The sequence below is a fragment of the Salvelinus namaycush genome, chromosome 1 (genome assembly GCF_016432855.1).
Source record: "Salvelinus namaycush isolate Seneca chromosome 1, SaNama_1.0, whole genome shotgun sequence".
NCBI classification, from domain to species: Eukaryota; Metazoa; Chordata; class Actinopteri; order Salmoniformes; family Salmonidae; genus Salvelinus; species Salvelinus namaycush.
The window spans coordinates 47,347,669-47,419,757 of record NC_052307.1 but is presented as its reverse complement, the minus strand read 5'-3'; the positions used below and the strand labels follow the sequence as shown (position 1 = coordinate 47,419,757).

Genomic DNA, 72,089 nt, shown 5'->3' with positions numbered 1-72,089 from the left:
CTTTCAGAAGGCTTCCAGACGGTTCTTTTCCCACCACCTTTCCCTCGTCCATCTTTAGTTGAATGCTATCGCCATTAGAGGTCCTTGTGTCTTTATTGTGTTTGTCTTTTAATCTTCGTTTGTCTTTGTTCCTGGTCTCCTTGCAAGTGACTAGGGTTGTTTTCACCAGACTTGGCTCTACCATGATGTTTAACTTTGGCTTGATGGGTTTAAGTGAGAGGTTCTTTGTTGTGGTGACACCAACAGCTACTGGTGGGGAAGACTGCTGTGTGTTGGCTTCTGTTGTGTTAGTGGAGAACACAGTGTTGGGGATTGCAATCAGCTTTGGGGGAGCAGGAGCTATAGGCCTGTTGGTCCTAGATTTAGATGAACACTTCTCAACTTTCCCATTAACCTTTTTCCCTTTATCACACACTCCCTTCTTATCGATCAGACCCTCGGCTTCAAGCTTAGGCATCTCCACAGAGGAGTTCCTATCAGTAACAAGACAATTTTCCAGTACCACAGTCATGTTCGAAATGATTGGCAAGTTACTCAAGTCATCAATGAGTCCCTCTTTGATCAACGAATTCCTCCTCATTTTAGAATTCGCCATGGGACTATGATCACTATTGAACATTAATTGTCTGCTTTTTGGAGACCCTATTGTAGAAACCTTATATAGAGGGCTGGGCTTCTTTGATGAGCTATTGGTTATATCGGAGCAGTCGAAAGTCATGTTACTGAGGGACTCCTCACAGTCAGACAGTCTGTCCTCACTCTCAGCCTCAAACTCTGGCTTCCGGTCCACATCTAAGTGTGCATGTGTCTGGTGGTACCGCAGCCCATTGATATGCTTGTATTTCTTGTTACAGTGCGGATGGGGGCAGTCTATCAGTATGGGAGAGGTACATGCCGGATCGTTAAAGGTAGGATCCGACTTTCCCTGTGGCGTGGAAGGAGCACTCCGGGACTTGGCACGGATCCTCTTCCCGTTTCCATTTTTCATGTCATCTGCGACTAAACTCAAATCCAGATCAGTCGGGGGTTTGTTTTTCCTCTTCCCAGATGGGATGGAGTTTGGCTTGATCTCCTCAACTGTGAAAAAGGGAGGTGTTCTGCAGTTATTGATCAGATTAAGGCTCCCTCTTCGGCCCTTGCTGTGAATGCCCCCGCCACGGCTCTTATGTGGCAGCCCTCGGACCTTGGCGAGCCCAGGTTCAACGCAGGGTCGATCCGGGATGGCCAGTCGCATCCTTTTACCACGGCCACGGCCACCTGGCAGATCAGAGTCACTGGATGGTGACTCACAAAATCTAGAAGAAGAAAAAAATATAGATATATATACACTACCATTCAAAAGTTTGGGGTCACTTAGAAATGTCCTTATTTTTGAAAGAAAAGCACATTTTTTGTCCATTAAAATAACATCAAATTGATCAGAAATACAGTGTAGACATTGTTAATGTTGTAAATGACTATTGTAGCTGGAAACGGCAGATTTTTTATGGGATATCTACATAGGCGTACAGAGGCCCATTATCAGCAACCATCACTCCTGTGTTCCAATGGCACGTTGTGTTAGCTAATCCAAGTTAATCATTTTAAAAGGCTCATTGATAATTATAAAACCCTTTTGCAATTATTTTAGCACAAGTTGAAAACTATTGTAGTGATTAAAGAAGCAATAAAACTGGTCTTCTTTAGACAAGTTGAGTATCTGGAGCATCAGCATTTGTGGGTTCGATTACGGGCTCAAAATAGCCAGAAACAATAAACTTTCTTCTGAAACTCATCAGTCTATTCTTGTTCTGAGAAATGAAAGCTATTCCATGCGAGAAATTGCCAAGAAACTGAAGATCTCGTACAACGCTGTGTATTACTCCCTTCACAGAACAGCACAAACTGTCTCTAACCAGAATAGAAAGAGGAGTGGGAGGCCCCGGTGCACAACTGAGCAAGAGGACACGTACATTAGAGTGTCTAGTTTGAGAAACAGATGCCTCATATGTTCTCAACTGGCAGCTTCATTAAATAGTACCCGCAAAACACCAGTCTCAACGTAAACAGTGAAGAGGCAACTCTGGGATGCTGGCCTTCTAGGCGGAGTTGGAAAAAAAACGCCATATCTCAGACTGGTCAATGAAAAGAAAAGATTAGGATGGGCAAAAGCTGCCTAGAAGGCCAGCATCCCGGATCTGGCTATTTTGAGCCTGTAATCGAACCCACAAATGCTGATGCCCCAGATACTCAACTAGTCTAAAGAAGGCCAGTTTTATTGCTTCTTTAATCAGAATAACAGTTTTCAGCTGTGCTAACAATTGTAAAAGGGGTTTCTAATGATCAATTAGCCTTTTAAAATGATAAACTTGGATTAGCTAACACAACGTGCCATTGGAACACCGAAGTGATGGTTGCTGATAATGGGCCTCTGTACGCCTAAGTAGATATTCCATTGCAAATCAGATGTTTCCAGCTACAATAGTCATTTACAACATTAACATGTCTACACTGTATTTCTGAACAACTTGATGTTATTTTAATGGACAAAAAAAAAGGCTTTTCTTTTAAAAACAAGGACATTTCTAAGTGACCCCAAACTTTTGAACGGTAGTGTATATATAGTAAACCATACAAAAAAAATTATACAAAATTGGTGTATGACACGGAAATAAAATCAATGAATCAAATCCATCAAAAATTACACAAGTACTCATTATTGAATACTTACAATGGTAATGACATGCAACAAATACAGTCACTGACAGCTTTCTTGGCAACAGAAAAGGCTAAAACAAAATAGGCTACTCATATACTATTTTTTCAATACTATATAACAAATTATGAATATGTATTATTACCTGGGTGGTGCCCAGTCATGCTTGGTACAGTCCAAAAGAGTCCCCACATAGGTTCTTTTTCTCCATGTTACATTGACTACAAGGACACCTACAATTCAAAAAGCAAAAAGGAGCATGTTACATTAAAGACATTTTGTAATGATGTGCTTTGAACTGTGGCATGGATGGAGGTCCAGTTGACAACCATGATGGCATTGTGATAACTTTTTATCAGATGAAATGACATCAGACTGATAGATGGGATCCTCTTTTTGTGGCTTTTATGGAGGCTTGGTCTACGTCCCAAATGGCACCCTATTCCCTATATTGTGTAATTATTTTGACCAGGTCCCATGTAGTACACTATATATAGGGAATAGAGTACAATGTGGGATACAGCCTTGTTCTTACCACAGCACCAATAAGGCTGAATTATGTAGTTTACCATTTTTTTACACAAAGAAAGAATAACATTTTAAAAGCCAATCGCCCTCTGTGATTTCTCCAAGACAACCAAAAGTCGAGAATCAAGATAATGGAGAATCAAATAGATATTGCACATTATTATTTCACTGTACCGAGTATATTCAAATGCTTTTACAGAAGTGATTTTGTATGAAAACATATTACACCTTTATCTTGCCTTGGCAAATGGCCATATAAACTAGATTGGATTCTAGTCTAATTTTCTTGAAAGTAAACACTAAAATCTGTGAACTGCAAACCGAAATGTCTTGTTGCTGTGACAATTTTAATGAGCTCTGCAATTAAAGGGTTTATTTCCAAAACACGATAAATGCCAATTTTTCAGATGTGCATTTTTTCATCTGAAATTAATGCTCATGGGTCCCTTTCTATGTGCATGAATTATGGCTGTTATCAAACTTTCAAACATTTAGTTTAGGTGTGCTTTAAAACGTGTTTTATTGCTAAATGCGATATCCAGCACACTCGTTTTTCCCCCCAAGATGCTCTATATCCATTGTCCAGGTGGATGGAACGTTCCATATGGTTTTCGCAGCTGGTGCAAAAGTGAGTCATTTTGTGAATCATTTCCATGATATTTGACTGTCCAATCATAAGTTACGTTTCTCAAAATATTTTTTCCACACTTAGGAATGTAATCGTATTAAATTAGGGTTAGGGGGCTCCCGAGTGGTGCAGAAATCTAAGGCACTGCATCTCAGTGCTAGAGGCGACACTGCAGACCCTGGTTTGATTCCAGGCTGTATCACAACCAGCCGTGATTGGGGGTCCCGTAGGGCGGCTCACAATTGGCCCAGCGTCGTCTGGGTTAGGGTTTGGCTGGGGTAGGCCGTCATTGTAAATAAGAATTTGTTTTTAACTGACTTGCCTAGTTAAATAAAAGAATGTAGGCTAACCCCTGGCGGGCTGTGTAACTCAGACAATAAGATTCCATCCATCCATCCTTGATCTGCAACTTAATTGCAAACGACTTTCAATGTTCTTATTCTTCCTTAAATCCTTCCCTAAAATGTATAGAATACAATTCAAAAAGATTGATTTATCCTAATGAAAAAACCTGTAAAACCCCCATACAATTTTTCCAAAAGTTGCTTTTTCCAAAATAACACAATAAATCACTAATGTTATATTTGTACAATATAGTTGAAACAAAGGATTATTTTAATATGGATTTATTTATGGATTGATACTTTATTACATGTAACTGTTTAAAACCCAATCGGGATACTTTTTCTACTGGAGTTCTGTTGTTTGGAGTGGATATATATTATTTGTTTCTAAAATAAAATGACCTTGAAATGTTCAGTATTTCAAACAAAATCAGGTCCGTCTTTTCACTAGCCCCCCCAAAATAGCTCTCTCTTTCACAACATGTGTTTTTCAATTAATATACATTTACCAACATTCCTGAAAATAAAATCAAACCCCTCAATTGCATTTTGATATGCATACATCAAAATCTAGCTCACAGTCAGGGACATTAAGATGGTGGTCTGCAATTAGCATTTGCCTAATCAATATGCACTCGGCATCTCTGCAGCCCTCGAACGCTAAGGTGTCTTACTAGGGAGGTCCCATGGCATAGCTTCCTAATAAGACGGCAACAGCCTTTCTCTTCAAATCCGAGTTTTACAGGAATAATAGGCCTCTTAAAACCAGAACACACATCTGATGAATTCTCTCATGGTCTGTTACACTATTACATCAGCAGAGATCCTTTAATTAAAACCAGCCTTGAATACAAAAGCATCTTCTAGCTCACGAATCACTTTGTTGACCGTGTGCAAAGACCAAATTCAGTTTTATAAGTGACACTCTAGTCCTCAAGTGAGCCAGCAATGTTGCTTTCTTTAGTGAAGTAGATTAAATCAAGCCTCTCGGTTTTGGGCTGCTGTAAATACTGTTATGTTTACATCTCCGCGTGGCTAAGGCCTACCTTTGATCAGATGATAATTATTAATACTGGCGTACCGTTAATAATATTACCGTGGAATAAACTGTTTTATGCCCACTGATATAAGCGACTGTACAGCCTTTCATTCATGGTCAATCATGTACATGCTGAACCACATGGTAGAATGCTGAAATTGTAGGAGAGCTGGAGGAATGGAATCCTCACCTTCCTCAGTCTCATGCCACACAATGCCCTCCAGGTTGACACTGGTGCCTGGCTGACAAGGGCCAGGGCGACATGAATCGGTGTCTGGCCCTCCATCTTGTGTGTTGGTTCCTATGGATCTGGTCCTCACCAAAAGTTGCTTTGAGATGGGTGAAGAGAAGGGGGCATTGGACATTGGGCTTTGAGGGCCGGGTGGCGGGGGTGCAGGCACTGTAAACATTGAATCCACCTACGGAAAGGAGGAGTCGGAGTCAAATATCACCTCTGACTTTTCAACATAAAAGGCCCAAAGCAGCCATTTTCATATCAATATCAAATCATTTCTGTGTAACAATTAAGTATCTTACTGTAATAGTTCTCCATCAATAAAATCAATAAGAATTATATAGCTTTTTAGCAAAAAACTATTTTCTCAAGCAAGAATTTTACTAGGACTGTCTTGGAGTGGTTTGAGTGGGGAGGGGAAAACTTTAAACTAGCTGTTATTAGGAGAGAGCTTTGGAACTCTCTTTGTTATTAGTCTATTATCCAATTTCCCGCCTGGTGATGTCATCATGCAAGCCGAAACTCCCACCCATGCAAACAGGCGGATTAGAAGATTCTATCAGAAAATAACACTGATCACATTTTTTCACATGTTACAGTGTTCATTTCATCAGCTGTTGTACAATACAGTGGCTTGTGGAAGTATTCACCCCCCTTGGCATTTTTCCTATTTTTTTGCCTTACAACCTGGAATTAAAATGGATTTTGGGGGGGTTTGTATCATTTGATTTACACAACATGCCCACCACTTTGAAGATGCAAAATATTTTTTATTGTGAAACAAACAAGAAATAAGACCAAAAAAACAAAACTTGAGCGTGCATAACTATTCACCCCCCCAAAGTCAATACTTTGTAGAGCCACCTTTTGCAGCAATTACAGCTGCAAGTCTCTTGGGATATGTCTCTATAGGCTTGGCACATCTAGCCACTGGGATTTTTGCCCATTCTTCAAGGCAAAACGGCTCCTTCTCCTTCAAATTGCATGGGTTCACGCTGGTGTACAGCAATCTTTAAGTCATACCACAGATTCTCAATTGGATTGAGGTCTGGGCTTTGACTAGGCCATTCCAAGACATTTAAATGTTTCCCCTTAAACCACTCGAGTGTTGCTTTAGCAGTATGCTTAGGGTCAATGTCCTGCTGGAAGGTGAACCTCTGTCCCAGTCTCAAATCTCTGGAAGACTGAAACAGGTTTCCCTCAATAATTTCCCTGTATTCAGCGCCATCCATTATTCCTTCAATTCTGACCAGTTTCCTAGTCCCTGCCGATGAAAAACATCCCCACAGCATGATGCTGCCACCACCATGCTTCACTGTGGGGATGATGTTCTCGGGGTGATGAGAGGTGTTGGATTTGCACCAGACATAGTGTTTTCCTTGATGGCCAAAAAGCTAAATTTTAGTCTCATCTGACCAGAGTACCTTCTTCCATATGTTTGGGGAGTCTCCCACATGCCTTTTGGTGAACACTAAACGTGTTTGCTTATTTTGTTCTTTAAGAAATTGCTTTTTTTCTGGCCACTCTTCCATAAAGCCCAGCTCTGTGGAGTGTACGGCTTAAAATGGTCCTTTGGACAGATACTCCAATCTCTGCTGTGGAGCATTGGAGCTCCTTCAGGGTTATCTTTAGTCTCTTTGTTGCCTCTCTGATCAATGCCCTCCTTGCCTGGTCTATGAGTTTTGGTGGGCAGCCCTCTCTTGGCAGGTTGGTTGTGGTGCAAATTCTTTCCATTTTTTAATAATGGATTTAATAGTGCTCCGTGGGGTGTTCAAAGTTTCTGTTTTTTTTTTATAACCCAACCTTGATCTGAAATTCTCCACAACTTTGTCCCTGACCTGTTTGGAGAGCTCCTTCAGGTGTATATATACCGAGATCATGTGACAGATCATGTGACACTTAGATTGCACGCAGGTGGACTTTATTTAACAAATTATGTGACTTCTGAAGGTAATTGGCTGCACCAAATCTTATTTATGGGCTTCATAGCAAAAGTGGGGCACGCACCACTTTTCCGTTTTTTATTTTGTGTTGTTTTTCTCTTCTCACTTAACCAATTTTGACTATTTTGTGTGTGTCCATTACATGAAATCCAAATAAAAATCCATTTAAATTACAGGTTGTAATGCAACAAAATAGGAAAAACGTCAAGGGGGATGAATACTTTTGCAAGGCACTGTATGATACAAAACACAGAAAAACATGAATTTTGATTGCACTGGGCCTTTAAGCATCCTGACCTTTAATTCATAAATAATCTCATATCTATTTTCATCATAGGGATGGTAATAAACAAAGGAAAGTGTTGTTTTTCCAAAGCCTATTGATCATTTCATAAAATACAAGCAGCTATTGACAATTCATCTTCAAAAAAATATATGTATCTTTGAATAACAGTGACGTACACATTTCAGCAGTTTAATGAAATATTCTCTGAAAATAGCATTTTTGCATGACCTGAAACACAAATAAAAAAGAACAACAAGCAATACTATTGCTCTGTGTAGTAACTGCAAAAAGATTGTCATTCATGTATTTTTACTATTTATGTTTGTATGCAGTGCTGAACATGTTTGTACTTCTGACTACATGTGTTATGTCATTTTTAATTCTTATTGTATGCATTTAACATCATTTGAAAGAGAAGTCATTCCTACAGGGTTGTTTGTGTCTGATCAGATACCTATAAAGGGACAAAAACAAAGACTGATTGATGCATGCTCCCCTGCTTTGATTGCAAGATGCAATGCCACAGTCCTGTACCCTCCCTCCCTCAGACAGAATCACTCAGCAAACGTCTCAAACATTGACCACAATGATGAGTCAAAAACCTAGGGCTTGTCTTCATCACGAATGCCTTGTCTTGTAACCATAAAAGCAACACAAGCGTTCATTGTTACAGGCTATGTGTGATTTTAATATGCAGCACGGTGAGGAGCTGATAGCCAAGAGCAGGGAGAAAAGATGGCTACCGTTCACACACTCCACTTCCCCTGCTGCTGAGTGAAAAACACTGATTACTGATGGCATCTGTCATGAAGAAAGATAGGCGTCTTCTCTTGAAACAAATTAGATTAAATCATTATAAAAAAAACAACTGCCTATGTAGGTTGGGGCTTTGTGGTGTCCCTACTAAGCTATTTAAAATAAATCAAGTCAAAAGACTCAGGTAAAAATTGTGGAGAGTGTGGGACTGTTCCCTGAGAACAATAAATGGTGGGCAACAGCCTCCAATAGCATTAACATTAACCATAAATTACAGAAACTGTAAAAGGATAAGCATAAGAAATTAGTACCTGAAAAAACTTCCCTTCCTTTTGCTGTGGAGTTTCAGTTATATTATAAACAAAATAGAGGACATGCTAATAAGATAAACTGATCGGGTTAGGATACAACTGATGGGTCTGAGATTATGGTGATTCCCCAGGTTTACATCTGGTTATAGCCTTTCATATGTCACAGTTATGCAAAACATCTCTGCTTGCATGCTTGCTTGTGTGCTTAGGGTACCTTGTCATTATATTAATTATTAAATCATTGTCCATATTGTAAATAACATAATATATTGTAAATAATAGTGTGGTAGTGTTTTGTAGCCACATCACTGTACATTATATATTCGTTTGTCATTCTTAGCCTATATTTTGAGGGGATGTTCTGGCCTGGGCCCTTGGAACTGCATTCTTGAACAGCTGTGTGTATTCTGTGCACATAAAGGATTACCATGATAGAACTGTATCTCTATTAGGCTGCTACCTTCCTCATGCATAAAACATCTGCCAAGTAATCCTGTTAGGCTACCTCTCTTATGAAAAAAATATTCCACGGCAATTAAGCTAATAAGATAATGATTGGTAGCCTACATGTTTTAAAACGGGCTTTAAGCTTACCTTTTCTGTTCTCAGTTTCTTTGCCGTTGTGACAGTGTCGTCATTCTTCCTCACAACAATAGCGCTGCCCTTTATTCCACAATCCAAACCGTTTTTGGTAATGTCTTCCATTCTGCCCCCTGCACAATGACACGGATTCGCTTTGCTTCCGAGGGTGCACAAATGGTCAGGTATAGAATTTAAGATGGGACTTCTTTGACCATCATGTTTCTCTTTCCTCGTCCTGAAAGCATCCCTCTCCCTTTTCCAGCCTCTGATTAGATTTTTTCCCTTTTTTTCCTCTTTGCCTTTGGCGCATGAAACGGTTACATCACTCGACTTTGGGTTGCTGACCGCCTGGCCCAGTGCTGAATTCATTTCAAATGCCTCTATGGGGCGTCCTCTCAGCGATACCACACAGGACCGACGGCTCAAAACCCTTAGAAGTTTTGCTTCTTTTGAATCTATATTTCCTCGATTCCTTGCTGAAGTGTCCCTGGATTTGAACGGAGGGAATTGTTAGTCTGTCTGATAAAGCAGGTGCGTTTGAACAATTGGACAGCTCCTCACAATCCGTCATCGTCCCATTTTTTCCTTTCAAAAATCCACTAATCTCCTGTCTTTGTCGATCTCTCCTCAAATCAGCATTCAAGTCAATTCTCAAATTGTCAACCGCAGTCACTGACGGGAGTAGTAGGCTGCGTGTCAGCCTAGCTGGTTAACAGTCTATTCTATTGTGAAATTGACTGACTTGAATTATGACAGAAAAACGGTGATACCCCCTGACTTCACAAAGGGAAGTCATAGTCAGATGCCTTCTATCCTGTATAAATTGTCAGTAGGCTACCTTTGGTTCAGTGCAGACCTACAGTATATCTCATTTAATGAATAGAATATTTAAAAAACAACCAAAAGTATTGTGGTGTAATATACCCCATGGGGTTATGAGGACACCTCATGTTGTGCAAAATTGCTCAATGTATCCTGCCATAGCCCGATGGGGTCTCAAACCTGGGTACCTTAGCCATTACACCAAGATGTCACAGGCTAAGGCCTACTAAAATATGCTAAGGTCACTATAATCCCTGTTCCTATTCTAACTGTTTGGGAAAGGCCGCAGGTAAAATAAAGACAATCTAACGGTAACTCCAAGTTGTGCAATGAAACCAGCACACACGTAAATAATGTTTCAGCAACCTGGACAGTACCACAATCAGTGCTAGGTAAAACGAAGATCAGCGATTTCAGCAACACGGCTAATGGACAGAGCCGCACCCAGCTCAAAACTCATAAAGATTCTATACACCTGTGTCGTTCAGTCTAGTTGCTAGTTGGGCTCTGTGCCTTCTGGCAGACCTTTGCCATGCTTTGCTATTGTTCCCTATCCCCTGAATTAGAAATGTGAACTAATAGTGAATAAAAGTGGAAGATTATTGCTCAATATCTCCCCCCATAGGTCCTTAAGCCTGGGTTTGCCTGGGTAAGCGTATTTGGGGGGTATCCTGACTGGGACTTGAAACTGGGTGTCCTGCAACTGTCAGTCAAACACCTTAGCCATTGCATCAAGAGGTCCTACCACTGGGGGTTGTGATAGGGCCGCTACAATTGTAACACATATGATTTCACACTGTTGACACTGACATGCAAAGAATTCCGTTTGTGAGATTTCTATACATTGACTTATAGCTTATAAGCTACCAACATGGCCAAATGAGTATTCTACAGAAAAAGGGTGTGACCTCTCCCTAGTGTGCCTCATGGCATTGTCATATTGAGTCTACCATATTGCCCAGCCAACCACTTGACAAGAATTCCCCTCTGTCTGCCAAGCCTTGCATCCAAGCAACTGTGTCAAACCACTTATAAACTATAGATATTTTTCTTCCCTTTAAGCCCATCACGCTCTAGAATAAAGCTCAACAGTCAACAGCTAGCAAACCATTAGATTCACCGCTCAAATAGGGAAGTATCCAGGGATGCCTAACAAAACAATACCTGTCAATAGTCACTCCTGTTGTCCCTATAGCAGGGATTTGAAGTACTGATTCAATATTGACTGTGATTGTGTAGATATGGCTGTTCTAACATTACTGTACAGAGGAAACCACAATTGACAGAATTGATGTATAAACTGCTTTTGCACAATGACAGATATTGGGTTTTATATCACTTAGCTTTTTGTATTTACCACTTACAGTGAAGTGAAAAGGCTTTACTCAGTTCCATTTAAAACAATGATTCTAATTTATCTTTATGTTGGTTGTCACTGTAGTCCTTTCCTAAACAGTGATAATTATATTAATGAAATACCAGTAATTGATTGAAGTTAACATCTTCAAAATGCCTTTGTCTGGGACCAGGTGTACATGAACCTGTTAACATTTCCAATGCTGCCTATGAGTGGTCAATCACTTACTAACCTATAACAAATATGGGGCAAGACTCAGTGGTTTTAGTTCAGTTGTAAGATCACTTATGCAGAAGCCCATCCGAGCAGTCTTTGAATTGCAACCTCTTATCTCTTCAATGGAGAAATATCTTAACTAAGATAAGATAATATCTTATCTTAACCCTTGCCTGTCCGCCTACCCCTGGCCTGGTGTTGTAAAGGTATGTTATTTGACCTTTTTCAGTAGGCTATGTGTCTGTTTGGTGCTTTACATCTACATAAGAAAACCCGTAACATCATGCTACGTTTCTGAGACGATCATCCCTTTCCTCCACGTGTTTGTATGTGCTAAATGGCGAGATTATCAAGACTGGAAGTCTTCTGTATGATTTCTATGCACACCAACATAATGCCAATACGAAACTATACAGAGGGTTATTTATATTTCAAAGTACAATGGGTCAGCCTGCCATCTACTGTAGGTTTACACAATAGACACTTGTTGAAGGGACTTTGTCTTCCATCTCAGTTCAGTAAGCACATATTACAGTAGTCTAGGCCTACTTATTAGGCATATTGTGTTGGGTCAGTTATAAAAACGATCTTATGCATTTTCAATTTGGCCAAAATACTTTCATCGGGCAGGTGTTATACAGTATGAAATATGCCTACGGTGCAGGTCAGCAGTAGACCTATCTCTTGAAGCGAACAATGATAACCAAACAACCTCAAAACTATTTAGTGGCACCTGAGGAAGTTAGAAAACGTACTAAAGGAAACCTCAAGAATGACACAAGAGATTATCAGTACGTTTATGTGCATTCATTTTTAGCTCAAAAATAGGCTACCTTATTTCGATCAATTTTACAATGTAGTCAAATCAATTTTTATGTGGTTTTAATGTTTTATTTTGATTTCGAACAATGATATTAAAAATAACTTTTATTTATTTACATTTTAATCTCACATTCACTTAAGTAGGCTATTTGATGTTCGAAGCGCTCCTTATTTAATAATACTGGATGAACCTTTCCATAGTTGTATGTCATTTACTTTCCATTGAGATTGTGGTGATGAGCTAATTGTCAAATATGGAACAATATGCGCAGGATAGCCTGCTACGTGGTAACAACAACTCTTAACTTTGTAATAGCCTAATCTTTATTGACTTCATTAATATCCTACAGTTCAGATGCAGAACATGTGGGAGAGGACAAACATAGCAGAAATGGGAGACCTGCTTCTGGTCAAACACTGACAATAGACATTGAATCTGGAAGAAGAAAACGAGCACTTGGGAGGTATGAAAATTGCTCAGATCTTTATTTTAACACTTGCCACAACTTTTTTTTTACAACAGTCAGTTTATTTTGGAGTTGTAGTATGGGCTACTGCATAAATACTACCAATAAGTTACAGTTATACTTATACAGTTATACTTATACTTATACAGTTATACTTACATTTATAACACTTGAGCCATAGGATATAATTTCTTATCAGAGCAATGTCATATACTCTGTATAGTTCTCTTTAATAGACCCGAAGACATTCGACCACTCGCTACTGTCACAAAATCAAAGTGATGGTGAGGACGAAGTCTCAGTATAATCAGTTTAGCTCTCCATGATTATTACACTGGGGTGAAGTTTCCCCTAGGTACAGATTCATGGGGAACTTCACTCTAGACCGATTATCACAGGAAGTCATCTTTTCACTAACAATGGTAGTGAAGGAATTAGAGAGAATTTACCTCGTTATTAGTAATGCCACTTCTTGAACTGAAGATAATGTAGCATTCTCATAGTGTTGGTCTTATTTCAGCTCTCCAAGACCATTGGTGACCTGTCGTTCAGGGCAGGTGAGGCAGAGCCCCACTTGTTTTGAGCCCCACCTGTTCGGGGGGTTGCCTGTTTTGCATGTTATTTTTACGTGTCACATATCAGTTTGCAACCAATGTAAAAAAAAAAATATTATAATAATTGAGTTAATAAAGCTGCATACAATCATTTTCTATTTTTTGCTTTCTTGAGTAAGGCAGGTATTTCAGCCTAGCTCAGTGCTTTCTGTGGCGGTGGGGCAGCCAGCGGAGAATAAGGAGCGTAGGGGTTGCGTCAGTGATTGGCTCAGTGTTCTGTCACTCATGGGGACACTACGTCACCGCAAAATCTATAGGGAGAGCTCGAAAATTCTAGCCCCTGGGTGCTGCCATAGATTTACATTAGAAGTACCCATCCAAGAAGGTTCAAGGTCATTGGCCACAGATAAAATGACGTCAAATCACGTAATATCTACCGTAGCTTTGATCGGACTGATCATGTCAATATCATACTTTGAAAATCTTAGCTAGCAAGCTAGACAAGCAGTCATCGTCATGAGTCAAGTTGACAATCTACTGGCAAATCCTTTTCAACCCTTGTCATATGAAGAGAAATTATAGATAAAATGTATCGGTGCTTTCGGCCATTGGATATAAACATAACAAGTTGGAAATCGCAAATTCAACAATGAGGAATCAGCGGCTAACTGCAAGCGTTGCTAAGCAATCACTAGCCTGCTATTCAGTGAAGTCGGTGTGTGGTCCAAGTCTGGGTTTAAGGGTCTCTTTTCCAAGCTTAAAAGAATAAACATTCACATACAACACCATAGGTCAGAAAAGGTTGAATACATTGGCAATGCTGTCAATCCAGCATGACTTCTGCCGCGTTCAAAACAACTGGAAACTCGGAACTGGGGAAAAAATGAGCTCCGACTGGGAAAAAACTGTCATCCAACTCGGAATTCCATTTGGGGAACTCTGGCCTCTTTCTAGAGCTCTGACCTGAAGATCCCTGACGTCATGATTCGACCTTGTTTTTTTTCAGAGTTCCCAGTTGTCTTGAAAGCACCATATATCCAGAGAATGCCAAACTTTGATGAGAAAGTTTGATGAGAAAATTTGCTGCGCCACCTTCCTGTTCAAGTGAGCACAGGCAGAGTTGCAAAGAAAAAGCCATATCTCAGACTGACCAATAAAAATAAAAGATTAAGATGGGCAAAAGAACACAGACACTGGACAGAGGAACTCTGCCTAGAAAGCCAGCATCCCGGAGTCGCCTCGTCACTGTTGACGTTGAGCAAGTAGCTCGGTGTTGTAGAACAAGTGTCTCATGAAACACATTCCAGAAACGCATTTTCAAACTGTAATTTGACAGAGAAATATCAGCTAACTGTAACAGGAACAGAAACAATAACACCTAGGGAAAGAACCAAAGGGAGTGACATATATTGACATATATAGGGAAGGTAATCAGGAAGGTGATGAGGCCCGGGAACCTGACAAGCCGGCCGAGGCGCAGGAGCCTGCCGAGCCGGCTGAGGCGCGGGAGCCTGTCGAGCCTACCGAGTCTTGTGAACCTGTGAGCCAGCTGAGGCATGGAACGTGACATTCCGGCTGAGGCATGGAAGCCTGACGAGCCAGCTGAGGCATCTACGGTTGCTACGGTAGCGACACCCGGACCCGACATCTCCTACACTAACAAAAAAAAATAGAACACTCCCTGATGCTTCCTTTTGGTGAGGTGTTATTCTGTAATGTGTATGCTGGGAGTCAGGAAGAAAGTTCAGGGAGTGAATAATTTAATAAATAAACAAACAAACTTGGACAAAACAAGAAACACGAGTAGCGTACAGACATGAAACAACGGAACAGAAACAATAACGCCTAGGGGAAGAACCAAAGGGAGTGACATATACAGGGAAGGTAATCAGGCAGGTGATGGAGTCCAGGTGAGTCTGATGAGGCGCTGGTGCGTATAACGATGGTGACAGGTTTGCGTAATAATGAGCAGCCTGATGACCTCGAGCGCCAGAGAGGGAGTATACGTGACACTGGCTAACATTAGATAAGCTAGCCAGCTGCAGATAGCTATCCCCAAGCTATGCTAACTAGCTGCTGTCAGCTTGGCTAAACTATTTGCCTATCTCTACTTTAGTGTGCTTTTTTGTCTTAAGGTTAGGAGTAGGCGTACGATTAGCAGTGTGGTTTAAGGTTAGGTTTAAAATCCCATTTTAAAAAGATACATTGTTGAAATATGCAAGATGTATCACTTTGTGGCTGTGGTAACTACGAACAACCTAGAATTAGTTTGACCCGAGTTACTGCCTTGATGACACCAGACAGCTTCATCAACAATGGTAATATGTGTTATGTGAAAAGTTATATAAAAAAAATACCCGGTTTAATAAACCAGTAGGTTAATCACCCAGCCAAGCAGATACAAATAGTAGAGTAATTCTGGTTGTGAAGTGCATTATCAAAAAACATTGTCCTTTCTTTATAACTTCATAACATGAGGAAGTACATTGCTGCAGTTGTTCGGGAGATGTCCAGTTTGCAGCCAAACATGCAACATAGAGAAGACCAGTAAGGGGACCCTCAGCATCACCAGACATGCCCTCACTTTGAGCATTCCTATAAATGGAACAGGAAGGATACTTGAATCAGGTTTGTGACATTTGACCTGGTGAAAGGTCAAAACAGTTTAGAGTTCTGTCCCAATTCACCTTTATAACCTAGCCTGGTGGAACCAGCCTGATCACTGCGTTTACAATTTTATTTCACTTCACATATAATGATATCTGAAATGCAGCGATCAGGTTGGTTCCTTCCACCATGCTAATCATAACCACCATTTATAATGTATTCAGTGCTCTGTGTGTGTTTGTGCGTGACCAACCAGTGTCTTTGATGAAGGGACAGGAGCTGATCTAAGCTGCCATGCCCATCAATAGATCTAGGGTACCGTATCACCACTTCCTGTAGTCCGATCTCAAGTTAATTGTTTGCCATAAATAGTTCAATATAACAGGCAGAAGTACACAATCGTAATTTTTGTTGTTGTTGTATTGGGTGTATCTACCGATGGCCTGTATAGGTCCGGAAAGATACATCTGTTGTTATTTAGTTTTTTTTACTCTGCCTGCAAACACGCTGGATGCTTGAGAATCCATTGAAGAGCTTGAACGATTCATTGACGAGAGATACTTATGAGCTCACTGAAACTTGTTGCAGGTTTCGGACGTTTCAGATAACAAACACAATCAACAAAACAAACCAAAGCCAAGTTGGCCAAGCGGTATCAACGATGGCACCAAACCATCCCCAAGCAAGAGGGGGCGCATGGGGAGAGGTTCACGAAGATGGATGTTGACTTGCTGAAATCCATCAATGAAAGGCTTACCAAACTTGATAGCTTGGATATACCCTGAGAGGACATCAATGCATTATGTGCCAGTCTACAATTGAGCCAATGTCAGATTGATGATTTGAGGTGTTAGGTTCTTATTTTTCAGAGTAAATAACCCACGGACACTAGAGAAGCTTCAACCAAGTTTAATTCTTCCGGAAGGTTCTGTACAGCTGTCTTCAGACAGCAAAACATTTCTCTCCATCACAGTTATGTACATCCTACTTAAGACACTCCCTCTCTCCAATCCTTACATTTTATGGCTCTACAGGAAGCTAATAAAGGAGGGTAACAGGATACCAAACCTTTATTGCTCCCTTAAGAGAATCTGTCCTCACCTCCTGACCTCAACCCCCTCCTTCATCTAATCCACAGATGTCCACCTGTCTCCCCTGTTTCACACATTGCTCTCCTCTCATCCAACACATTCCACAGCTATCTGTCTTTCTACAGAGACGCAGTCTCTTTCACTCCTTAATATACTATGTGTCTGATCTATCACGTCTTTAATATCTCAATGTTTAAAATGTCGAATCCAACAGAGGAAAGAGAACATGAAGCTGAAAGGTACTGTAGACTATTCATGGCAAGGTGGAGGTGGTGCAAAGGGAGAACAAACAGCTTAAAGAAACCTTGCTTGATGTATAGTGTCAATCAATGTGGGAAACTCTTCTCAGGGATACCAGAGAATGACAACAGCAGAGAATGTGAGGACACTGTCCGAGACTTTATGTCAACTCAACTGAAACTACCCACAGATGTCAAGCGTAATGTCACTTTCTCCAGAGTCCATAGAATGGGTAACGCCTCTGGGAATAGGCCACGGGCTATTATTGCATGTTTTGAACATTTTAAGCAAAAGGAAATGGAGAAGAGCAGGGGCAGAGAACTCAGAGACACTGCTTTTGGAATGAATGATCACTTCCCCACAGAGATCAATGAAAGGAGAAAAAAACTGTATCCCATCATGAAAGAAAAGTGTTGCCTGAACCAACGAGTCTCCTTGATGATGGATAAACTTTACATCAACGGGAACTATATCGGGACTCTAGAGTAACTCCCTGGCTATTTTAATCCAATGTTCAAATCTGAGTTTGTTTGATGTAGTGTATCATGACAACTTCATCTATAACGAATACATGCTCTATTGTCCTTCACTTGACAAAGAAAGGGCTTAATATTGCCCAGCTTAATATATGTAGCCTTCCTAACAAAATACATTAGTTTTTTTAACTTGGTTAATATAAATAATATTCTTATTTTAGCTTTAACCGAAATGCATTTGGATGCATCCGTTAATGATGGGCAAATTAACATTCATGGATATAGTGTCACGTTCCTGACCTGTTTTCCCAGCGCTGTCTGAGCTGCCTGCCTGCCCAGCGCTGTCTGAACTGCCTGCCTGCCCAGCGCTGTCTGAGCTGCCTGCCTGCCCAGCGCTGTCTGAGCTGCCTGCCTGCCCAGCGCTGTCTGAGCTGCCCGCCTGCCCAGCGCTGTCTGAGCTGCCCGTCTGTCCCGAGCCGTCAGAGCTGCCCGTCTGTCCCGAGCCGTCAGAGCTGCCCGTCTGTCCCGAGCCGTCAGAGCTGCCCGTCTGTCCCGAGCCGTCAGAGCTGCCCGTCTGTCCCGAGCCGTCAGAGCTGCCCGTCTGTCCCGAGCCAGCCAGGATCTGCCAGATCCACCAGCCAGGATCTGCCAGAGCCGCCCGCCAGCCAGGATCTGCCAGAGCCGCCCGCCAGCCAGGATCTGCCAGAACCGCCCGCCAGCCAGGATCTGCCCCTCAGTCCGGTGCTACCCCTTGGTTCAGTGGGGTTGATATGGAGGGTGGTTGTGGTTAGGAGGCCACGGGGGCGATTAAGGAGGCGGGAAAAAACATTGTTTAAGTGGGGTCCACGTCCCGCGCCAGAGCCGCCACCGCGGACAGACGCCCACCCAGACCCTCCCCTAGAGTTTTAGGTGGTGCGCCCGGAATTCGCACCTTAAGGGGGGGGTTCTGTCACGTTCCTGACCTGTTTTCCCTTGTTTTTGTATTTATTTAGTATGGTCAGGGCGTGAGTTGGGTGGGTTGTCGATGTGTGATTTTTATGTTGGGATTTTGTGTGTTCGGCCTGGTATGATTCTCAATCAGAGGCAGCTGTCAATCGTTGTCCCTGATTGAGAATCATACTTAGGCAGCCGGGGTTTCACGTGTGTTTTGTGGGTGTTTGTTTTCCGTGTCAGTAGTTGTGCCACACGGGACTGTTTGTCGGTTAGATTCTCTTTTGTTATTTTGTTTCGTGTAGTGTTCAGTTTATTTGATAATAAAACATGGACACTTTCCACTCTGCGTCTTGGTCCGATCCCTACACCTCCTCTTCAGACGAAGAGGAGGAAATCAGCCGTAACATATAGCCTAATTAGAAGGGACAGGAATAGGAATGGTGGTGGAGTAGCATTGTACATTCAGAATCATATACCTTTCAAGAGGAGGGAGGACCTTAATGTATGTCAAGTAGAGGCACTATGGGCTCAAGTACATTTGCCTTACCAGGCACCCATATTGGTAGGATGTGTGTAAAGACCTCCTAGCTCTAAGGTGTCTTATCTAGATGACTTGTGCGCTGGGTTTGACCAGGCCACAGAGATGTATGTGTCTTGGGTGACTTTAATATGAATTGGAAGTATCAGAATAGTTCAAATATAACGAAATTATTGAGATATACCGAGATCTGTGGTTTGAAACAAATGGTTAATGACACTACTAGATCATCAACTAAGTTGGGTCACCGTTCAGAAACATGCATTGATCTGATCTTCTGTAATATACAATGCTTCAAGGCCAAATCAATGCCAGTGGGCTGAACAGACCATAATATTGTGACCATTCCCATGAACACCAAGGTAAAAAAAACAACAAAAAAAAGGATTGTGTTCCGAGGAAATACTGTAACTTGAAAAGTATACACTGCCAGTCTAAAGTTTTAGAACACCTACTCATTCAAGGGTTTTTCTTTATTTTACAATTTTCTACATTGTAGAATAATAGAGAAGACATCAAAACTATGAAATAACACATATGGAATCATGTAGTAACCCCAAAAAATGTCAAACAAATCAAAATATATTTTAGATTTCATATTCTTCAAATAGCCACCCTTTGCCTTGATGACAGCTTTGCACACCCCTGGCATTCTCTCAACCAGCTTCATCTGGAATGCTTTTCCAACAGACTTGAAGGAGTCTCCACATATGCTGAGCACTTATTGGCTGCTTTTCCTTCACTCTGTAGTCCGACTCATTCCAAACCATCTCAATTTGGTTGAGGTCGGGGGATTGTGGAGGCCAGGTCAACTGATGCAGCACTCCATCACTCTCCTTCTTGGTAAAATAGCCCTTACATAGCCTGGAGGTGTGTTGGATCATTGTCCTGATAGTTCCACTAAGCCCAAACCAGATGGGATGGCGTATCGCTGCAGAATAATAGCCATGCTGGTTAAGTATGCCTTGAATTCAAAATAAATCCCAGACTGTCACCAGCAAAGCACCCCCACACAATAACACCTTCTCCATGCACACAAAGACACAGCGGTTGGAACCAAAAATCTCAAATTTCCACCGGTAGGATGTACGTTGCTCGTGTTTCTTGGCCAAGCAAGTCTCTTCTTATTATTGGTGTCCTTTAGTGGTGCCTCAGGTTTCTTTGCAGCAATTCAACCATGAAGGCCTGATTCACACGGTCTCCTCTGAACAGTTGATTTTGAGATGTGTCTGTTACTTGAACTCTGTGAAGCATTTATTTGGGCTGCAATTTCTGAGGTTGGTAACTCTAATGAACTCATCCTCTGCAGCAGAGGTAACTCTGAGTATTCCATTCCTGTGGCGGTCCTCATGAGAGCCAGTTTCATCATAGCACTTGATGGTTTTTGCGACTGCACTTGAAGAAACTTTCAAAGTTCTTGAAATGTTCCATATTGTCTGACCTTCATGTCTTAAAGTAATGACGGACTGTCGTTTCTCTTTGCTTATTTGAGCTGTTCTTGACATAATATGGACTTGGTATTTTACCAAATATGGCTATCTTCTGTATACCACCCCTACCTTGTCACAACACAACTGATTGGCTCAAACGCATTAAGAAGGAAAGAAATGTCACAAATTAACTTTAAAGAAGGCACACCTGTTAATTGAAATGCATTCCAGGTGACCACCTCATGAAGCTGGTTGAGAGTATGCCAAGAGTGTGCAAAGCTGTCATCAAGGCAAAGGGTGGGTATTTGACTCCATCAGCACCGGCCTGTACCCTACCTGCCCTAAGCTCTGTCTTTCTAAGTCTGAATTTGTCCTGCTAGGTGACCTGAACTGGGACATGCTTAAACCACCTGACCAAGTCCTAAAGCAATGGGACTCCCTAAATCTTTCTCAGATTATTACCAATCCCACAAAGGATGACTGCAAACACCCAGAAAAGGCTACTCTTCTCGATGTTATCCTCACAAATAATCCTGATAGGTATCAATCTGGTGTTTTCTGTAATGACCTTAGTGATCACTGTTTTACAGCCTGTGTTTATAATGGCTGCTCAGTGAAACGACCTGTCCTGATTTGTCATAGACGCTTGATGAAAAACTTTAATGAGCCTTCATGGCCTAGCCTCTGTAAATTGGTATAGAATCAGGTTGATCCCCTCTGTTGAAGACGCTTGGACCTTCTTTTTTGATATTTTCAGTGGTATTGTTAACAAACACACCCCCATAAAGAAACGGAGAAATAAATACAGGTTCAGCCCCTTGTTCGACTGTGATCTTGCAGAGTTACTCCACCTCAAGAATTGCATTTGTCGAAGGGCTCGGCAAGCGCATACTCATGCTGACTGGCTCTCGTTCAGGCAAATGAGAAATAAGTGCACTCAGGCTATCCGGAAGGCCAAAGTTAGTTACATTAAGGAGCAGTTCTCTCTCTATGGGTCTAACCCCAAGAAGTTCTAGAAAACGGTTAAAGACCTAGAGAATAAACCCTCCTCCTCACAACTGCTCATGTCCTTTAATGTTGATGATGTGGTTGTTACTGACAAGAAGCACATGGCTGAGCTCTTTAAATCACCACTTCATTAAGTCAGGATTCCTACTTGACTCAGCCATGCCTCCTTGCCCGGCCAACATTTCCTCATCTCCCACCCCTTATAATGCGATTAGCCCCAACGCTCCTCCCTTTTTCCCCCCTGCCCCGCTACAAAGTTTCTACCTACAGGCGGTCACTGAGTCCGAGGTGCTAAAGGAGCTCCTTAAACATGACCCTTTCTTCTTTAAGGTTGCTGCCCCTATCATCGCCAAGCCTATCTCTTACCTTTGTAACCTGTCTCTCCTCTCTTGGGACGTTCCCATTGCTTGGAAGGCAGCCACAGTGCATCCTTTATTTAAAGGGGTAGATCAAGCTACTCCTAACTGTTAAAGGCCTATTTCTATTTTGCCCTGTTTATCAAAAGTGTCGGAAAAACTTGTCAATAATCAACTGACTGGCTTTCTTGATGTCTATAGTATTCTCTCCGATATGCAATTGGGTTTCCTCTCAGGTTATGGATGTGTCACTGCAACCTTAAATGTCCTAAATGATGTCACCATTGCCCTTGATTCTAAGCAATGTTGTGCTGATATTTTTGTTGACTTGGCCAAATCTTTTGATACGGTAGACCATTCCATTCTTGTGGGCCGGCTAAGGAGTATTGGTGTCACAGAGGGGTCTTTGGGCTGGTTTGCTAACTACCTCTCTCAAAGAGTGCAGTGTACAAAGTCAGAACATCTGCTGTCTCAACCACTGCCTGTCACCAAGGGAGTACCCCAAGGCTCGATCCTAGGCCCTACGCTCTTCTCAATTTACATCAACAACATAGCTCAGGCAGTAGGAAGCTCTCTTATCCATTTATGCAGATGATAGTCTTATACTTAGCTGGCCCCTCCCTGGATTTTGTGTTAACTTAAACACTCTACAACAAAGCTTTCTTAGTGTCCAACAAGCTTTCTCTAACCGTAGCCTTGTTCTGAACACCTCCAAAACAAAGGTAATGTGGTTTGGTAAGAAGAATGCCCCTCTCCTCACAGGTGTGATTACTACCTCTGAGGGTTTAGAGCTTGAGGTAGTCACCTCATACAAGTACTTGGGAGTATGGCTAGACGGTGCACTGTCCTTCTCACATATCAAAGCTGCAGGCTAAAGTTAAATCTAGACTTGGTTTCCTCTATGGTAATCGTTCCTCTTTCACACCAGCTGCCAAACTAACCCTGATTCAGATGACCATCCTACCCATGCTAGACTACGGAGACGTAATTTATAGATCGGCAGGTAAGATTGCTCTCGAGCGGCTAGATGTTCTTTACCATTCGGCCATCAGATTTGTCACCAATGCTCCTTATAGGACACATCACTGCACTCTATACTACTCTGTAAACTGGTAATCTCTGTATACCCATCGCAAGACCCACTGGTTGATGCTTATTTATAAAACCCTCTTAGGCCTCACTCCCCCCTATCTGTGATACCTACTGCAGCCCTCGTCCTCCAGACATCCCTGGGTCGCTCCTCTTTTCAGTTCGCTACAACTAGCGACTGGAACGAGCTGCAAAAAACACTCAAACTGGACTGTTTTATCTCCATCTCTTCATTCAAAGACTCAATCATGGACACTCTTACTGACAGTTGTGGCTTTTTCGCGTGAAGTATTGTTGTCTCTACCTTCTTGACCTTTGTGCTGTTGTCTGTGCCCAATAATGTTTGTACCATGCATTGTGCTGCTACCATGTTGTGCTGATGACATGTTGTGTTGCTACCATGTTGTTGTCATGTTGTGTTGCTACCATGCTGTGTTGTCAAGTGTTGCTGCTATGCTATGTTGTTGTCTTAGGTCTCTCTTTATGTAGTGTTGTGGTGTCTCTTGTCATGATGTGTGTTTTGTCCTATTTTATTTTTAATCCCAGCTCCCGTCCCTCCAGGAGGCCTTTTGCCATTTGGTAGGCCGTCATTGTAGATAAGCATTTATTCTTAACTGACTTGCCTAGTTAAGTAAAGGTAAAATAAAAAGGGTGAGGAACCATGTGTATTCTCCACCAGGATCAGGGAACTCAGGTCATAATACGGGACACTACAGAGGAAGGTATGACCACTCTGACATGTTTACCAAGGAAGCCCCAGCACCACCTGACAAATGTATCGACTGGGAATGACAATGGAAGTTGAAAGACAAGTGTAATATTTGCACATTGTTATATTAGCAGAACACTGCTTGTACAGTATTATGTAAAGGGTTGTTTATTCTACATGGACCTGTTCTTACATTTGAAAGTTATCAAAACACTTAGTTTAGAATATCTACATAGGTTCAGCAATTGCACTGTTCTCATATTACTCTGTTGGCTACTGAGCGATTCAAAGCTTCCTCCTGCATCTCCCTATACATCTTCCTGTAGTTATTTCACTCAACCTGCAGGACCCATGGACCCACGAGTGGTGGTCTGTTATTCAGTTCTGCCTGCTTTGACGTTCTTTAGAACTGAATAATAGACCACCCCTCATCCTGATTCAGGGCTATATAGCCTAAGCCTACACAGCTATTTTGTCGACTAACATGCGGGTGACTATAAATAGCTATGGATTAAAATACAACAGCTCTAACAGAGGCCCAGGTTCATATTCAACTTTATTGTGTAGATAAAGACGTGTCAACATTTCCTACCACGCTAGTTTATTCAGCTACGATTCCTTCACATCCCCAGTCCTCTCACTCGGTTCGTCAACAGCCACCGGTTCCTTTTGGGGGCCTGGGGCAGCCAATGGCTCAAACATATAGGGCCGGGGGGAGATGTCCTCAACTTCAAAACTTCTCTCCTTAGCAAAGCTAGCTTCACTGACATGACATCACTACTGCTACTCTCCATGATTGTTTGTGGGGTGGCAAGGACACACCCAAGAAACACCCACATCAAACCGCACTCCCAATGCAAATCTCGTTTGGCTCCTGTCATGGCCGACAGGATTTTTTCTAGAAAACGGTTAAAGACCTGTAGAATAAACCCTCCTCCTCACAACTGCTCATGTCCCTTAATGTTGATGATGTGGTTGTTACTGACAAGAATTAGGCCAAATCAGCAGGTGCAGTTCCCCTTTAATGAGCATTGGCGAAAAGCAAGGCCAAATCAGGAACTGTAGTTCTCCTTTAAAACCAGAGGAATGATAGGGCAAAATCTAAATAGACATACCCAAATGTGGCCATAAACCCAAATAATACCCAAATGTGGCCATAAACAATAACTGGTAATGTTTCATCTGGAACTCACCTTTCTGGTAAAAATAGTAATAAATTGCTGAGGTATACCAACTTTTGAGGACACAAGCTCAAGTACATTGCCTTCAGATAGTATTTACACCCCTTGACTTTGTCCACATTTTGTTGTGTTACAAAGTGGGATTAAAATGGATTTCATTGCAGTTTTTTGTCAATGATCTACACAAAATACTCTGTAACGTCAAAGTGGAGAAAAAAATCTAACATTTATAAAGATATTACGAAAAACAAAACACTAATATATCTTGATTACATACAGTTGAAGTCGGAAGTTTACATACAATTAGATTGGAGTCATTAAATCTTGTTTTTCAACCACTCCACAAATTTCTTGTTAACGAACTATAGTTTTGGCAAGTCGGATAATTCCAGAAAATGATGTCATGGCTTTAGAAGCTTCTGATAGGCTAAGTGCAAATCAATCTCAGAACAACAGCAAAGGACCTTGTGAAGATGCTGGAGGAAACAGGTACAAAAGTATCTATATCCACAGTAAAACGAGTCCTATATCGACATAACCTGAAAGGCCTCTCAGCAAGGAAGAAGCCACTGCTCCAAAACCGCCATAAAAAAAGACAGACTACGGTTTGCAACTGCACATGGGGATAAAGATCGTACTTTTTGTCCGCTGGTCTGATGAAAGAAAAATAGAACTGTTTGGCCATAATGACCATCGTTATGTTTGGAGGAAAAAGGGGGAGGCTTGCAAGCCGAAGAACACCATCCCAACCGTGAAGCACGGGGGTGGCAGCATCATGTTGTGGGGGTGCTTTGCTGCAGGAGGGACTGGCACACTTCACAAAATAGATGGCATCATGAGGGAGGAAAATGATATGGATATACTGAAGCAACATCTCAAGACATCAGTCAGGAAGTTAAAGCTTGGTCACAAATGGGTCTTCCAAATGCACAATGACCCCAAGCATACTTCCAAAGTTGGGGCAAAATGGCTTAAGGACAACAATGTCAAGGTATTGGAGGGGCCATCATAAAGCCCTGACCTCAATCCCATAGAAAATGTGGGGGCAGAACTGAAAAAGCATGTGCAAGCAAGGAGGCCTTCAAGCCTGACTCAGTTACACCAGCTCTGTCAGGAGGAATGGGCCAAATTCGCCCAGCTTATTGTGGGAAGCTTGTGGAAGGCTACCCGAAACTCTTGACCCAAGTTAAACAATTTAAAGGCAATGCTACCAAATACTAATTGAGTGTATATAAACTTCTGACCCACTGGAAATGTGATGAAAGAAAAGAAGCTGAAATAAATCATTCTCTCTACTATTATTCTGACATTTCACATTCTTAAAATAAAGTGGTGATCCTAACTGTCCTAAAACAGGGAATTTTTACTAGGATTAAATGTCAGGAATTGTGAAAAACTGAGTTTAAATGTATTTGGCTAAGGTGTATGTAAACTTCCAACTTCATCTGTAAGTGAGATAAGGAAACATTTGTTATTTAAAATGTTTTATTTGACCCCTTATTTTTGGCACTAAACAGTCTCCGTATACACTTCCATACATTTTTTTACTTGTACTGGGGTACCTTCAGACCAGTCCATTATAATCTCACCTTTCCACAGAGGGATCATATTAGTGTGTAGCCCAAATTGTTTGGACGCTACAGACAGAAATTGGTAGATCGGCTGTACCGACTTCAGAGGAGTCCCAACATGCTTGTGGGAATCATAGAGCAAAACGTAAAAGACCATTGTGTTCGTGAGAGTCTCATATTTGCACAGAGTCTGATCTTTTCATAGTAGTTTGTAGGCCAAACCGTTCAGACGCTACAGGCGATTTTGTGAGAAGACAGATTTTTGGGATGTCTGAAGGTCTGACAAACACTGCTCAAGCTCTGTCACCTTTCATGGCAGATGCGGAAGTACGACATCGGCGGATGAGGTAGATTGAGATGCATCCAACGCAAAAAATAGATATACTATAGATACAAAAGTATGTGGACACCCCTTTAAATTAGTGGATTCGGCTATTTCAGCCACACCCATTGCTGACAGGTGTATAAAATCAAGCACACAGCCATGCAATCTCCAAAGACAAACATTGGCAGTAGAATGGCCTTACTGAAGAGACTTTCAACGTGGCAAAGTCATAGGATGCCAACTTTCCAACAAGTCAGTTCGTCAGATTTCTGCCGTGCTAGAGCTGCCCGGGTCAACTGTAAGTGCTGTTACTGTGAGGTGGAAACGCAACAACGGCTCAGCCACAAAGTGGTAGGCCACAGAAGCTCACAGATTGGGACTGCCGAGCGCTGAAGTGCGTAGCGCGTAAAAATCATCTGTCCTCGGTTGTTTGCAACACTCACTACTGAGTTCCAAACTGCCTCTGGAAGCAAAGTCAGCATAAGAACTGTTTGGGAGCTTCATGAAATGGGTTTCCATGGCCAAGCAGTCGCACAGAAGCCTAAGATAACCATGCATAAGGTCAAGCATCGGCTGGAGTGGTGTAAATCTTGCCACCAGTGGAAACGCTCTCTCTGGAATGCGTTTCTGAATCACTCTTCACCATCTGGCAGTTCGACGGACAAATCTGGGTTGGGCGGATGCCAGGAGAACGCTACCTGTGCCAATGCATAGTGCCAACTGTAAAGTTTGGTGGAGGAGGAATAATGGTCTGGTGCGGTTTTTCATGGTTCGGGTTAGGCCCCTTAGTTCCAGTGAAGGTAAATCTTAAATCACAGCATACAATGACATTCCAGATGATGCTGTGCTTCCAACTTCGTGGCAACAGTTTGGGGAAGACCCTTTCCTGTTTCAGCAGGACAATGCCCCGTGCACCAACCGAGGTCCATACAGAAATGGTTTATCGAGATCGGTGTGGAAGAACTCGACTGGCCTGCACAGAGCCTTGACCTCAACCCCATTGAACCCCTTTGAGATGAATTGGAACATTGACTGTGAGCTAGGCCAAATCGCCCAACATCAGTGCCCGACCTCACTAATGCTCGTGACTGAATGGAAGCAAGTCCCTGCAGCAATGTTCCAACATCTTGTGGAAAGCCTTCCCAGAAGAGTGGAGGCAGCCATGGATGGACCAACTCCATATGTGTGTAGGCCAGCCCATGATTTTGTAATGAGATGTTCGACAAGCAGTTGTACACATACTTTTGGTCATGTAGTGTATCTCTAGCTTAAACTGCTGGATTTTTATGGGGATTTTTTAATTTTGCTAATTCAATTTCGGCGGGGGCGCAGGCATCGACTCTACGACACTATTATTGCGAACAGAGTGAGCACCTGCAATTAATTATGTTTTACTCCTGAAATGATTTAGGCTTGCCTTAAAAATGGGTTTGAAGACTTATTGACTCAATACATTTCAGCTTTTCATTTTGTATTCATTTGTAAACATTTCAAAAAACACAATTCCATTTGGCCATTATGGGGTATAGTGTGTAGGCAAGTGTCACAAAATCTCAATTTAATCCATTTAAAATGCATGCTGTAACACAACAAAATGTTGTTATCATCTATGCATAGTCACTTTAATAACTCTACCTACATGTACATATTACCTCAATTACCTCGACTAATCGGTGCCCACGCACATTGACTCTGTACCGGTACCTCCCTGTATATAGTCTCACTATTGTTATTTTACTGCTGCTCTTTAATTACTTGTTGCTTTTATTTATTCTTTTTATTCTTATTTTTTAAATTTAATTTAAACTGCATTGTTGGTTAGGGGCTCGTAAGTAAGCATTTCACTGTAAGGTGTTTTACCTGTTGTATTCGGTGCATGTTGACTAATATAATTTGATTTGATTTGAAAAGATCAGAGGGTTTGAATACTTTCTGAAGGCAAATATTATGAATATGAAAATATGAAACATCTCATGATAGGGCTTGAAATGACTGAAACGCTTTCTAAATATATTAACAATCAAATTATAAACAACTTACTATAAAATATCACCTTTTTTATAACTGTAAAATAGAAATGATTATACTTTGTCACAGTACAATATTGGCACTACTTCATATAACAAGATGACAGAGAATTTTCTTCTAAACATTCACTGAGCGGGGCAGAGATACCATTCAAATGTGTTAACTTCAGCTTGAAGAACTAAATGATTTTGTCCGTCTGTGACCGAGAGAAAATGGTATTGTTTTAATTCTATACAATTATTTAGTATTTTTCAATTTTGAGAGCTCTAAATCTGGCTGAGAATATCACAGCAAGATGAAACCACAACGGTTGGTTTTGCTAGACTGTCACCTTTCATACAGTATGCCATCTCCCAGGCTGGGTGACAAGAGTTCAGAGGAAGAACAAATCAATTATTTGTCTGGATAGGCCAGAAAATGTGACACATCACTCCCTATGCAAATGTAGGGTCTGAAACCTGACATTTCAAGTCATCTCCGCTGAGAGCGTGGAAGCGGGGCAAAAGAAGAGGAACAGCAGAGGGGCTAAGAATCTTGGAGATGGGGAAAGGGACGTTAAAACGGGGGGGGGGGGGGGGGGGGGGGGGGGGGTTTGCTGGACTTCACCCAGAGGGGCAGATCCCAAGTGGACAGCCATACCCTCTGCCCGAGACGATACCAGGGAGCCAGGGTCCGGTGGCGGTCCGTCTGTCATCGATACCTGGAGGTGGTCTAGAGAAGAGCTGACGAGCTCTCTTCCAGGTCCGGCGACAGCGACGGATAAACATCTGGGCAGAGGGTATGCCGACCTCTTCCTCTTGCTCCGGGAAGAGCGGGGGCTGATATCCCAGGTAACATTCAAAAGGCAAGAGACCAGTGGCAGAGCAGGGGAGGGTGTTGCGGGCGTACTCAACCCATACTAGTTGCTGGCTCCAGGTGGTGGGGTTGGCGGAGACCAGGCAGCGAAAAGTCATCTCCAGGGAAGACCAGTGACGAAGTCCAGGGATATGTGTGACCAGAGACGGTGAGGGACAGGAAGTGGTTGAAGGAGACCAGCCGGAGCTTGCCGATGAGTTTTATTCTGCGCACAGATCGTGCAGGCGGCGATGAATGCGTAGACGTCAGGGACCATGGTAGGCCACCAAAAGCATTTTAAGTTCAGTCATTACATAATAAAATACTGGTACGGGATACACAAGCATAACAGTTTTTGGTCATCTTAGAAAGATTTTAAATTACAGGGAACCTAATTCTGTGTATCATGACTCATCCAAACAATGTGAATAGAGCAACATAATACGCTCTATTCATAACCTAAAACTCACCTCACTACTGTCATGGTTGTGTGACAGGTTCATAGACTTAAGAAAACATTTCTGTCCATCCTTTACCCTACATTTGATAGTAATTGGGCACCCTTTTTGAACATACAGCAAGTAGAAAAACATGCCTAGTTGACTAGTGTAAACATCAGGAGCTATCATGTACAGTATGGAAATTGTCAAATTTGGGCTTGAATGTTGGCTGCATGATTCATATCCAAGTCAATACCAGAACTATCAACACCCAGACCAGACCCTGTGTATCGAGACCAAGACTCGGCTCAAATAAAGACAGAAACCATGAGAGAAATATTACATATCTGGTTCATATACTGTGCATATAGCTTATGATAACATTCATCAATATATTTCTATCTAATGAAACCATAGAAACCCTTACAGTATAACATGCTTTTGCTCATGGGTGTGCCCCTTTCTGTCCAATTAGGTCATTTCTGGATAACATTTCTGTCTGTTTGGAGGATCCCGTTTGGCTCAAGACCACACCCAGAGGGAAAATGTCCATAAAGCCATAAATGTGGCAATAACAAGATTAAGGCCTAGAGGTTCTTTGGTTACCTACCTTGTGTCGGGCCGAGAACAATTCTATTCTGAAGTAAATTTCCGTCTTCCATGGATGGAGGCGAAATCAATTTCTGCATACTTTATTTCTGGGTTCAATTACTTTTCGTGCACCTTTGACTTGTTGCAGCTATTGACCTAGTGTTAAGCCTACACCTGCACATTGTGCTCTCTTTGATCATTTTACAAACTCCAGCATGTCCTGAAGTGTCACATTGTTCATATAGGAAAATAATGGTTAATGGGGCAATCCCTTTTATAATGTTTTTTTTCCTGCAGAAGCGCACAGGGGTTCGCATTTTTTTTTTTGTGCTGGCAGGCTGGAGAGTTCACATGAGCACAAGAGCTAGGTTAATTGACAAATAGTGGTCGTACAACCTGGACTCACAGGTAAAATAGTAAAAGTAAATCCAGGACACTCCAATTAGTATGATATGTTACGTTTCATATGGTACAGTATGTATTAATTTGTGGATGTCCATCATGCATTTTGTGTGATATGTTAGGAATTACAATTCCTATGATATGTTCCCAAATTACAATTTGCACAAAATGGTATGAATTTGCTGAAGATATATGTTACGAATTCCAATTTGTTGTGACAAACACTAATGTTCGCTAGGTGGCTAATGGGCTAGGGGTAAAGGGTTAAGGTTAGGGTTAGGAGTTGTGTTAAAGGGTTAGGGGATGGGTTAGCATACATGCTAAGTAGTTACAAAGTAGCTTAAAGGTAGTAGGGCTAAGTAGTTGCAAATTAGCTAAAATGCTAATGTGATTTCTTGGTTTGTGTTATATGCCCACTGATCCATTCATCTACCCCAACCAAACACCCTCCTTTAATTATTGGTCTTAAGTAACCTCCTGACTTATGCAACCATACCAAAAGTAACACATCATACACATTTGAGTGTCCCAGATGTATGTTTACTATGTTACGTCTAGTCTATGAGACCAGGCTGGGTTGTATGGTTGATTTTCCCCAAAGCATCAACATGTGCACACATTTTTTATCTCAAAACAATCGTTATTATAATGGGGATGATGACACATCTAGCTAACGTTAACACATCTAGCTATCTGTCTAGCTAGTTACTTTACATCTTACAACACTCCCTCAAACCTATGTGAATGTATGTGTACTGTTATTAACTACAGCTAATAAAAGATCATTGCATTGCATGAGAGCTGCATCTGTGTATGTGCCTGCGTTTTTGCTTCCCATAGAACAGTCCGTCCTGGTTGTAATATAGTTAGTTGACACAACACATGAGACGGTCTAACTTAACCATCTTTGACAACACTGCCATGCATGCAAAGCTAGCTAGCATTCTCTTTGATAACTGGTGAACCTTGCTAGCTAACTTAGCTTGCTCATCAAACAGTATTTTCGTTGCTATTTCTGCACGATGACACTTAGAGCCTTGAATCTCAGAGGGACTTCACTGTCACCACTGATCATCTAGCTAGTTACGTTAGCCAGCAGGTTTACATTAGTTTCCATTGGTCTAGAGCTTGCTAGGATAGCAAGCTAGCTAATGCTTTCTGATTAGCATCGCTAACATGCTACACAATAGTCATGGGTACACAAAATCAAGCAAATGGTACTGAACTCATGACAAAATCATGTTTTAACATTGTAGTGGCTATTGATGTTATGGTTGTTGTTTACTGCTTCGTAACATTGCGAATAACATCTTTTTGGCATTTAACTATGTATCTAATCCAGTTTCAGCATGAGAAAATTACTGCAAGAAAATTTTTAAAGAACTAAAGGTCCGGTCCCAGATTAGGAGCCACTCCCAGTTAAATACTGTTAAATAAATTATTAAACATCATGTCTGACATAGCCTTAATTTCACATTACATGTCTTGAAGACATACAGAAAATGTCTCAAGACATAGCACTATTTCACATTAGTGTCTTGAGACATGTCTTGAAGACAAACAAAATGTCTCAAAACATGGCATTGAGTGTCTTGAGACACGGGCTGTGTCTCAAGAGATGTTTTTAAAATGTGTCTTAAGATGTCTTGAGACATGTAAACTCAGCAAAAGAAGAAACATCCCTTTTTCAGGACGCTGTCTTTCAAAGATAATTCGTAAAAATCCAAAAATAACTTCACAGATCTTCATTGTTAGGTTCCCCAGTTTCTGTGTTTTGGGTTTGTTTGTGTATATGTATGTGTATTTCAGGAAATGGCTTCCTGGATTCGAAGCAGCTGATTGGTCGGCCCCATCAATGATTGGAGGTCTGATCCCGCCCTCTCGTTGGGGGATACAGCTGTCGGCAATTACAAACTCCTTCTGCAGCTGGATATAAGCCAGTGTTCCCTTTGTTATGGGAGAGCGCTTCTGGGTACGTCCTGTATTGTTTGTTTATCAGCTAGAGCGTCTGGGTATGTCATGTGTTTTGTTGTTGGTCTGTATATTTTTGTAAAGTATTTTGTAGTCGGTCCTGCTGACGTTTGTGTATGCCATAGGACATTGTTTTTAATTAGTGAAATTGTTCACTTTAAGTTTGTATTATTCTGTTTCATTTGTTCCCAGGGGGGAAGGCACCTTGGGAGTGCTTAGGCAAGAGGCCTGCGGGCATACATATAGCCGTAGTATGTACTATGTCTATGCACACTAGGTAAGACCTGGGCGGACCATCCCCTGTATTTTGGTTAGTGTGCCAGTTGGTGCTAGTTAGGTAAGTTGTGGGTAGGAGAGGGGGCTCTAACTTTTACTTTCTTTTCTTTGGTTCCATCCAGCCTCTTTTCCCCAAATTACCATGTGAAGGAAATAAATTCCCTGTTAACGGTAATATATTCTGCCTCTGTCATCCTTACCTGCACCTGCAGTCACATACCTCTTTCACTCCATGGGGAGTTGAGTGTAGCAGAGTGTTGCATTCCCTCCAAGAGGTGTACATATCACACATTTTCCCATGCTTGTTCAATGAACCATAAACAATTAATTAACATGCACCTGTGGAACAGCTTACAGACGGTAGGCAATTAAGGTCACAGTTATGACAACTTAGAACCCTAAAGAGGCCTTCCTACTGACAATGAAAAACACCAAAAGAAAGATGTCCCTGCTCATCTGCGTGAACATGCCTTAGGCATGCTGCAAGGAGGCGTGAGGACGGCAGATGTGGCCAGGGCAATAAATTGCAATGTCCATACTGTGAGATGCCTAAGACAGAGCTACAGGACGGACAGCTTATTGTCCTCGCAGTGGCAGACCACATGTAACAACACCTGCACAGGATCGGTACATCACACCTGCTGGACAGGTACAGAATGGCAACAACTGCCTGAGTTACACAAGGAATGCACAATTCCTCCGTCAGTAAGCTGAGAGGCTGGACTGAGGGCTTGTAGGCCTGTAGTAAGGCAGGTCCTCCCCAGACATCACCGGCAACAATGTCACCTATGGGCACAAACCACCCGTCACTGGATCAGACAGGACTGGCAAAAAGTGCTCTTCTCTGACGAGTCACGGTTTTGTCTCACCAGGGGTGATGGTTGGATTCGCGTTGAAGGAATGAGCGTTACACTGAGGCCTGTACTCTGGAGCGGGATCGATTTGGAGGTGGAGGGTCCGTCATGGTCTGGGGCGGTGTGTCACAGCATCATCGGACTGAGCTTGTTGTCATTACAGGGAAGACATCCTCCCTCGTGATACCCTTCCTGCAGGCTCATCCTGACATGATCCTCCAGCATGACAATGCCACCAACCATTCTGCTCGTTCTGTGCGTGATTTCCTGCAAGACAGGAATGTCAGTGTTCTGCCATGGCCAGCGAAGAGCCCGGATCTCAATCCCATTGAACACGTCTGGGACCTGTTGGATCAAGAGGGTGAGGGCTAGGGTCATTCCCCCCCAGAAATGTCCCGGAACTTGCAGGTGTCTTGGTGGAAGAGTGGGGTAACATCTCACAGCAAGAACTGGCAAATCTGGTGCAGTCCATGAGGAGGAGATGCACTGCAGTACTTAATGCAGCTGGTGACCACACCAGATACTGACTGTTACTTTTGATTTTAACCCCCCCCTTTGTTCAGGGACACATTATTCCATTTGTTAGTCACATGTCTATGGAACTTGTTCAGTTTCTCATTTGTTAAATCTTATTATGTTCATACAAATATTTACACATGTTAAGTTTGTGTTTATTTTCAGCAGTTGATAGTGAGAGGATGTTTCTTTTTTGCTGAGTTTACAATCAAATATATTATAAACCCATAAGCTCAAACATCACCATTGTTATTTAAAGTTTTCAAAAGTAGAGCACTCTCAGTACAAAACAAAATGTGTGATAATGAGAAATTTGCTGTGCCACGCATTCTCATAATGTTATTATGTTTTTCTAATGGATTTATTTTCTCATGCCCCAGAGTTCTCCAGTAAACATCCAAAGATCCCTAAACTCTATGGAAGCAAGATATGAAGAACCAGAGACTCTCGCTAAAGCTGAGGCCATCATTTCGAGAGGCATCTCCTCTCCATAATAAAAAACAACATTGTTCTTTATTGAAATTCCTTACATTGTGAAAGGTAAGAAGTCAAATGTGTTACAATTTGTAAAATTCTATATTTTTTTGTAACCTAAAATATTATATTAAAATACATGTGAAAAACTTAGTATCAGTAGACTTCCTGACGTTATTCTCACAGAGCATATAATTAAGTGTTGCAAAGTCATTATTTAACTCTACCTTTAAAAATATTGAGTAGGATGTATTTTTCATGGATATGTGCGTAGCAGACAAGAGCATAAGGTATACAGTTTCCTCTGGGGAATATGGAAGTTATTCTATATATTGTTTATCCCTCCCTGGGCAGAATGAGGCACTGGCTGAGGTTCCTCATGGGCCACAGGAGGAAAGCCTGTGTTTCGAGGGCTGCGTGTATCTGTGTCATGGCCAGGACAGAGGTGGGGTATTAGAGCACTCTGCATTCAGTGCAACACAGACAGGCCTCGAGGCTCACAACGCCTCTCACTTTTCCAGGTACAACAGTTCAGTGGTCACAACTCGCCAACTGTACCAGCCTCCCTAAGAGAATAGGGGAACGTTTGGAATGGAGTCAGATATTCCCTCAATAAATATGTAAGGAAATGTCATTCCCCAATGTTCTTTTCTTTAAACATCTTACAGCTTGAAATAGTTTACTCTTATGTAATGAGCTCTTTGTGGTTGCAGAATTGAATATGTGTCTAAAAGTAATTATACAGATCCTTATCGTGAATACCAACCCTTATAAGAGTATCCTGTCAGACTGCTTGGGTTCCTTCAGTCTTGTACATGTTCATCCATTAGGTGGCAGTAAGCAACCACTTTGTTGGTCACAGTAGGAGGCGATGTACATCTATTGTCACTACTGAACCAACCATGCAGTCCTGCAAAGCAGTCCTTCTCACCTCAAAATCATGTATTATGAGTTTCAAGACTACAGACAGCAACCTAAATTGTCATGATGATACTTCTGGGGTGGCTTCCACTTGGACAAAGCATTTCTACACTTCTGACCATGATTGAAATTGTCTGAGCTGCCACATTGTTCACTCAGAGGGTTGGACATGGTGGTATTTAGTATAGACAAATACTGGTACTGTGCCATTGTGGACTCGATGGACAGACACACTTGCTAAGAGGCATCACTTTTCACGCAATTTTTTTTTCTAAATTGATGTATGATGCAAAGGGATATAATGTCCAGAGTTCAGCTTCAGAAACAGAAAATGTATTTTAGTAAGTAAAAGTAAATTGAGGACAACTCAAAGCTATTCTTACAAGCAATTGATTGAAACATTATAATCCTGAAATGTTAAAGTATTGAAACATTAATACAATTCTTAAATGGACACTGCCCTCTTTGTTTGTTTCAGAAACATTATGGCGGTTTTTCAATCAATTTACCTGCAATGATCGACTTGCATTGTTATTACAGTATTATTAGCCTACACAGTCATCTTCCCCCTTACCTTATTTTTCAGTTGGCTAAATAAAAATAGAGTCCTTACTTTTGTTTTATAGAATCATTGTATGGAGAGCTTTTCTATTCACAATCATCAAGTACCAGACAGTGAAAGACTGTTGTTCACTATGCTAATGTGGTTGCAGTACTGACAACATTGTGTTCCATTGACTGGGTCTGAATATGAATGCATGAGTATTTGAGAGTGTGGGGCTTGTAAGATACCTTTGTTTTTATTGAGTATATCTCATAATTATTGAACGGAGGTCATGAACTATAAACTTTTTTATTTAACTCAATAATTCTACATAAATAAATACTATGTATATCTGTCTACACTGTAAAACGTAATTAGTTCTAACTAAAAATGTTTGTGGAAAGCGATTGCCTAGAACCATTCGAGCAACCCAACTCAAAATATTCCTTATGGTTATCTTTTTAAGTTGTAATTACATAACATTTTTTGTTTTAACTTTTGTACACTAATTTGCATTATGTATTCTGAATTATAACGATTGAAGTTACTTGAACATTAATATTTGTCTAAAACATACACATTTAGGGTCCCTTCTACTTAAATTATTAACCTTCATTACTAATTTTCTTCAAGTATTGTAAATTTGTGAAGAAGTCAAGTAAGCATTTGTGATTAGTATTTTTCAGTGGCCGTGTCTTAATGTTTAACATTGTTTTATGTATTTGACGATTTGTAATTTGAACTCACCTTGCAGGCATTGTTGAGCACAGTGCTCACTCCTCAAGCAGTAATTGGAGGTAGAGCTGTAAGCATTGTAGGATCCTGCAATATCCTCTGTCATTAAAAGTGGTGCACATTCTTGTTGATAGACAAGCCACTATCTCATTATTGAACGTCAACTTTTCCAACGGTTTTGATATCCGTTCATCATGATCCATTACACCTCATAGCGCAACAAACTGTTTAATACTATTTTAGAAATATAGTTATCTTTCTTCAAACATGCATACAACATTGAGTAAAAGTATCATAAAGTCAAAAAAAATGTATTTACCCACAGTCCTCTATTAAAACGAGGGAAGTTGTTGCAAGAACATAACATTATTAAGTATTCATAATTTGCGTATCAGCACAACAAAAATAAATCAAGTGTGTTTTACTCAAATATTAATGTGTCTAACTAATACTTTACTTATAATGATAAAGACGCAAAACAATAGAATTAAGTAAGAACAACTTTTTGAATAAATGTTAAATTGACTTTAAACTATTAAATAATCCTAACTTGCAAAAATGTTATAACTTTAGATTAGCAGAACAAAGATAAATAAAGTTATAGTTATATTTGTTAACATTCCTCACAAAAAATTAAGTGCTAACATTTTTTATTGACATCTGAGTACCACTTATATGATTTGATTTCTACAGACAGTTGGAGATGTTTGAGTAGCCACGACTACTCATTATTTAATGAGTTAGGGAGTTATAGTAAGGTTTACAATGTAGCACTTGTTTTCTCTTTGAAATCAATAGTTAAATAGTTGCCTGACTTTAGAGTTCTGTGAATGAACAACTATACAGGACAATAAAATATTAATTTCACTTACATTCAAAGCTAATAATCTTAGTGGGATGTCTGCGGTTGAAAAGCGCACACGAAAAGCGCATGGACAAATTTGCCTGTTTGCTCCCTGACGCTGCCCTGCGACCTCTAGACCTTGTGTTGGCGAGTGACGTACTCAGAGTTGCTAATTTCTCAGAACATTCGACCCACACTCAAGGCATCACTGTTGGGGTCCAGAACAGGAGAGCGTGGATTGGGTAGATAGATGCACACGGCGCAGCTTGAGTACTGATGCATACGTTGCTGAAGGAAGGAATTTAAATGGTCCTATTTAAAACAATTTTCTGCAATACATCTGATTATACAGATTATACTACTCAGTGGACATGTCATCACCTTCAGGTCAGAAACCAGCTCTCAAGACAGCGGGTTCAGGGCAAAGCAGGTTTCAGGTGACAGAGGTAACGGAGTTAGGACCCGTCACATCTGGAGAGCGCACGTCAGGAGGGACTGATGGAACTACGGGTATGGCTGGTAGTAAGGGGTCGGCAGGTGGAGAGGAGTCCAAAGGGAGATTTAGCGTAGTCAAGTTTCTTGATTCAGGTGGAATAGGGACGGACGCATCTGATGTGGCTCAGAATGGTGACACTGTCAGGAGCACGGGCAGCCATCGTTCGTCCGCAAGCGGTCATACTAACATTTCAGATACCCACTCAAATACGTATTATATGCGAACATTTGGCCATAACACAATTGATGCTGTCCCAAACATCGATTTCTACCGACAAACAGAAGCGCCTCTTGGAGATAAGTTGATACGGCCAACTCTTTCGGAGCTACACGATGAGCTTGACAAGGTATGTAACCTGCTACCACCTTCTGTTTTGACGCGCCACTACATCGCTATTTACCAGACAGGTGGGGATTGATAGCGCACGCCTCGAGATAGCCTATATTGGTGTCAAGTGTATAAAAAAGTCTAAAAACACGGGGGTATTTTGTGTAGATGGGTGAGAAAAATGATGAGTTCAGGGTGTAACACAACAAAATATGGAATAGGTCAAGGGGTATGAATACTTTCTGAAAGCACTGTATGTAAATCTATAGTTCATCCTTACATTCAGCCTTAGTGACACTGTACCACAGGAACAGACTGGGACCTAAAATCAACCTGTGCATTTATAACACACTGGCCCATTTTTTCCTAGAGGCCCCCACCCGGCCCATTGTTTTCCATGAGGCCCCTCGTTATTACCCAAATAATAGTCATTCTGCACCAAAAAAATATACATTTAGACAGACACACAAAAAAATTGCCAGAACGCCCTATGGCCAGTCCATCGATGCTGTATCACAACTGCCAGTGTAATGTGTCTATGCTAAGCTGAAGTAACCTCGTCTGTCACAATCACAGCATTCCCTTCCACAGGGACATTTCTTCTCCTTTGCAGTCCTTTGAATGGACAGCGTGACATCAGGGGCATGACCCACACATTTTGCTCAGACAATGCTCTCTCTGACCATGCCCAAACCCTGATCACCGGCTACTCTTGGCAACTGACAGCCTTTGCAGCCACCAACAAACAATGCTGCCGTGGTTCTCTCTCCCTTCCCTGTACTCAATGGTCCAGTGTCCCAGTCTCTGGTCTCTAACACTTTATAGCCACGCTATCCTGTTGGATCACTCACATGCCTCTCATGGGGGCAGGTCACTAGTAATGGAGGACAGAGTAGATACATCAGTCCAGCCCACAGGCCGAAATATTGTAACATCTATTCAAACCACAGGTTCTAGGCCTTCTATATTTAATATTCTAGATATTACACAATGTTTATGTATACAGTAGAAGTCGGAAGTTTACATACACTTAGGTTGGAGTCATTAAAACTCGTTTTTCAACCACTCCTCAAATGTCTTGTTAACAAACTGTAGTTTTGGCAAGTCGGTTAGGACATCTACTTTGTGAATGACACAAGTAATTTTTCCAACAATGTTTTTTTCAAGGCCTACCTTCAAACCCAGTGCCTCTTTGCTTGACATCATGGGAAAATCAAAAGAAATCAGCCAAGACCTCAGAAAACATTTTTTAGACCTCCACAAGTCTGGTTCATCCTTGGGAGCAATTTCCAAACATCTGAAGGTACCACGATCATCTGTACAAACTATAGTGCGCAAGCATAAACACCAAGGGACCACGCAGCCGTCATACCACTCAGGAAGGAGACGCGTTCTGTCTCCTAGAGATGAACGTACTTGGGTGCGAAAAGTGCAAATCAATCTCAGAACAACAGCAAAGGACCTTGTGAAGATGCTGGAGAAAACAGGTACAAAAGTATCTATATCCACAGTAAAACGAGACCTATATCGACATAACCTGAAAGGCCGCTCAGCAAGGAAGAAGCCACTGCTCCAAAACCGCCATAAAAAAAGACAGACTACGGTTTGCAACTGCACATGGGGACAAAGATTGTACTTTTTGGAGAAATGTCCTCTGGTCTGATGAAACAAAAATAGAATTGTTTGGCCATAATGACCATCGTTATGTTTGGAGGAAAAAGGGGGATGCTTGCAAGCCGAAGAACACCATCCCAACCGTGAAGCACGGGGGTGGCAGCATCATGTTGTGGGGGTGCTTTGCTGCAGGAGGGACTGGTGCACTTCACAAAATAGATGGCATCATGAGGCAGGAGATTTATGTGGATATATTGAAGCAACATCTCATTACATCAGTCAGGAAGTTAAAGCTTACACCACCTCTGTCAGGAGGAATGGGCCAAAATTCACCCAACTTATTGTGGGAAGCTTGTGGAAGGCTACCCAAAATATTTGACCCAAGTTAAACAATTTAAAGGCAATGCTACCAAATACTAATTGAGTGTATGTAAACTTCTGACCCACTGGGAATGTGATGAAAGAAGTAAAAGCTGAAATAAATCATTCTCTCTACTATTATTCTGACATTTCACAATCTTAAAATAAAGTGGTGATCCTAACTGACCTAAGACAAGGAATTTTTACAAGGATTAAATGTCAGGAATTGTGAAAAACTGAGTTTAAATGTATTTGGCTAAGGTCTATGTAAACTTCCGACTTCAACTGTACATGCATACCTGCATGTCAAAGGTTCCATTTCCATTTGCAGAGGAAACAAAAACTTCCCAAGCTTCCCAAGGCCTCCCACTCCTCTTTCTATTCTGGTTAGAGACAGTTTGCGCTGTTCTTTGAAGGGAGTAGTATACAGAGTTGTATGAGATCTTCAGTTTCTTGGCAATTTCTCGCATGGAATAGCCTTCATTTCTCAGAACAAGAATAAACTGACAAGTTTCATAAGAAAGTTCTTTGTTTCCGGCAATTTTGAGCCTGTAATCTAACCCACAAATGTTGATGCTCCAGATACTCAACCAGTCTAAAGAAGGCCAGTTTTATTGTTTCTTTAATCAGAAGAACAGTTTTCAGCTGTGCTAACATAATTACAAAAAGGTTTTCTCATGATCAATTAGCCTTTAAAATGATCAACTTGGCTAACACAACGTGCCATTGGAACACAGGAGTTATGGTTGCTGATAATGGGCTTCTGTACGCATATGTAGATATTCCATAAAAAAATCTGCAGTTTCCAGCTACAATGGTCATTTACAACATTAACAACGTCTACACTGTATTTCTGATACATTTTATGTTTATTTTAATGGACAAAAAATGTGATTTTCTTTCAAAAACAAGGGCATTTCTAAGTGACCCCAAATTTGAAACGTGTAATATCTGAAAATGTAGCTAGCTAACGCTAGACTATCTTACGTGTATACATCATCATGCATGATGGACGCATCTCCCTGTCAAGAATGCCATATCACGGTTGCCGTTAGTTTGAAGATGTAATCTGGAGACAGGTGTTTTCTCCATCTATTTAACTATCATACTCTAATTCCATTGATTTCAAAACTTGATCCTCCAGAAAGTGGAGAGCAACACTTATGCAGGTCCACTACACAATAAAAAAATGTTTTAAAGCCGCGTTCGACAGGATTACCAACACAGACTGATGAGCTCAAAATAATAGACAGAAGCCTTCTATGGCAGATCAATCTGAACTCATTTCTCGGCATGTCCAGGCCACTCAATATCTTAGCCAATCATGGCTAGTGGGAAGGTTGCAAACTTTTTCTGTGGCTTAACCAACAAGGCTCGTAATTTAACAATTATGTTCGTATTTACAGATGGCATACAAGTTTGTTATGAAGGCACATGAAAGTTCACATGTTCGAGAAGGCATTTCTACCAAAAAACGCATTTTGATCAAAAAAATATTTTAGACCTTCAAACGGCTCTAGTTTCATAAATCGGGTCACATATGCAGCGAACGCAGACTCGGAAACGTTGCCTTTAAGATGATCATAGGCGATCGGATTGAATCTAGTCCTTAATGTTTGTCAGCATTTGTTATGTGTGGTATTTTTCAGGAGCCGTTGGATGAGGATGGCTTTCCTATTGGGGAGGAGTCTACTCTTGCTGAGGAGGCTGCAGCCAAAGAAGGAACAAAGGAACAAGCAAAGGGAGGAACCATCAAGTTTGGCTGGGTCAAAGGTGTCCTGGTTAGTGTGACCAGAACTGGGTCTGGGATCTAAACATTTTGTTGTCTCTGGCTTAAACATCACGTTTTTTTATTTTAGAACTATTCAAACTCTACCATGTTCTCCTTATTGCTCTGTGATGAATCATTGAATTGCACATCAATGTAAATCCATCAAAGACATCCAACACAAATCTTAAAACAAGCTTTCAAATTAATGGTTTCCCCCCACTATAGAAGTATGTGTCGGTAACATGAATGTTGTCACCTGTGTGTCTGTGTTTTCAGATACGTTGCATGTTGAACATCTGGGGTGTGATGCTCTTTATTCGCATGTCGTGGATCGTGGGACAGGCAGGCATTGGTACGTAGGTGATGACTCATGTTCAATCAAGACCAAAATATTTAAGGTTTCAAACGTCATAGTATTGCTTGAGCATTGGGCGTGTTAGTTTTGCATCACCAAAACCCCTTTCAGGGTTTGTTCATTTTAGACCATTCCATTGGTCTTAAAGTGAAATCTCCACCCACCTGGGGCACCAGGTGACACAAAATAAACGCACCCCTTGTTGTAAAGTTTGTTATCATAAAATTATATACTTGAAGGTATATTATTATTATGCTTTTTGACCAAGTGGGCCTAGTAACATGGTCTATAACTAGGGCACAGAGTTTTTCCAGGTCAGGTAAAACAAATTCCTACAGACCTTTGTCACAATCGATTTTACCTGTAAGCATGATGAGAAAGTTATCTACTAAAAGATAATTTGCTCATCTTTTTTAACAGGTCTGACATGTGTTATTATTCTGATGGCAACAGTTGTAACCACCATCACTGGACTCTCCACCTCAGCCATAGCAACCAATGGGTTTGTGCGAGGAGGTAAGGGAAAGCTTTATTCCTGATGAAATGCTAATATATTAACAATGCATTAGGATCCCGTGGCAGAATTATATAAATGAGGTATTAGAAAAGATTTTAAGGAGTATTCATTTGGTAAAGTCATTGGGATCCTTCATGATGCCGGGATTAAATCCGTAGAGCACTGTCGACAGAAGCGTCATGCCCGTGCAGAAGGGCATGTTCCCCCTCAGATTTGTCGTGTTAAAAAATATATAATTTTTTCCCATAATACTACTAGCCTCCTATCAATTTTATGAAGTTGGCTTTAGCTAACCCAGATAGGTTCCCAATCTGCCAACCTCATAACTAGTTACCAAAAGCATTTCAGCCTATCGATCAAGTTAAAGTAGCGGGCAAGGTTGGTAGACTTTCTTTTTCTAGAAAAGCAAGCAATTAAACATACTGAAAAAGACTCACATTCCTTTCAATCTTTTACCTGGATTTCCTCAGAGATGTGAGAAGCAGAGAAGCATATTTAGTACATTTTTGTAAAGAATTACTGTCAGAAGGATACAAACAGCTCAAGAGGTATGATTAGATATGCAGAAAAATAAAAAATAAATTTATATAGAACTAATCATAATGATTATGGCTCTAGATTGCAGGAAAAAGCTGTTTCAGACCTCCCCCCAGCCATCCTTACATATTTGTGCCCCCTCAGATTTTTGTGGTGCCAGACGCCCCTGGCTGTCGACACTGTGGATTTTAAAGGCAATGTTCCTGCATTTGCAGAGCTCACACTCACAATAAACGCAGAAAATGTCAGCTCAATCGGAAATTACCTTTAAAGTCAGTTATAGTGTGCTGAGCATTAACACGCTTGAATTGTGATTCTGGTCTAACCCTAGTGTGTTTCTGGTCTAACCTGTCTGTAATTCTTCATCTTATCTTAGGTGGAGCATATTACCTCATATCAAGGAGTTTGGGCCCTGAATTTGGCGGCTCCATTGGTCTCATCTTCGCCTTTGCTAATGCTGTGGCTGTGGCCATGTATGTTGTGGGCTTTGCTGAAACTGTCGTTGAGATGCTTAATGTAAGGAACATTTGATATGCCTGTATAGTGAACGTTGATTGGATCGCTGTGTGCCATGTTGACATTTTACATAGCAACAACAGTAACAGTCCTGGGTGATTGTTTCCTGATTGACAGGATGTAGATGCCCTGATGACAGATGAACTCAATGACGTCCGTATAGTGGGCACCCTCACTGTCATCCTGCTTCTGGGCATCTCAGTGGCAGGGATGGAGTGGGAGGCGAAGGTAAGACCCACAGAGCAATGCACTGTCACACATAGTTACACAAGGAAACCTTGCTTTACTTTAGACTCTTGCCGTAGTGACTTTATGGAACTTCTGGCAGATAAACGTGTTGAAACTCTGTACCACTCATGACCCAACTTTCCCTTCCAGGCCCAGATTGTGTTGTTGATCATTCTTTTGGCCGCCATCTTCAACTATTTCATCGGAACCGTCATCACCATGGAGTCAAAAGAGCCCAAAGGCTTCTTTGGCTACAAAGGTTTGTCTGATAGTTCAACTATGCACTCATTTCCATATCCCAAATTGTAATTCTCCTTCTGTTGAACATGCATTACATTAATCTAATCTCAGATCTGTTTGTGCTTTTGCCTACCTAATTGTAATTTTCAAGGAAAACATCTTTGGCAGGACTATTCCATAAGGAGTTGGCAAGAGTGCAGAAACAGACTGGCACACAGGCTAGCATTATATTTAATGGCTTACGACTGCCCCCATTGAATCAAGATGAAATTCTCACGTTGTGTTCTTTTTCATCCGAAGCGGCTATCATGATGGAGAACATGGGACCGGATTTCCGAGACGGCGAGACGTTCTTTTCCATGTTTGCCATTTTCTTTCCGGCTGCAACAGGCATCCTGGCAGGTGCCAACATCTCAGGAGACCTTACAGTAAGACCTTGGCTTCTCTCAAAGGTCCAATGCAGTGATTGTGATTGTGTTCAATTAAAACGGTCAAAAAGAAACAAAAATAGCTTCTTAGCAGATAGCAATTTCTCAACCAAGAATTTTGCAAAGACTGTCTGTGAGTGGTCTGAGTAGGGTTGCAAAGGGAGGGTATTTTACTGGAAACTTTACCAGTAAGCTCCCGGAATTTTGGTATATTTCAAGGATTTTATCTATCAAAATACTTCTAGTGGCCCTTTTTGGGTAGATTATTTTTTATTTTTTGAAATTGAACCTTGATTAAACTTATCACGTGTCTGCAATTATCTCTGGCCCTCTCTCTGGACTTATCACATGTAAAATATATGAAATAATTAAATAAGATGATTTGAATATAAAAAATAGAATGGCAAAGCTGTAAAACATTATCCTAAATATAAACCATCAACTTAGTGAATACTATTGGTGTTTGATATGAGGGTTTCAGCATTTAATATCCTTTATATTTTTTTTACTATGCCAATGTTTTTCTTGTACATTTTTTGGCGTCAAACTGGTGGCAGTTGTGGGGAAAGTAAATAGTTGGATGAGTTGCGGAGGTACAGTAATTGAAAATTGTTGTTTAGATGTTTTTTTATTAATTAGGCTATTTTCTCTTGGACCAAATGGTCTGTCTACTAGAAACTCATGGACAATATGGACACAGATATATAAAAAAAGAATACTATATATGAATACATTTGTTTTAAGTTATTCCAGTATAAATTACCAAAGTTACAATAGATTGCCATATATTTTCCCTTAATTACCAAAATTACTGAAGATTCTGGTAACATTGATAAATTACCGGTAGCTTTGCAACTCAGTGGTGGAAAAAGTACCCAATTGTCATACTTGAGTAAATGTAAAATACGTTAAAAGAAAATGACTAAAGTAAAAGTGAAAGTCACCCAGTAAAATACTACTTGAGTAAAAGTCTAAAAGTATTTGGTTTTAAATATACTTAAGTATATATATTTTTTAAAGTAAAAGTAAATAAAATTGGTAAAATGTACCTAAGTATCAAAAGTAAAAGTAAAAGTATAAATCATTTCAAAATCCTTATATTAAGCAAACCAGACTGCACCTTTTTCTTGTTTTTTTTTTTAAATTTACGGATAGCCAGGGGCACACTCCAACACTCAGACATAATTTACAAATGAAGCATTTGTGTTTAGTGAGTCCGCCAGATCAGAGGCAGTAGAGATGTCCAGGGATGTTCTCTTGATAAGTGTGTGAATTGAAAAAATGTCCTGTCCTGCTAAGAATTCAAAATGTAACAAGTACTTTTGGGTGTCAGGGAAAATGTATGGAGTAAAAAGTACATGATTTTTTTTAGGAATGTAGTGAAGTAAAAGTACAGCTACCCCAAAAAACGACTTAAGTAGTACTTTAAAGTACACTCAACCCTAGGTCTGAGTGGGGAGGAGGAAACTGAAAACTCACTGTTATTGGCAGAGGTTGGTAACGCTCTTTCTTATTGGTCAAATAACTAATTTACCGCCTGGTGTTGACACCAGGCAGGCCAAAACTCCATCACACCAAAACAGGCAAATATTTCAGGCGGTCTTTTCAAACAGCTCTTACACTAAAAGGGCATTATCATTATTTTCAAAATTTCACAGTATTATTTCAACCTCCATAGTGTGGTAATATATATGAAACAGGAAAATCACATTTTTGACTTCACTGGGCCTTTAAAGGAATACTATTGTACACTCGAAAACTACATTTTTGCATTTTGTTCATTAGTCCACTGTTAATATAATCCCTAGAAAGGGTGTATGTCAGCAGTGAAGTTTTTATGATGGAGCACTTTCAATATAGAGCAAAAACGGTCATGCGTTTTTAATGTATTCACAACTAAACATTGAGAAATATGTTGTTCTGTCCCCCTAGGATCCTCAGTCAGCCATTCCAAAGGGCACTCTTTTGGCCATCCTTATAACTGGAATTACTTATGTGGCAGTGACTGTTTCTACTGGTAATCTTTCTCTTTATAAAATTAACATGAAGTTACAGTAGCAAGACGAGTACACTGTTTAAAATTAATAAAAAATTCCACAATTAGTTAATTGAAGATTCAAGTTAATATTCGTATCCTTTCTTACAGGATCTTGTATCCTTAGAGACGCCACTGGCGATCACAATGATACCTCCAGTGTCAGTGACTTGAACTGCACGGATGCTGCCTGCACACTTGGTTATGACTTCTCGATTTGTAAGGAAGGAGGCTGCAAGTTTGGGCTTATGAACGATTTCCAAGTATGTCTGGGCCTGGGGTAATGTGTAGGATTATCTTAACATTGACATTAACATACACCTCCAATAATGGCTAACCTCACATGATGTAACAAAGTTTAGCCAGAGAGCCTACAACTTAAAGGGATAGTTCACCCAAACTACAACACTGCATATTGGTTTCCTTACCCTGTAAGCAGTTTATGGACAAGGTAAGACACCTACCTATCTTGCTTTGGTTTTGTTTACCTGGTCGCTGTCAGGAAGAAAACCAATACGTAATTTTGTCATTTAGGTGAACCGTCCCCTTTAAAATAGTCTCACGCATTATAACCCCCACCCCAATTCTGATTGTCATTCGAACTACTGGTAGAAGCAGGTCTCCTACCTCTGCTGAAAGTTGACCTCTAGTCTAGCACAATGCTCTGCTTGGATGTTTTCAGATATGCTTTTTTCCAAAAGGAATTATTCTTTAAAATAATCACCTGGCATAGAGCCTTATAAAAGAGAGGGTAACCTTACATGATCCTTTAACACCATGGTAGTTGTTTGATGTGGAGCGCTGAGAATTTGATTTGGGTTAGTGTTGGGCAATTTAGTGATAAAATGGGCAGCAAATAATTATTCTGTCTCTCATGGCAGTTCAGAAGCTGCATTTCCCTCACTACGCTTTTCTCCTTTCTGCTTTAATTTTTGACAATAGATGTAGGGGCTTGCAGTGTTAGTTAGTGGTAAACAATGGGAGCTGGGATAATAGTGCTTGTGTTGTGAGTCACAAGGCATTCTCTAGGTCTTGAATGAGACCATTGACAGCAACCACTGTGCGTAGGCACCCACCCTCTTTGTGACACTGATATCATAGGCAAGTGGTACAGGGTTACCCAGTACCAAAGCCAAGTGCACTTACATGGCATTACTGACAAAGGCACTTGTCGATTGGTTTGCACAGCAGACATAGAGTTGAACAATACACCTTGCTGTTGTTGTTTTTTTGTTATGAATACACACTGCAAGCCTTTTACAAATTGGTCATGGTTAGTACTAATCTTTTTGTATTTTCTGACATGCTCTGACATGCTCTTATACCCTGCTCTTATACCTTGAGGTGTACCTTGACCTTGAGGTCTCCCCACTACCACTAATGGCTTAGCACCCCTATGGTACCCTCTATAACATGACCTTTGTTTTTGCATTTCAATCTTTTCAATAGCTGTAGCTTAATCTCAGTTCATGAGAGAATGTGTGTGTTGCCTGATATCACTGAAGGTGCCAACTAGTGAAGTAACGTCTAGGCTTGTTGTTGGCTAGGTCATGAGTTTGGTGTCTGGGTTTGGACCTCTGATCACTGCTGGTATTTTCTCGGCCACGCTGTCATCAGCCCTGGCCTCTCTCGTCAGTGCCCCAAAAGTCTTCCAGGTGAGAACCCTCCTTCAGTATTTGTTATGTTTCGAGGAGTACAATTTTAGGGCCGGTTTCCCAGACACAGATTGGGCCTGGACCTAAAAGCATGCCAATGGAGAATATACTGTATATACATTTGTTCATATGGGCAGAATATTGTATAAAATAAATTTAAAAAATGTGACAGCTGGCTGGTCGCTCTGTGATCAATAAGCTACCATTTTTTCGATATGAAAAGGAGACAAAAATATAACTGACCTGCACTGCACATATGAAAGTGTCCAGATGACTGTGAGATGATTGACCAGTAGGCAAAGTGTGAATGTTCTGAAAGCTTCATTCGAATCAATCATGAATACAATAATAAACCCATTGACCCCGTATGGAGCATCAGTTGGACAAAAGTCTTGCTGAGTCTATGAGATGGTGCGCTATTAATGGCAGCACCGCTTTAGCAAATGTTCATAATGATAATTTGAGCCATGCCGTGAAAACAGTTTATATGGGCACACAAATCCAAAATGATGTATGCAATTGCAAAATCGAATGCTTTAACCGAAAGTCACCTAACTTGCGTGGTTCTTCAATAGGCTATGGGTAGGCTAATTCACCTGCTTGTTAGATGTGCATTTGGTATCCAGCTGTTTAGTTAGGACCTAGTGTTATTGTCAACCATCATCAGCTGATCCAGGAAATATTTTTCTGAATGACAGTCAAGTGACAAACAGCTGTTGTGAGATAGCATGCGATGCAAAAACAGTTACGTTGATTATCTGCTTGATTTGCTGCAGGGTCTACAATATGTAACAAAGAAAGCATCAAGGTAATGAGTTAATGTTTTCATATGTTTCTGTGCGTCGGATTGGACACTGAAGGCTATTGTGTGCAATTGTGTAAGATAGCCTAGGCAAACACCCAACGGTATTTTGCTATCTATCATTCAGGACTTTTAATGAAAACAAATGAGTAGCCTAGTGGGCTTGTAAACAAACTGATTTGGTGAATTTGAATGATGTAAATAATGATGATGATGGTGAGAGCCCAATAGTAGATGGACTCCGATCCCTTTAATCACAGAGGCTATTGTACTTTGTGTCTCTAAAATCATAATGTTGCTATTGCTATTGTCATGTGACAAAGAGTATTTTTTCAACTGAAACAACCAAATATCATGAACTGTTTATTGTCATAAATTCGGTAGCCTATGCTACAAAATATTATATTCTGCCCATAGCCTAAAGAACAGCTACATGATTTAATGAAAAGCAGCAAATAAACACAACATTGTTTCACATTCTTTAATAAAAGACTCAGAAATAGGCAATAGGCTACAGCTCGCTTCACAGTTTACCATCAAATAGGCCTACAAGGAAACTCTATATATCTCGACGACCTTGAGTGTGCGGGGGTCTGTACGCAGCGTAGTACATTCCACAAAAAGTTTTGCTCAACAAAAAGACACGTAAGCGGCTTAATCTGTGTCCGGGAAACCGCCCCTTAGACATTATTTTAGATATCCAATATTATGTCAAAAACGAGTATACAGTATGTCCTGTCAATTGAATTGGATGTTAGACCTTTCCCGCTTTATATGCTTGGATTTGGTATCTCAATGTGTATGTGTGGCTGTTTAGGCTTTGTGCAAGGACAACATCTACCCAGGCCTCCATGTCTTTGCTAAGGGATATGGAAAGAACAATGAACCTTTACGGGGCTATGTCCTCACCTTCTGTATTGGTCTGGCCTTCATTCTTATTGGTAGGTTTTTTGTACATTATTGAGCATTATGGATAATGAAGTCATTATAGTTTCCAAACTGGCCAACAAACAGAATACTACAGTGTACAAAATGCTTGAAAAGATCCACTTCATTCTTTCCCTGTCACTCATGTATCAGTCTATTTATAGTTTTATTTGTGATTTCTCCCCTTAGCTGAGCTGAATGTCATTGCTCCCATCATTTCAAACTTCTTTCTGGCCTCATATGCCTTGATAAATTTTTCTGTGTTCCATGCATCTCTGGCCAACTCTCCAGGTAAGGATTGGTTTTGATATATGTACTCTCCGATATACTCACTGTCTTTTCATTCAAATTAATCGTAGCCCTTTACACTCGTAGCCATATACGGGTTGAAAATGGCAGATTTGACTGATAAAGCCTAAATTGGAATGCAGCGGCTGTACAGTAACATGCTATACATCATCACGGTAACCCAATTTCAACATAGACAAACCTTGTGTAAAATATGTTGAATTTGTACCTTTAAAACAATGTCAGATCTTCAACATTATATCCACTATCAGAAAAAAACAATAGGCTGGGCAGCACCTCCTACTGGAGCATTTATCTATAGGTACCCTTTGGTTTCCCATCCTGGGTTTTAATCAAGCCCTGCTATGATATTTGTCACTGATTATTACCAATGTACTATCATGAGAATAATTGTTTAGAGATCTCCACTTCCAAACAAATAGATTCACTGTTGCTATCGAGGTCATTCCAAAGGGTAGGTTTAACAAAGCAAATTAACCAATGTGTTTCAAGCTCTGGTTTATTTAACATGTAATGATATTTAGTGATATTGAATTGTGGTTGGTTGTCAACTATATTTTTTATATTTTTACATTGTTTGCTCAACTGATATCAGACACAAATTAATGCCAGAATTACATGAAAAACATTTAAACTGGTGGAGGTCCAAACAGTTGGTGCTCTACCCTGAATGACTGTTCGCCACTGTCACTAGCTCAGATGCAACTATCCAAGCAGTACAAACAGCTCCTTTAAAAGTTGATACTTGGTTGTGTTGTCAACCAAACACAATTCAATATTTTTTTGTAATACAGTAAATAAATAGCCTAAAGTCAAAGCTATCTTACAAACTAATGTAACATTCAACCTTAAAATGAGTAAGACATTCATGGCCATATTTTCAAATCAAATCAAATTGTATTGGTCACATACATATATTTAGCAGATGTTACTGTGGATGTAGCAAAATGCTTGTGTTCCTAGCTCCAACAGTGCAGTAATATCTAACAATTCACAACAATACACACAAATCTAAAAGTAAAATAATGAATTTAAGAAATATATAAATATTAGGACGAGCAATGTCGGATTCACTAAAATGCAATGTCGGATTGACTAAAATACAGTAGAATAGAAACAGTATATACATATGAAATGAGTAAAGCAGTATGTAAACATTATTAGTGACTAGTGTTCCATTATTAAAGTGATCAGTGATTCCATGTCTATGTATATTAGCAGCAGCCTCTAAGGTTCTGGGTTGATTAACTGGGTGATAGCTGGCTAGTGATGGCTTTTTAACAGTCTGATGGCCTTGAGATAGAAGCTGTTTTTCAATCTCTCGGTCCCAGCTTTGATGCACCTCTACTGACCTCGCTTTCTGGATGATACTGTAGCGGGATGAACAGGCCGTGGCTCGGGTGGTTGATGTCCTTGATGATCTTTTTGGCCTTCCTGTTACATCGGGTGCTGCAGATGTCCTGGAGGGCAGGCAGTGTGCCTCTAATGATGCATTGGGGAGACCACACACCCCTCTGGAGAGCCCTGCGGTTGTGGGCGGTGCAGTTGCCATACCAGGCAGTGATACACCCCGACAGAATGCTCTCAATTGTGCATCTGTAAAAGTATTTGAGGGTCTTTGGGGCCAAGCCAAATTTCGTCAGCCTCTTGAGGTTGAAGTGACGCTGTTGCGCCTTCTTCACCACACTGTCTGTGTGGGTGGCCCATTTCCGATCATCAGTGAATGTGTACGCCAAGGAACTGGAAGCTTTCCACCTACTCCACTTCGGTCCCGTCAATGTGGAAAGCGGCGTGCTCCCTCTGCTTTTTCCTGAAGTCCGCGATCAGCTCCTTCATTTTGTTGACGTTGAGGGAGAGGTTATCTTCCTGGCCCTCACCTCCTCCCTGTAGACTGTCTCGTCATTGTTGGTAATCAGGCCTACTATGGTTGTGTCGTCTGCAAACTTGATGATTGAGTTGGAGGCGTGTGTGGCCACGCAGTCACAGGTGAATAGGGAGTACAGGAGGGGGCTGAGTATGCACTCTTGTGGGGCCCACGTGTTGAGGATCAATGAAGTGGAAGGGTTGTTTCCTACCCTCACCACCTGGGGGCGGCCCGTCAGGAAGTCCAGGACCCAGTTGCACAAGACGGGGTTCAGACCCAGGACCCCGTGCTTGATGATGAGCTTGGAGGGTACTATGGTGTTGAAGGCTGAGCTATAGTCAATGAACAGTATTCTTACATAGGTATTCCTCTAGTCCAGATGGGATAGGGCAGTGTGCAATGCAATGGCAATTGCATTGTCTGTGGATCTATTGGGGCGGTAAGCAAATTGAAGTGGGTCTAGGGTGTCAGATAAGGTAGCGATGATATGATCTGTAACTAGCCTCTCAAAGCACTTCATGATGACAGAAGTGAGTGCTACAGGGTGATAGTCATTTAGTTCAGTTACCTTTGCTTTCTTAGGAACAGGAGCAATGGTGGACATCTTGAAGCAAGTGGGGACAGCAGACTGGGATAGGGAGAGATTGAATATGTACGTAAACACTCCAGCCAGCTGGTCTGCGCATGCTCTGAGAGCACGGCTAGGGATGCCGTCTGGGCCGGCAGCCTTGCGAGGGTTAACACGTTTAAATGTCTTACTCACGCCGGCCACGGAGAAGGAGAGCCCACAGTCCTTGGGAGAGGGGTAGGTCGATGGCACTGTGTTATCCTCAAAGCGGGCGAAGAAGGTGTTTAGCTTGTATGGGAGCAAGACATCAGTGTCCGCGACGTGGCTGGTTTTCCCTTTGTAATCCGTGATTGTCTGTAGACCCTGCCACATATGTCTCGTGTCTGAGCTGTTGATTCGCGACTCCACTTTGTCTCTGTACTGACGTTTTGCCTGTTTGATTGCCTTACGAAGGGAATAACTACACTGTTTGTATTCAACCATTTTCCCAGTCACTTTGCCATGGTTAAATGCGGTGGTTCACGCTTTCAGTTTAGTGCGAATGCTGCCACCTATCTACGGTGTTTGGTTTGAGTAGGTTATAATAGTCACAGTGGAAACAACATCCCCTATACACTTCCTGATGAACTCAGTCACCGTGTCCGTGTATACATCAATGTTATCATCCGAGGCTACCCGGAATGTATCCCAGTCCGCTTGATCAAAACAATCTTGAACCATGGATTCCAATTGCTCTTGAATAGATCTTAGCACAGGTACTTCCTGTTTGAGTTTCTGCCTATAGGAAGGGAGGAGCAAAATGGAGTTGTGTTCTGTTTTTCCGGAGGGAGGGTAGGGGAGGGTCTTGTAGGCATCCCGGAAGAGAGAATAGCAGTGGTCGTGTGTTTTACTAGCGCGAGTACTACAGTCAATGTATTGATAGAACTTCGGTAGCGTTTTTCTCAAATGTGCTTTGTTAAAATGCCCAGCTACAATAAATGCGGCCTCAGGATATGTGGTTTCCAGTTTCCATAAAGTCCAGTGTAGTTCCTTGAGGTCCGTCGTGGTATCGGCTTGGGGGGGGGGGGTATACACGGCTGTGACTATAACTGAAGAGAAGTCTCTTGGGAGGTATTTGATTGTGAGTTATTCTAGGTTGGATGAACAAAAGGACTTGAGTTTCTGTACGTTATCACAATCACACCATTAGTGGTTAATCATGAAACATACACCACCGCTCTTCTTCTTCCCAGAGAGTTCTTTATTCCTCTCTGCGCGATGTACTGAGAACCCAGCTGGCTGTATGGATGGGGACAGTATATCCGGAGAGAGCCATGATTCTGTGAAGCAGAGTATGTTACAGTTCCTGATGTCTCTTTGGAAGGAGATCCTCGCCCTGAGCTCGTTTACTTTATTGTCTAGAGACTGAACATTAGCAAGTAATATACTCGGAAGTGGTGGATGGTGTGCCCGCCTCCTGAGTCGGACTAGAATGCCACTCCGAATACCTTTTCTCCGCCGGCGGATTCTTGAAGGAGCCTCTAGGATGAGTTCAATTGCCCTGGGGGGTGGGAACAAAGGATCCAATTCGGGAAAGTCATATTCCTGGTCGTAGTGCTGGTGAGTTACCAACGCTCTGGTATCCAAAAGCAATTTCCGTCTGTATGTAATAACACAAAAAACATTCTGGGATAATAGTGTAAGAAATAACAAACAAAAGAAACTAAATACTGCAAAGTTGCGCCTCCCTTGAAAAAATGTTTTTTTTTAAAGAATAGCCAATCAGCGTTGAGCTAAACTGAGTGAGCTCAACTGTGAATGGTCCTGGCGCACCAAAAAAAAGTGTTACGGGAAGACAGTTTGGATTTAGCCTCACACCTATCAAATCGCATTGAGAGCATGCGTCATTGACAGAAATAACTTCAATTGTTTCATCCCGTGTTGTTGTCTTCCGGTGGCTAGGTAGCTAAAATTGTCCCTTTCCTAAATTAGCCATGGATGGAGATATGGATTTGGACTTGTGGTTTTACTTAATTCTCCATACTGGCCAATGATTATAACAGCGATTCTGATCCAACCAGTAATTCATACATTGTGCCCCTGGCCGAGGAGGATGGAAGTCCAATATGTAGCTAGATGTAGAAGGCTAATGATAACTAGCTAATGTTGCCCATGAAAGGAAGTTATAGCGAGGCTAGCGAGCAAGCATTTTAGCCTGGTAGCCTAAGACAACAAAAAATAAAAGTGTGTATTGTATGATAGAGTGATATACCATGGTGTCAACATGAAAGAGAGGAGGATGCCATTGGCGTTTCTCTACAAGTAGAGTGAGTCAACATGGTTTTTCTACTTGTACGAACATGCACGCACACACGCACAGAAATCAGAAACATGGACAGCCACATCATATTTTGCTTACTTTGACTGGACTAAATTGTTTTTGGTATCTTTTAGTTGTCACTGTATTAGACTAAAGGTGATTTGATGATGTTGAAATGTTGAAGTTGATGGTGCTGGAATAGTGGAGGCAGCTCCTGTTTTCTTTGCGACTTGCGGTAACTCTCCGTGGTTCTAAATCAATCGTTGTTAAGTGGTACGAAAATGTCAGAAACATTAACTTGCTTGACCAATCTGTAGGTCATGTAACTGTTTGTTCCATGCAATATGCTTTGTGGACTTCAATGGACAGAGGTTGTTCTCCGGTTTGGTGATGAAACAAAGGTGTGGTTGAATTTATTCTGCCACTGTGTCTACTTATTCTCTCGACCTCTAGGCTCACAGTTGAAGTTGGACGTTTACATACACCTTAGCCAAATACTTAAACTCAGTTTTTCACAATTCCTGACATTTAATCCTAGTAAAAATTCCCTGTCTTAGGTCAGTTAGGATCACCACTTTATTTTAAGAATGTAAAATGTCAGAATAATAGTAGAGAGAATGATTTATTTCAGCTTTTATTTATTTCATCACATTCCCAGTGGGTCAGAAGTTTACATGCACTCAATTAGTATTTGGTAGCATTGCCTTTAAATTGTCAAACGTTTCGGGGTAGCCTTCCACAAGCTTCCCACAATAAGTTGGGTGAATATTGGCCCATTCCTCCTGATAGAGCTGGTGTACCCGAGTCAGATTTGTAGGCCTCCATGTTCGCACACGCTTTTTTCAGTTCTGCCAACAAATTTTCTATAGGATTGAGGTCAGGGCTTTGTGATGGCCACTCCAATACCTTGACTTTGTTATCCTTAAGCCATTTTGCCACAACTTTGGAAGTATGCTTGGGGTCATGGTCCATTTGGAAGACCCATTTGCGACCAAGCTTTAACTTCCTGACTGATGTCTTGAGATGTTGCTTCACAATATCCACATAATTTTCCTGCCTCATGAAGCCATCTATTTTGTGAAGTGCACCAGTCCCTCCTGTAGCAAAGCACCCCCACAACATGATGCTGCCACCCCCGTGCTTCACGGTTGGGATGTTGTTCTTCGGCTTGCAAGCCTCCCTCTTTTTCCTCCAAACATAACGATGGTCATTATGGCCAAACAGTTCTATTTTTGTTTCATCAGACCAGAGGACATTTCTCCAAAAAGTGCGATCTTTGTCCCCATGTGCAGTTGCAAACCATAGTCTGGCTTTTTTTGTGGCGGTTTTGGAGCAGTGGCTTCTTCCTTGCTGAGCAGCCTTTCAGGTTATGTCGATATAGGACTCGTTTTACTGTGGATATAGATACTTTTGTACCTGTTTCCTCCAGCATCTTCACAAGGTCCTTTGCTGTTGTTCTGGGATTGATTTGCACTTTTCGCACCAAAGTACATTCATCTCTAGGAGACAGAACGCGTCTCCTTCCTGAGCGGTATGACTGGTGCGTGGTCCCATGGTGTTTATACTTGCGTACTATTGTTTGTACAGATGAACGTGGTACCTTCAGGCATTTGATAATTGCTCCCAAGGATGAACCAGACTTGTGGAGGTCTACAATTTTTTTCTGCGGTCTTGGCTGATTTATTTTGATTTTCCCATGATGTCAAACAAAGAGTCACTGAGTTTGAAAGTAGGCCTTGAAATACATCCACAGGTACACCTGACTCAAATGATGTCAATTAGCCTATCAGAAGCTTCTAAAGCCATGACATAATTTTCTGGAATTTTCCAAGTTGTTTAAAGGTACAGTCAACTTAGTGTATGTAAACTTCTGACCCACTGGAATTGTGATACAGTGAATTATAAGTGAAATAATCTGTCTGTAAACAATTATTGGAAAAATGACTTGTGTCATGCACAAAGTAGATGTCCTAACCGACTTACCAAAACTATAGTTTGTTAACAAGAAATTTGTGGAGTGGTTGAAAAACAAGTTATAATGATTCCCAACTGACCCAGATTGCGATTTATAATGGACCGTTTTTGGATTGTGTAAACAACAACAGTAATTCTGTGATGGCGGCGATGTAGGGCTGTGTTCCAAACAAAACAACTACAAGCGTGCTTGCTCTAGATACTCAACGGCACAGCTAGGAGTGTTCAAAAAGGCACCTTATAGTTGAAGACTCTTCTTTGAGTCATAAAAGTGCATTAAAATTACTTAGGAACTGTGCACACTTTGGAGAGGTGTTTGGCCACTTGGCGACACTAGTTAGTCCTCTCACTCAAACCTTTGTAATTTTTTGTCTTTCCAGGAATATTCTTATCATGTATCCAGAGTATTTTCAGATTTCGTTATCAACAAATGCGGTGAAAAGTACAATAAATGTAAAATGCACATAAATTCAACAGTGTAATGTTTGGATTCATCATTGTGTCAGGTGAACTGTCTTCACCTTTGGTCTAATCATTTTCCCATTATCTCCAAACTGTTCCCTTTCAATGGCTACCGTGGTTATGCAAGTGCTTTTATATTTCTTCCGTAAGAAACATTTCAATTCAGCCCTGTCCATATAGGCCAATCCCCGCGAGTGTAAAGGGTTAAATGACTTTCTAACTCTGTTGTTGTTGTTACACACTGATGTCACTACATATATATTCCCAGTATGTGTTTTATCCATATGAATGTATTGTTAATGTTTTGTTCTACTGGACATTGTGCTCTCTCCTATCTAAACAGGATGGCGGCCAAGCTTCAAATATTTCAATAAGTGGGTCTCGCTGGCTGGAGCCGTGCTTTGTTGTGCTGTCATGTTTGTTGTAAACTGGTGGGCCGCCCTTATGACCAATATCATTGTCTTGGCTCTCTATGTATATGTCAGCTATAAGAAACCAGGTAAATGGTCCTCTTCTCACATAGTATTTGAGTGTATCTGGGACAGAAAACTATGGCCAGTCTTTTCTCTTTGCTGTAAGAACACTGTGTCTTTATCATACACACATATTATAATGCTACATGTATTTTCACTATATTCTAGTGTTGATGTCGGCTGTTGTTACACTTCTGTTCAATATTCGTCTCTAATCTACTGTTTGATTTTTTCTTCATTCTTCATTCTTTTTTCATTTTTCATTTTATTCTCGCACAGATGTTAACTGGGGCTCCTCCACTCAAGCCTTGATCTATAACCATGCCCTGACACACTGCCTCCTTCTCACTGGTGTAGAGGACCACGTCAAAAACTTCAGGTAGCACAGCAGCAAGTCCTTTAGAGGAGCATCAGCATAACTGTTACACATCATACTGCACACTACTACAAATGCCCACGTACTATGGAATGAACCTTGCACCTTGATGTTGTGTACTTCAGCAACAACATTCAACATCAGGGCCCATTTATACCAAGTGTCTCAGAGCAAGAGTACTGATCTAGGATCAGGTCCCCCTGTCCATTCATTATCATCAAATGCAAATTTGGGATCTTAAATTACTCTTAAATTAAATGAAATTAAATTACTCTTTTATTTCAGTTTTTATCAATTTAAACAAAAACTATACATTGTGCAATGCTCCACAATATGTGAAAGTGTATATGTTGGTATTGTGCTTCCAATGAGTGGTATTATACAGTGTATGGTTAGCGGTGTTATGGTGCGTGCATAACCAAGCGGTAACTCATTTACCACATTTGGGAAAAATACACCTGAACGGCCCTACACAACTGGTAATTATGAGTTAAATCAGCCATGAATGCCATTGTGACGGGGGAATGGAAGCTTGTTGTGTGCAATTGAATGCAAGATTCACAAAAGAAAAGTAACATTAACATGTATAATTTTTGTAGTCATTTACATTAGGATGTGTCATGTACAATACAAATGCATTCTGACTAAATATATTGTAGCGGCGGCAACCTATTTGAAGTATTGGCTTGTTGGGGGTGTAGTGCTTTTTGGCCTCCAACGAGACAAATTTTCAAGCCAGTAAAAATAAAAGCTAGAGTCGATATTTTCGCCCTGCAGAAATCTAATTAGTATAGTAAAAAAAAATCACCATAAAAAAAAATGTCAGTTGAAGTTTTTGTTGCATTTGTCACACTTCTGCATCTGCGGTGAAAGGTGACACAGCTAGAGTGGTGTTTTGACAGACCTTGAGACATCCCAAAAATCGCTCTTCTCACAAAACTCTCACGAACACGATGGTGTTCTTCGTTTTGCTCTACAACACCCACAAGCGTCTTGGGACTCGTCTGAAGTCAGTACAGACGATCTGCCAACTTCTGTCTGTAGTGTCCGAACAGTTTGGGCTACACACTAATATGTGCAAAGGTCAGAATCTCACGAACAAGTACATGTCGGTTGTTTTGCTCCAGGATGCCTACAGGCTTCACAAGACTCGTCTGAAGGTACCCCTGTACCAGTTTAAAAAATGAATGGAAGTATATGTATAAGGAGACTGTTTAGTGCTAAAAATAAGGGGTTAAATACATGTATAAAAAATAAAAATAATAAAATAATAAAGTTTCCTGATCTTATATCTCTCAGCAGGGACGTCACTAAAGATTCATGGATAGGGGGCTAAGCCTCTTTTAGGGGGGTCTGGGCTTACTCTCACTTATACAGCTCGCATGTTGATCTCTGCATGGCACAGAAGCCTCTCTTTCTGCATGACCCTTTAAGATATCATTAATACAATGTATTTATGCCTAACAAAAGTAAAACATATGCTGTCATATGCTGTACAAATTTAACTGAAAGCTTAATATCTACTTGCTTTTTTTAATCACTAACCTCTCAGCCCTGTCAGCCTCCAGCTTCTTTCCCTCATTCTTGTCTGCTGTGTTTTGACATGTATTGTTATTAAACTCATATTTACAATAACTCAAGGCTTAATATGTGATAATCAGTTTCAGTTTTAATTTGTTTGTTTGAACTGGTAAAATCTTCATTTCTCACCGGATTGGCCTTCGACAGAGCTGCTGGCACTGCCTCTCTCGAAGAATATCCGTATATCCATCTAACGTTAGTCGTTAGCTAGCCTACAGTTGAGAAATTGAGGATAATACAATGACATTGTGATCAACACTATGTCACCTTTTCTACACATGACCCACTGATAATTGTTTTGCAATGGCCTATTGAATGAAAGCAATTGAGTATGAAAAGATATGTGCATGATGTTACGTCATCTGTCTCATTTATAGCCTGGCACAGATAGCAAAACTACATTAAATACAATGTTAATTAGATGTCATCGCCACATAACTTATGTCGAATTTAAAAGACACCGTAAACATTACCGTTAGCTATCTCGCAACATCTGTTACACTGTAACTTACAGGCAGCCTCACTAAATCCGTAAACATAGGCACCCTCATAGATATCATCCTGACCAACTTGCCCTCTAAATACACCTCTGCTGTCTTCAACCAGAATCTCAGCGATCACTGCCTCATTGCCTGCGTCCGTAATGGGCCTGCGGTCAAACGACCACCCCTCATCACTGTCAAACCCTCCCTAAAACACTTCAGCGAGCAGGCCTTTCTAATCGACCTGACCCGGGTATCCTGGAAGAATATTGACCTCATCCCATCTGTAGAGGATGCCTGGTTGTTCTTTAAAAGTGCTTTCCTCACCATCTTAAATAAGCATGTCCCATTGCCCTTGGTTCACTCCAGACTTGACTGCCCTTGACCAGCATAAAAACATCCTGTGGCGTACTGCATCAGCATCAATTAGCCCCCGCGATATGAAACTTTTCAGGGAAGTCAGGAACCAATATACACAGTCAGTTAAGAAAGCAAAGGCTAGCTTTTTCAAACAGAAATTTGCATCCTGTAGCACTAATTCCCAAAAGTTTTGGAACACTGTAAAGTCCATGGAGAATAAGAGCACCTCCTCCCAGCTGCTCACAGCACTGAGGCTAGGAAACACTGTCACCACTGATAAATCTACAATAATTGAGAATTTCAATAAGCATTTCTCTACGGCTGGCCATGCTTTCCACCTGGCTACCCCTACCCTGGCCAACAGCTCTGCACCACCCGCAGCAACTTGCCCAAGCCCTCCTCTCCCCCCGCTTCTCCTTCACCCAAATCCAGATAGCTGATGTTCTGAAAGAGCTGCAAAATCTTGACCACTACAAATCAGCTGGGCTAGACAATCTGGGCCCTCTCTTTCTAAAATTATCTTCCGCAATTATTGCAACCCCTATTACTAGCCTGTTCAATCTCTCTTTCGTATCGTCTGAGATCCCTAAAGATTGGAAAGCTGCCGCGGTCATCCCCCTCTTCAAAGGGGGAAACACTCTAGACCCAAACTGTTACAGACCTATATCCATCCTGCCCTGCCTTTCTAAAGTCTTCGAAAGCCAAGTTAACAAACAGATTACCGACCATTTTGAATCCCACCATACCTTCTCCGCTATGCAATCTGGTTTCCGAGCTGGTCATGGGTGCACCTCAGCCACGCTCAAGGTCCTAAACGATATCATAACCACCATCGATAAAAGACAGTACCTTGCAGCCATTTTTATCGACCTCGCCAAGGCTTTCGACTCTGTCAATTACCGCATTCTTATCGGCACACTAAATAGCCTTGGTTTCTCAAATGACTGCCTCGCCTGGGTCACCAACTATTTCTGAGATAGAGTTCAGTGTGTCAAATCAGAGGGCCTGTTGTCCGGACCTCTGGCAGTCTCTATGTGGGTGCCACAGGGTTCAATTCTCGGGCCGACTCTTTTCTCTGTATATATCAATGATGTCGCTCTTGCTGCTGGTGATTCTCTAATCCACCTCTACGCAGACGACACCATTCTGTATACATCTGGCCCTTCTTTGGACACTGTGTTAACAAACCTCCAAACGAGCTTCAATGCCATACAACACTCCTTCTGTGGCCTACAACTGCTCTTAAATGCTAGTAAAATGAAATGCATGCTTTTCAACCGATTGCTGCCCACACCCGCCCGCCCGACTAGCATCACTACTCTGGACGGTTCTGATTTAGAATATGTGGAAAACTACAAATACCTAGGTGTCTGGTTAGACTGTAAACTCTCCTTCCAGACTCACATTAAGCATCTCCAATCCAAAATGAAATCTAGAATCGGCTTCCTATTTCGCAACAAAGCATTCTTCACTCATGCTGCCAAACATACCCTCGTAAAACTGAGTATCCTACCGATCCTTGACTTCGGCAATGTCATTTATAGAATCGCCTCCAACACTCTACTCAGGAAATTAGATGTAGTCTATCACAGTGCCATTTGTTTTGTCACCAAAGCCCCATATACTACCCACCACTGCGACCTCTATGCTCTCGTTGGCTGGCCCTCGCTACATATTAGTCGCCAAACCCACTTGCTCCAGGTAAGTATTTTCTAGGTAAAGCCCCGCCTTATCTCAGCTCACTGGTCACCATAGCAACACCCACCCGTAGCACGCGCTCCAGCAGGTATATTTCACTGGTCATCCCCAAAGATAACACCTTCTTTGGCCGCCTTTCCTTTCAGTTCTCTGCTGCCAATGACTGGAACGAATTGCAAAAATCACTGAAGCTGGAGACTTATATCATATCTCCCTCATTAACTTTAAGCATCAGCTGTCAGAGCAGCTTACCGATCACTGTACCTGTATACTGCCCATCTGTAAATAGCCCACCCAACTACCTCATCCCCATATTGTTTTTTTTGTTGTTGCTCTTTTGCACCCCAGTATCTCTACTTGCACATCATCATCTGCACAGCTATCACTCCAGTGTTAATGCTAAATTGAAATTATTTCCACTATGGCCTATTTATTGCCTTACCTCCCTAATCTTACTGTATATAGATTTTTCTATTGTGTTATTGACTGTACGTTTGTTTTTGTCGCACTGCTTTGCTTTATCTTGGCCAGGTTGCAGTTGTAAATGAGAACTTGTTCTCAACAGGCCCACCTGGTAAAATAAAGGTGAAATAAAAAAATAAAATAAAAACGTATTGGTTAACAAAGCTTTGATTATGACCAAAGTCTATAGTAGTGAATACTCTCTCTCTCTCTCTCTCTCGCTCGCTCTGTTCTAACTTACCACACATTCACATCGTAGCCTATCTGCATGAATTCGTTGTGTCAGAGCCTTTTCCTGTCCGTTTACTGTTAGCTAGCAGTCTCAAGCCACAGAAGTAGCTAACGTTAACCAAAATGTTAGCTACACGTAGGTCTAACAGTCACAAGCGCGTGCAGCAGCCTCTGCAGCAGCAGCCTCCCCCAGGTCCTAGTGCCCGCCCGATAAGAAGTTTAAGATGTGATGGAACGGTTGACGGAAGAAAAAAAAACAGAGAAAATATATTGACTGATATATTGATTTATTTAGGGGGGCTAATTAACAGGCCTAGCAATATCCCTGTCTCACTTCAGAACAAATTTCCTTTAGATTTTTTGGGGGACTGTTGTAGTGAATTTGTTATTCAGTGCTTTTGTATGGACTAATAGCAGTAAGGCCCACAATTGTTTTTCATCAACAAAAAAATATATATATTTTTTTATACTTCAAGCGGTCTTAAAATTCCAAATCAAAGTGCTAAATGATCCTTGGTATGACCTTCTTAAAACAGTTCCATATAGCTTAGTAGACAGGGCTTAGACTTTAGGGGGTTTTAATGTGTCATGTTGTGTTCTGTGATTTAAAGGTTATGTTTGTACACTGCGCCTACTAAAGTTTCATTGCATTTTGTTACAATATGATTTGGCACATTTTCTATATTTGCCATACATTTTAATTTAAAAAAAAATCACAAATAATTTTTAAGTGCCTGTTGGAATATATTTCACAAAACATTTCCAAATAAATGTTTTAATATATTTACCTACTATATATGTAAAAATATATTCTAAAATACATTCTTTCATGTATTTCAGAATGTATTTTTAAAAGCATTTTCTGATCCATTTAACAGATATTGTGATTTAAATGTTACACATGCGTATATATAGATTTTACTGTAAATACAATACTTAATATTTGTTGGAATGTATTAAAATCATTACATTTTAAAAAATACCTTATTTGGCCAATTTAAAAAAATGTCACAATTATCCTGAAAATCGTATCAATTATTTTATTTTTTTCTTCATATGGGATAGACCCCAGTGTCTGGTGATGACTGGATACCCCAATGCCCGGCCTGCTTTACTCCATCTGGTAAACGCATTCACTAAGAACGTAGGCCTTATGGTGTGTGGCCACGTCCGCACGGTACGTATCATTACAAGCCTAGCCGCTAAGCCTTATCAACTACAAAGCATCTCTGTACATACACAGTATACATCTTACATATAGTTTACAGCTTACTCATATTTTTAGGAGTAACAGCTTTGATTGTTTCATTGTCCTAAGGTGTCCCGTCGGCCAAACTTCAAGGAGATGTCTCTTGATCATGCCCGCTACCAGCGCTGGCTACTGAAGAACCGCATCAAGGCCTTCTACACCCCTGTGTTTGCTGAAGACCTGAGACATGGAGCTCAGTACCTTTTACAGGTGATTGTTCTGCAGTGCACTGCTATAATATGTGGTGTATCCTCAGTATGGTGTCTGCCTAGCCTGGTCCCAGATCTGTTTATGCTATCATGTTAAGTCTTTCTCATGACCAGGAGTGGAAAGGAGTGGCATGATGGCACAAATGAACTGGTTCCCAGGCTCTTGTCTATCATGATCTTTTTCAATGTGGCAATCACCATCTAACCTTGAATGGTGAATATCGATAATAATCATTGAGTATTACTGGCATTTTATTTTTTTTATTTTTTATTTAAGCAGGCAAGTCAGTTTAGAACAAATTCTTATTTACAATGATGGCCTAGGAACAGTGGGTTAATCTGCCTTGTTCAGGGGCAGAACGACAGATTTTTACCTTGTCAGCTCAGGGATTTGATCTTGCAACCTTTCAGTTACTGGCCCAATGCTCTAACCACTAGCCTACCTGCCGCATAAGGAGGTAGTTATGACCACACTTTGTGTGTGTTGTTCAAGGGATTTTTATTGAAAGAGTCAGGTAATGGCCTTCCAATATTAATATGTTGATGTAAAATGAAGTAATTCTTTCATCTTCAAGGCTACAGGTTTGGGGCGTTTGAAGCCCAACACACTTGTGATGGGCTTTAAGAACAACTGGAGTGATGGCGAGATGAAAGATGTGGAAATGTATATCAACATCATCCAGTAAGTGTATCTAGTTTGACTGACTACATGGTTTGCTCTAGGGTGAAGTTTCCCCTAGGTACAGATCTAGGATCAGCTTCCCCTTCCCAATCCTGACCTTAACCATTAGACGGAAAAATGCTAAACCCAAGATCAGCATATAGAGGCAATTTCACCCTACATCACATGCTTTCCTGAGGAAATCATGATTGAAATCACTTTGGCCATCTACGGTTATACTATATTCCCTCTTCAGTGTTAGTAACAAGCTGTGCGGTTGTGTTTCAGTGATGCCTTTGACTTGCAGCATGGTGTTGTCATCATCAGACTACAAGAGGGTCTTGATATCTCCCATATTCAAGACCCAGGTACAGTATTGTGTCATGCTGTGCTCCTCATTTTCCCAGGAACACTCATTCAACACACTCATTCCTCACAATCAAGTTTAACATTCCTTAGTAGTACAGACATAAAGTGGATAGCTTCAGATGGATTGAGCACACATCCCCTTTCTAGCTGTTCTAAGGATTTCTTCACAGTAGTAAGGGTGCATCCGAAATGGCACCCTATTCCCTGTAGTGCACTTATAAAGCGCTGAGATTTCTTTCTGTTATTATTACTTATTTTGACCAGAGGTCTATGTAATGCACTATATAGGGAATAGAGTTCCATTTCAGACGCAGCCTAAGGACTAGATAAAGTGCTCTGAGATTTGTCTGATTGCCCCTTCTCCAGATGAGCTCCTGTCATCCCATGAGAAGAAGGACGCGGGTATGAAGGATGTTGTGGTGTCTGTCAACATGGTTGGTAAAGACTCCGAGGACAGTAACTCCTTTCCTCCATCCCTGATCACCAGTGCTCAAAACAGCCCTCTCATTCTCAGAGGTAATCTTTAGACTAGAATGAGTACATAGGCACAGTGCTTCACAGGTAATGTTGTGAAACATAAATACTCAGATTAAGCCTATTCATGTCTTGAAGTCCACTTTTAGTCCAGTTGACTTATCCTGGGTTCAGGAAACCAGCTCCAAACAACCATAAACAGGCCTAACTCGCACTAAAGTAATTAATGTCTACTGTTTATGCTCTGTTGAAAAGCTACAATTTGACTTAGTCAGTCCCTCCAGGATTTTCTAAATCAACAATTCCCTGTATATTATGCAAGGGCTTGCAAATTCGACCAATCACTGCACTATTTCCGCACAAAACAGTCAAATCATCGCAATATTATCTCATAAAACTGACCCATCACTGCAGTACAAAAAGAGGGCTCGCAATTTCAACCAATCACCGCATTATATGGTTCAATCAGCGACACATCAACAAACTTTTTCCATTAACAGCGCATTTTCAAAACAAATTTGAAAAATTCAGACCTTTTGGAGGCATGTGCTCAAACAAAAAAAGGGCATCCCCCAAAAATGTTTTCGCAACCATGACTCGTTGAGCCATTATTAAGAAGAGGGGAAAGCAGCACAATCTGATGAGTAAAGTCTTTTGCAAAACTATTTTGAACTGGAATAAATGCTGCACTTATTAACAATGACCAACACAGTTCCAGTCAAAACAGAAGATTGTATGAAATACTGTAGCCTACCATTACTATATCCAACCAAACTCCATTTGTTGCCACAACCACTATCATGTATCTTAGTGGTTTTCAAAAAAAAGTGGTACAAAACGTGCAACCCCTGCGCACGCACATGTGTACACCAGAACATGCGTGCACAATTGCTGCGGCAAATGTATCCTGTCAGTACCGCCATAAACGGTTATGTATTTTCAAAACGCAAGATAGGCTACAGAAATATACTCTGTTTTAAGCTGAAAGGAGCTGAAAGTCATTCATGTTAGCAGCCAATGTCAACTAGGGATATATCACGTCGCTTCTCTGGAGTCCAGAGCAAGCAAAATCATATGGCCTACTTGTAGCAGAGATTGCAGGATCAGATGGAAAGCATGTTCTGTTTGCACTGTGCCATCACTTTGAAGGGCAGCCTCCCTGCACAGTGAAAGAAAAGGGGGATACCTAGTCAGTTGTACAACTGAACGCATTCAACTGAAATGTGTCTTCCGCATTTAACCCAACCCCTCTGAATCAAAGAGGGGCTGCCTTAATCGACATCCACGTCATCGGCGCCCAGGGAGCAGTTGTTGGCCAGCTGGGTATCCCTGTTCTTCCTCACAAATATTGTAATACATTTGCCAGAATATGTTACCAGAATATGTTACATCTTCATCCCATAATATTGAAGGCAGTGCAATGTTACTGCTGCTTATCTATAAAAATCCAAACTAAGCCTATCTGAAATATGAAAATGATCAATCAAATCAGCAGGTTAGCATATTGTTCTGGCAAAGATGAGTCAGTAGTAGATTGCTAAACTGTATTTTATTTGGATGATGAATGTAGGCCTACTCTGTTTTTGCCCGGGCAAAACTGGCTTGAGTAAATTAAAACAAGTTATTTCTGGTCTCTAATCTGAATATGCGCAGCGTGCCCGCCTTTGCGTGCCAACGCTGATTCAAGACGTGCAACATTTTAGTTCTGAAGCATATATGAGAATTTACCGATGACATGCAGGCAGTGGGTTCTGAGCAAGAACGACAAAAAATGTATACAAAAAAACTGCAAGTGCAAATGGGCATGTGCTCTGCACAGATAGAGCCCTCTGTGCATGTGCCTTGTTGCCATACAAAATGCCAGAATTGCCACAGCAAAATCGAGCATTTTTGCCTGCAAATATCACAAAAAAACGGTGAAATCATGGATGCACTGCCTAGTATACAACTGTGCATGCCCAGCTAGTGAGACATGTTTTCCTATGGGAAATTCTAACAGTCCACAGTCAATTACCGTCTTTGATAATAACTGTGTGACTGCCTTTGATGTGGTTACTCCACAGAGACGAAGAGAAGTGCTAAGCCACTGAGCCTCACAGACCAAAGGCTTCTGGAGGCCAGCCAGCAGTTCAAGAAGAAGCAGTGCAAAGGCACAGTGGATGTGTGGTGGCTGTTTGATGATGGAGGTACCGTATGGCAAGTCAATGCTGTGGTTATATTCTTAATAAGCACCAAATGAACAAAAACTGACTAAAATAGGCATTATATCCAATAGGAAAAGCAAATGTTCTGTTGCAAAACACTTTGCTACAGTGAGCCCCAATGAATATGACCCAAGTGTCAACAATCAGATTGGACCCCAAAGAGTCGTCATTTATTACCATCATCCCTTATTTATCTGTTTCCAAATGTTACAGGCTTGGCTCTGTTGATTCCGTACTTGCTCACGGAAAAAAAGAAGTGGAAGGACTGCAAAATCCGTCTTTTTATTGGTGGGAAGATCAACAGGATTGACCATGATCGCAGGGCGTGAGTTATCGTTCCTTCAGTCATGATGTGAGGTTGAGGAATCTATAATATAATAAAATATGCCATTTAGCAGCTGCTTTTATTCAAAGCGACTTACAGTCATGCATGCATTCATTTTTTGTATGGGTGGCCCCAGCCGAAATCGAGCCTCCGATCCTGGTATCGCAAGCGCCATGCTCTACCAACTGAGTCTGAAAAATTGAGATACTTTCTCCTGTTTTTTAATAGAATGGCTGCTCTACTCAGCAAATTCAGGATAGATTTCTCTGCGATCTATGTGCTCGGGGACATCAACACTAAGCCAAAGAAACACAAGTAAGATGCCTGCTGTGTCAAGATCATGCTCTATTTACATACTGTATAAATATCATTTTTTTAATGTATTTTCAGATTTGATTGATCAGATAGAGAAAGAGGGTAACAGTAGTGTAAGATAGGGTGAGGTTGTATCATAGGGCAGTAGACCAGATTCAAACCAATGCCAACACTGTAGATATGTGGCTGGAGGATGCGGCATTACCACTAAACCAGCCAGGCCACAAGATCATGTTCAACATGAAGTAATTTATAGGTCACTGAGAAGCCTCCGTCAAAGAAACTGTGCAATATGTGAAATACAAAGAAACCCATTAGCCTAGGACTATAATGACAATGTAATCATAATTATAATGCAATAATAATGACGTTCATTCTGTGTACCGTTTACCTGTCTCTTGTAGTGTGCTTAGCTTTGAGGAGATGATCGAGCCGTATAAGCTAAAGGAGGACGACATGGAGCAGGAGGCTGCAGAAAGGTTGAAGGCTGAGGAGCCTTGGAGGATCTCAGACAACGAGCTGGAGCTCTACAGGGCCAAGGTCTGGATCTTTTAAAAAACAGATTTTTAAGTTAATTTCTGATTTTATTGAACAGATATAGTAGGAGGATGACACTGGGGAAAGTTAGAGGTTGTGTCAAAGGGCAATAGGCCAGATTCTAAGCTATATTGACGTCAAGACATGTGTGCGGGAGGCTACGGCATTACCGCTAGACCAGCCCGGCCACAAAACTCTGGATCTTACTGCCACAGTGGGGCAAATACAACCTGCATCCACTGTCCTTTACTTATTACAGTATACACCACAGGAATCTGAATAGAATTTTGAATGGAATACTTTTCTACACGTTGTAAAAATTATTTGCTTTGATTTCTCATACAGGTTGCACAAGTAAACACATAAGCCTTGTTTTAGTCACATATAGCATACAGTGCTACACAGTAAGAAAGTAAGAAAGCCTACAGGGTTTGACCATATGTTGTACTACAGTCCCTAAACATTGGCAGTATAGAAAGCTATTTGAGAGGGTGCCATTGCGTAGTGTCCTAGGAAGGAACAAGATATAATTTGAGAAACTAGCCTTTGATTCAACCTCAGCTAATATATATATATAACTAATATAAGCTTGTTCCTATTTCTTTTTTCCCAGACTAACCGACAGATCAGATTGAATGAATTGCTGAAAGAACACTCAAACTCAGCAAAACTCATCGTTATGTAAGTAGTTATAATATTACATTATGTCTAGAACACAAATATAAAGTGATGGTATTGAAATGGACTGTTGATCTATTTAATTATCTATTGTCTGTCTGTCCGTCCGTCCTTCTGACTGACTGACTCGCTCCCTGTCCAACAGGAGCATGCCATTGGCCCGGAAGGGAACGGTGTCCAGTGCCCTCTACATGTGCTGGTTGGAGACCCTGTCGAAAGACCTGCCTCCTATTCTCCTAGTGCGAGGCAACCACCAGAGTGTCCTTACTTTTTACTCTTAAAATTCCTCGCACTCTCCATTTAACTGACCAAAACTGTTATATTAGGAATTTATAGAATGGGGTGGGGGGGGGGTTAAAAAGTGTGCTTAAAGTGCATGGGGATATTATGGAACTAATTATGTACTAATTGCATTCTCTTTACATCAAGTATTAGTAGAAGTAGGCTAAAGTACCATAAATGGTCTGTCATAACAATTCACAAGTACAGTAGGCCTAATTGTAATGTCACATAACAATACTGCGGAGTGTCTAAATAAACACATTTTGCTAA

General features: G+C 41.1%; 2 protein-coding genes across 3 annotated transcripts in view; one reads left to right on the top strand and one right to left on the bottom strand.

Annotated features, from left to right (window-relative positions):
• znf608 (zinc finger protein 608) overlaps positions 1-9,716 on the bottom strand; it is a 12,836-nt gene extending 3,120 nt beyond the window's left edge. Inside the window, exons 1-4 of the mRNA XM_038998801.1 lie at positions 9,360-9,716; positions 5,425-5,653; positions 2,841-2,928; positions 1-1,295 (exon numbers count right to left, since the gene is read on the bottom strand). The exon at positions 1-1,295 is cut by the window's left edge and continues 1,001 nt beyond it. Of these exons, the coding sequence (XP_038854729.1) occupies positions 1-1,295; positions 2,841-2,928; positions 5,425-5,653; positions 9,360-9,716 (1,969 nt within the window). The remainder of the gene's footprint in view (positions 1,296-2,840; positions 2,929-5,424; positions 5,654-9,359) is intronic.
• A 29,242-nt stretch (positions 9,717-38,958) lies between these two features.
• On the top strand, positions 38,959-71,818 carry LOC120055684 (solute carrier family 12 member 2-like). 2 transcript variants are annotated; one of them, XM_039003580.1, is made up of 26 exons: positions 38,959-39,411; positions 43,016-43,147; positions 43,414-43,489; positions 43,913-44,008; positions 44,923-45,062; positions 45,180-45,290; positions 45,441-45,549; positions 45,831-45,958; positions 47,891-47,975; positions 48,105-48,256; positions 49,541-49,648; positions 51,268-51,391; positions 51,567-51,668; positions 59,197-59,352; positions 59,606-59,705; positions 65,582-65,693; positions 65,835-65,975; positions 66,550-66,656; positions 66,924-67,003; positions 67,371-67,520; positions 69,542-69,664; positions 69,896-70,007; positions 70,236-70,322; positions 70,727-70,862; positions 71,473-71,540; positions 71,683-71,818. In XM_039003580.1, the coding sequence occupies exons 1-26, from the start codon at positions 39,082-39,084 to the stop codon at positions 71,816-71,818; spliced, it is 3,201 nt and encodes a 1,066-aa protein (XP_038859508.1). In that variant the 5' UTR covers positions 38,959-39,081. The 2 variants fall into 2 exon arrangements, with proteins under 2 accessions (XP_038859508.1, XP_038859514.1); XM_039003586.1 differs by having other exon boundaries at positions 39,109-39,411; positions 66,924-67,008; positions 67,400-67,520.
• Positions 71,819-72,089: the final 271 nt, after the last annotated feature.

What these genes read in the sequence shown, in the direction of transcription:
- LOC120055684 (XM_039003580.1), top strand. Translation starts at nt 39,082, where the DNA reads ATGGCTGGTAGTAAGGGGTCGGCAGGTGGAGAGGAGTCCAAAGGGAGA. An exon ending in GTGCCCCAAAAGTCTTCCAG is followed by an intron (nt 49,649 to 51,267) that starts GTGAGAACCCTC and finishes GTGGCTGTTTAG; the next exon opens with GCTTTGTGCAAGGACAACAT. An exon ending in ATTGACCATGATCGCAGGGC is followed by an intron (nt 70,008 to 70,235) that starts GTGAGTTATCGT and finishes GTTTTTTAATAG; the next exon opens with AATGGCTGCTCTACTCAGCA.